The sequence below is a fragment of the Apodemus sylvaticus genome, chromosome 7, assembly GCF_947179515.1.
Source record: "Apodemus sylvaticus chromosome 7, mApoSyl1.1, whole genome shotgun sequence".
NCBI lineage: Eukaryota > Metazoa > Chordata > Mammalia > Rodentia > Muridae > Apodemus > Apodemus sylvaticus.
In genome coordinates, this window is record NC_067478.1 from 84,581,777 (window position 1) to 84,653,865 (window position 72,089).

At 43.8% G+C, this 72,089-nt stretch overlaps 1 protein-coding gene across 4 annotated transcripts; it reads right to left on the reverse strand.

Moving 5' to 3' along the window:
* Positions 1 to 15,318: 15,318 nt before the first annotated feature.
* On the reverse strand, positions 15,319 to 52,452 carry Ddx6 (DEAD-box helicase 6). Of its 4 annotated transcripts, none has more exons than XM_052188519.1 (14): positions 52,354 to 52,452; positions 49,267 to 49,737; positions 44,471 to 44,534; positions 43,250 to 43,354; positions 34,634 to 34,763; positions 33,570 to 33,716; positions 31,648 to 31,742; positions 29,901 to 30,023; positions 28,818 to 28,946; positions 27,875 to 27,991; positions 26,593 to 26,656; positions 23,085 to 23,186; positions 21,207 to 21,389; positions 15,319 to 19,512 (listed from the first exon to the last, which is right to left on the reverse strand). In XM_052188519.1, exons 2-13 carry the CDS (start codon positions 49,464 to 49,466, stop codon positions 21,214 to 21,216), a joined length of 1,452 nt encoding a protein of 483 aa, XP_052044479.1. In that variant the 5' UTR covers positions 49,467 to 49,737; positions 52,354 to 52,452; the 3' UTR covers positions 15,319 to 19,512; positions 21,207 to 21,213. The 4 variants fall into 4 exon arrangements, with proteins under 4 accessions (XP_052044479.1, XP_052044478.1, XP_052044477.1 ...); XM_052188518.1 differs by lacking the exon at positions 52,354 to 52,452 and adding an exon at positions 52,150 to 52,239; XM_052188517.1 differs by lacking the exon at positions 52,354 to 52,452 and adding an exon at positions 52,118 to 52,238.
* Positions 52,453 to 72,089: the final 19,637 nt, after the last annotated feature.

Sequence of the window (72,089 nt, forward strand, 5' to 3'; positions counted from 1 at the left end):
GGGCAGGAGCTGATGCAGAGGCCATGGAGGGGTGCTGCTTACTGGCTTGCTTCCCCTGGCTTGCTCAGCCTGCTTTCTTATAGAACCCAGGACTACCAGCCCAGGGATGGTACCACCCGCAATTGATCCTTGATCACTAATTACAGCTGGATCTCATGGAGGCATTTTCTCAATGGAGGCTCCTTTCTCTGTGATAACTCCAGCTTGTGTCAAGTTGACAAACAAAACCAGCCAGTACAATAGACCTCTTGTCAACTTGACACACAAACAACAACAAAAACACAAACCACCACCACCAACAAAACAAACAAAAATATTTTATCCTAGCAAAGATATAACTTGTTAAAAAGGGAACCCCCAGAATTAGGTTTGGGACAGGATTTTGTTTTTAATCTTTCCAGGAGAATAAAAGTATCCGACTAAGGGATCTGGAGACCACTGGACAAGTGGTCTCCAGATCTGAGGAACGAAAAAGTGTCCTAAGAAAGAGTTTTTCACTCATGTCCGGCTTGTCTCTGCTGCCCCCTACAGACATAAGTGGCAAACGGTCTTCATGTGGTCCCAATTCAATGAAACTTTTTTAAAATTAAAACTGGCTTTGGAGTTGGAATGTGGCTTTCTCCTTCTTTAAACACACACATGCTTGTTGAAGGCTACAGCAGACTTTGTCTCCGATAGAAAAGAGAAGAAAACTGAATGGAAGAAGCGACGAAGTTGAAGCGGAAGACAGAGGCAGGTGCCCGCAAACCGGCTCCAAGCTGTTCTTATAAACATTTCATGTGGGCTGGTGAGATGGCTCAGCGGTTAAGAGCACTGACTGCTCTTCGGAAGGTCCAGAGTTCAAATCCCAGCAACCACATGGTGGCTCACAACCATCTATAATGAGATCTGATGTTCTCTTCTGGTGTGTCTGAAGACAGCTACAGCGTTCTTACATATAATAATAAATAAATCTTTAAAAAAAATAAACATTTCATGGATCCCAGCACTCTGGGGGAGAGGCAGGCAGATCTGTGAGTTTAGGCCAGCATTGTGTCACCATACTGGCCCTCAACTGACCTTTCATTCCACACCAAAGCAGCACTTCACCAATGAGGGCGCGAACCCGGGAGCGCTACGGCAAGTCTTGCTCAGTGGAATGAACCTACCGTCATCTATTTTGAGATTGCTACTGATTTGGGGTTTTGACTATTTAATTGCCTGTTTATAGGAGACGTAATGTAAGGCACTTCAAGGACTGGGAGCATCAACCAGGTCAGACTGCAAGAAATGAAGGTAGAAGAATTCGTTCCCAGGAGACTCGGGGCAGGCCCTCAAGGGCTGGAAGGGAGAGCCACCTAGTGGACTCTGAGCAGAGTTTCATTTGTTTTGGGTCTGCGTAGTCCCTGAGCAAAGTCTAGCAGGACACTTTATTGTGGTTTCTTGATAGCATGCTGTAAGGACCATTAGTTGAAAGAGACATTGTTGGATGTAGTCTCCAGGCCATGAGTTCTTGATGCCTGGAAGCACAAGGTACCTTTGACAAGCATGACTCACACAGGGTTTGTACATTCGATATCAACTAGGTTAACAGTAGAATATGTCAGAGTATTGTATTGATCATTTTAAATTACTCTAATGAAATCCTTGAGGCAATTAAGTTATAAAGAGAAAAGGTTTATGTTTGGTTGGTGGTTCTAGACAGACCCATTCACTGGGGCCAATGGTGAGGGTTCACGGTTGATTCCATTATTGGGGCCTCTGGTGACATGCTGGCAGGAGCGATTGCAGAACAAAGTGCTCACACCGTAAGCCAGGCATCAGAGCGGTGGTATTCCAGTCTCCTCCAAGAGCTCACCTCCAGTGCCTTGGGCACATCCTCTAGGTGTCATTTCTTTCTTTTTAAAATTATATATATATATTGAAGACTGTCACTGTCTTCAGACACCAGAAGAAGGCATCAGAGCCCATTACAAATGGTTGTGAGCCACCATGTGGTGTCTGGGAATTGAACTCAGGACCTCTGGAAAAGCAGTCAGTGTTCTTAGCCGCTGAGCCATCTCTTTAGACCCTAGGGCTTATTTCTGGTTTTTTGTTTGTTTGTTTGTTTTGTTTTTTGTTTTTTGTTTTTTTGGATTTGTTTTTTTTTGAGACAGGGTTTCTCTGTGTAACCCTGGCTGTGGGAAGCCACTTTATCCAGCGCCGTTGCAAGACGGCGCTGGCAGGAAATATTTAGTCCTGGTAAACAACTTTGACACACGTGCAGTACGGCTTCACTATGACTCAGCATTGGCATGCTAATGAGGTGCACCTTAGTTCTCCTATCACAATGCGACACGCCCCTAAGCGAGGGCTGCTGGGCTATATAAGGGCAGCAAAAGACAGGCTTGGGGCCCGGAATTGGAGAAGAAAAGCAAGGTCCTGAATAAAGCGCTGCAGAGAAGAACCTGGTCGTGTCGCGTCTTTCCTTGCAGGACGAGGTTGGGCACGACACCTGGCTGTCCTGGAACTCACTCTGTAGACCAGGCTGACCTCGAACTCAGAAATCCACCTGCCTCTGCCTCCCAGAGTGCTGGGATTACAGGTATGCGCCACCACCTCCCGGCTAGGGCTCATTTCTGAAAGCACCTTCTACCTTTGAATTGTTGCTGTTGTTGTCATTGGTAGTGGTGTTTTGTTGTTTTATTTTTTTGAGACTGGGTCTTGTGTGGCTTAGGCTGGCCTTAAAGTTACCATGTATCAGAGGCTTGCTGGCCAGCTCCCAGTTTCAGTCTTCACTTTCTTATGTTGTCCAGAATCACCAGCCCAGGGAATGGTGCCACCCGTGGTGGACTGGGCCCTCCAATATCAAACAACAATCAAGATAGTCCCTCACAGCTGCACCCACAGGCCTATCTGGCTGGGTGGTCCCTCAGTGAGACTCCCTTCTGAGACAAGCTGACAGTGACACATAAGTAGAACAGATCCAATCCAATCATGGACCAGTTCAGTAAACATTGCTTAAAACCAGTGACCCCAGGAAGCAACTTTTTGAGGATGACTCTAAGAGAAAATTCATGCCCGGTGTCAGCGGCTGTGAGAGACTGAAGGGCACAGCCACCACCCCCCTCCCCAGTGATGGCCTCCTTCCTACCTACAACGCCCAATCAGGCTAAAGCGACAGGGATCTTGGTGAGGCGCCCTTCTCCCATTGAAAGGGCACTGCCTTCCGCAGGGCAAGCTCACAGAGGGCGGTGGGGGTGGGGCGGAGCAAGAGAAGCAGCAGTGGAAGAAAAGCTAACCGAGGTAGGAGCTGGAGCCTGAGGGGGAAGCAAGGGCGCCCAGGTGGTCCCCGAGGCCTCTCTTCGCTCATCCACCTGCGGCCGGAAGCAGACATCAGGTCGTGCAGCCCCGGAGAACCAGCTGGGACCCTGACATCAGCAGTCATCACAGTCATGCGGGAATGCTAAGGCCATTCCACTGGCCTGGCTAAACTCCTCCTGTTTGGGGGGCTGGGGGGGGGGGCGCGGATCTCTCTCTCCAGGAGCTGTGGCTCTACCTCGCTCTGAGCACACCAATGATTGCTATTCAGGATTTCCCTGTGGGTCCACATACCGTGTACCCTGCGGCCTTAGGAGCCGCTTATGCTCTGAGGGACAGAGATTCAAGCACTCACCTGGGCCTGCCCTCCTGACTTCATATTCCTTTCATCTGCCTGCCATCCATTGTTAGGATGTCAGACTGAGGACAAGGGGGCTGGCTGTATTAGGGAGTGCTCCCCTCCCCCCAATAAATTGTCCTGGGAGCTTCTTCCTTGCTGGCTAGATTTCGTAGTGGGAAGGTGCTGTTAGTCAGCTGTGGACTCTGGGTGCCACACTAGCGATCAGCCAGGCCAGATGTGCCCACTGGTGAAATAGTGGTTGATTAGACCTGAGGCCTATGACCCAGGAAGGAATTCATGTCTAACTCTTTAAACCTGGTCCAACCCCTGGGCCAGGGTGGTGACAGGTCCTGGTGTGGGAACTAGAGTTGTTTTGCTGAATGGATGTGGTATGGTCAAGGAATTGTCCTTGAAATAACGATGCTTCTCCCCCACTGTGCTTGGTCAGAAAAGCTTCTGTTGTTGTTTTGTTTTTGTTTTTGTTTTGAGACAAGGTCTCTCTCTCTAGCTTTGGCTGGCCTGAAACTTGCTCTGTAGACTAGGCTGGCTTTAAACTCAAGAGGTCTGTCTCTGCCACCCAAGTGATAGGGTTAAAGGTGAGTGCCACCACTCAGCCCAGTGAGGCGCATGCTGTGGGCAGCAGTAACTGCGGACTCAGAATGGTCAAAGCGGGAAAATAAATGACCATTGAGCACTTAGCCATAAGTGGGACATCTGTGTCACCAGTGCGCGGAGGCTTAAGAAACAGCAGGGAAGAGAAGGCAGAATGTGAGAGCAGACAATGGGATGGACTGTTGTCAAAGGTTATCTTCCAGCTACGATGTCGCTGCTGGACTCTTGAACGCACAGCACAAGACCTGGACAAGAATGTTCCTGTCAGCATCCTGACATGGAAAAAGAGGAACACTCAGGATACAGAGCACCCTGAGGTGCAGAGAATCGTTGCCGGGGGGAACAAGATATGTTTCCTTTAGTAGTGTAACCCTGGTAAGGTGCCCACACTCCTGTAAATAAGCCTAATGAAACTCATTGGGCCACCCAAAATGGAGACAGGAACGGAAGAGACTAGTTTGGAAGAGGAAGATCAAAGGGCTATAGAAGGTGCACAGAGTAAGGGAATGGAAACGGATATGATCAAAGTATATTAAATCATATTTGATAACATCATAATGAAACCGTCATTGTTTATAATCAATATGTACATGCATGCACACACACACACGTGCACATGAGCGCATGCACATACACATAAAAGATGAGTTGTGGGTTGGGCACCGCCTCTAGTCCCACCACCATCACAGGAGCCATGGAGAGCAGTACGGCCCTGAAGCTAAGCCCCTGCAGTGCCCAAGAGTGGCCACTGGGGGCCGCCACAGCCCTGAATGTGTTGCTCAGAGATTGACACAGCCTTGCCTGGTGATGAAGGCTCTGGACAGAGATGCTCCTGACAGATGACATCATGCACTGCTGACTTTTATGACTTTGTGGCCTCGGTGTCGCTTGCTGTGTGGTTCTGCCTTTAGTCTCACCAGGCAGGATCCTGCTCTTGGGTAATACGGAAGACTTCCCCCTAAGGCATTTCTAGAACCGAAGGGATCATCTCCTATCCCCACATCCTCCAGGAGCTCCCAGGCCCCAGGCAGGTCCAGCATCACCAGGATGCTGAGTCTATCTGCTGTACCCTGTGTGTGTATCAGAGACTCATCATGCTATGTTATCGTCTGCCTCATTGACAGGAATGGTTGCTTGCAGAAGGTGGTCCTGTGCTCAGCAGTTCTAAGGGACTGACTGTCTTTTGGTTTTGGTTTTGGTTTTGGTTTTCCCTCTGAAGTCCTTATTATACAGTTTAGGACAAAATCTACTAGTTGTCTAATTGCTTCCTCTAATGTTTATTTACTTTGTATGTTTCTGTGATGTGCGTGCTGCACACAAGTTGACGTAAGGGAGTATGAGCAGACGGAGACAGAGAAGGATGTCACCTCTTTGTCCCCTAGTCAGAGTTTCTCGTTGATCTGTGCTTAGCTTGGCAGCCGGTGAACCACAGGAACCTCCTGCCTCTGCCCTCCACACACTGGGTGTAGGCCCTGTTGAGAATGCCTGGATTTTTACATGGGTTCTTTTGACTCAGGTCCTCAAGTTTGCACGCTTGCCCTCTGAACCACCCCTCAGCCTGTACGGGTGCCCCTTTCCCATCATGCCCCACAACTGGTCATTCATAAGCGCTACGGCTCAGCCTTCAGAATACATCCTTTGTCAACCTGCTTGGCCCCATCCCAGCCCTACCGTGAGCCCTGAGCCCCTCTTCCCTCGAGTCATCTCTGTTCCTTGGCCTGCTCCTGCTTCTGTCCCAGACACCTGGGACTTAGTGACCCTCACCTTTCCCATGGTCCCACAGCTCTCCTTGACTGGTTTTACTGGTATCATACAAGCTGGGGATACGGAGATGCAGTGAGTGTGCTGTAAGCCGGCACGGAGTGAGGCAAGACGCTGCCCTTGTCTCTGTCTTTGCTGCTAAAACCTGGAGCTCAGAGGTAGCTTTTACATCCTCTGACATAGACCATCAGGGTAGCTGAACCCCAGGGGCTCGTGACAGCCCCTCGGCTCCCCTCACACCCACACTGGCAAAGGGTTGCTTGAATGAATGATGGAGCGAACAGTCTTCTGAGGTCCAAATAGCAGCCCGGATGGAAAGCTGTGGCCGGCAGCCCTGGGCCTCACGTGGTTATAGCTTGTCCGAAGGTGTAAGGTTAATACCTGAGCAAGACAGCTCTGTAAGGAAAGACGCTGGGGTTTCCAGAAAACCATCCAAGGTCTGCAATGGAGACTGGCTTCAGCGGGCCGTCTGATGGCAGAAATGAATGCTTGGGGGTGGGACCTCTTGGAATTCTGTATCCTACTCTGGGCTATTCCAGACAGGAAAAAGCAAGTGTGGGGGGGAGGGGGAGAAGCAAGGCCTGCAGGGTAGGGGTGTAGGAGGGCTATATTTGAACCTAAGAAAAGAGGGGTGGAGGAGAGGTGTGGAACCTCTCTGCAGTTTAGCTGCCAGTTTGACGAGCCATGCCCTGCCACCCTCACCCCCGGACAGAGCCTCCCATTTAGCCAAGGTCTCTACTCAAACCACAACCACCTGTGGATCAAAAAACCACAGCCTTTGTACACAGGACTGGGGGCGGGGCTGGGAGAAGCATGTCTCACGCATCCTTTTTCTTTTCTGCACGGGACAGCAATTTTGCAGAAAGGGAGTGGAGGAGACATGAGGGCCCCACAGCCGCCAGCTGCCGCCGTCTGCCCCGCCTCGCCTACTCTACCTGCCCGATGCTTGTTAGCGCCCCAACCACCGTGGCTTCCTGTCTCCCCGTGGGAACACGGCATGGGGTCTGGCCACCCATCGTGCCCAAGTGACTGAGCATCTCCGTGCCACAGCGCATGTCAGCAGAGTCGGGGCCACCTGGGGATCCAACTCCAGTCACTGTCTGTGCGATCCCTGGGATTCACAAGTCTCCATGAAAGACATTTTAAAGCAGAAATAAACCCTAGCAAAGCCAACCCAGGACTTGGCTACACCCTATCAGGCTGAGGGTCACTTGGTTGGTCAGTCCCTCTGTCTTTGTGACTCTTTTCATTGTTGTCTTTTTTTTAAGTGTGTTTTATATTATTGATTTTGTTTGTTTTTGAAACAGGACAGATCTCACTACGGAACCCTAGCTGGCCTAGAATTCAATATATAGGCCAGGCTGTCAAATTCACAGAGATCTCTGTCTGCTAAGTGCCCCCATTAAAGACCTTTGCTATATGCCCTGCTAGTTTGGTTTTTTGTTTTAAAGAGAAATGGATTGTTTGTTTTTAAAGATTTATTTATTTTATGTATGTGAGTACATTGTCCCTGTCTTCAGACACACCAGAAGAGGGCATCAGATCCCATTACAGATGGTTGTGAGGCACCATGTGGTTGCTGGGATTTGAACTCAGGACCTCTGGAAGAGCAGTCGGTGCTCTTAACCACTGAGCCATCTCTCCAGCCCAGTTTTTTTTTTTTTAAGACTTAATTTTATTTTTAAGTGTGTCTGTGTGTGCATGATCCTGTGCAGGTCAGAGGCATCGGACACCCCTGAAGCTGGAGTTGCAGGCTGTCATGAGGCCCTGACGTGGGTGCTGGGAACTCAAGTCCTCAGAAGAGCAGTGCATACTCTAGATCCGTGGTTTTCTTTTTGTTCTCTGGGCTAAGTTCTCATAGCCCAAGCTGGAAAAGAACTAAGTGTCCCAGGTGGGCTCAAACTCGTAGCAATCCTCCTGCTTCAGTCTCTTGTACTGCACAGCTTCCTTAACTCACAAATGTCCTAGGCTCCTGTTAAATGAGACACATGACCTTCCTCCCTTTTAAGCCACTGTTTTTCAGATTTCTGCCCTGCCTGCTGCCAACCGGCCCCCTCTGCAGAGTGGGCCTTGTCTGTTGTTCTTTTATTTTAAGAACTTTCCAATAGCATGGAGGGGGGGTAGTGGTGGTGGTGGCATGGGCCTTTAATCCCAGGACTCAGGAGGCAGAGGCAGGTTGATCTTTGAGTTTGAGGTCAGCCTGGTCTATAGAGTGAGTTCCAGGATAGTCAGGGCTACACAGAGAAACCCTGTCTCAAAAAAACAACAACCAAACAAAAACAAAACAAAACCCCAAAACAAACAAAAAAAACCAAACAAAAACCAAAACACAAAACAAAACTCCACTTCCCATTAGGACCCATATCTTCACAACATTTCCAGCCAGGTGACGACATCTTGCTGTCCTCTGCCTCTTTCTGTTCATGGAGGTATGCATGTATACAGAAGCCAGAGTCAGCATCAGAAGTCTTCTTCAATTGCTCTCCATGTTGATGTTTGAGGAAGGGATTCCTACAGAACCCAGAGCTCACCGAGCGGTGGTGGTCCCAGCACTTTGGAGGCAGAGGCAGGCAGATTTCTGAGTTCGAAGCCAGCCTGGTCTACAGAGTGAGTTCTAGGACAGTCAGGGCTATACAGAGAAACCCTGTCTTGAAAAACACAACAACAAAAACAAACAAACAAACAAAACCCACACAACCCAGAGCTCGCCAATTTGACTACCCTGGCCAGCTAGAAATTCCCAGGGATGCTCCTGTCTCTGCAACCTCAGCGCTGAGACTACAGGCCGAGTGCTGGAGATTGAAGCGTAGGTCCTGCTGCTTGTGAGACAAACACTCTGGAGTGTGGGCCGTCACCACAGCCCCATTTGGGGCTGGTCAGTACCCTGGCCTGCCTGCCCATCTGTGGCCAGCTGACGGTACAGGAGGAATTAAAAGTGGCCAGCCCTGAAAACATCCATACAAGTGGTATTATACAAGCCGGGCAGGTTGTATTTATGTATCTAGGTACACACACACACATACACCACAGACATACTACACACACACACACACACACCACAGACATACCACACACAGACATACCACACACACACCACACACACACACCACACACACCACACACACCACACACACACCATACACACACACCACACATACCACACACACACCACACACACACACACACACACCACACACACACCACATACACCACACACACACACATACACACACACACACATACACACACACCACACATACCACACACACACCACACACACACATACACACCACACACACCACATACACCACACACACAAACATACACACATATCACACACACCACACACACACCACACACACCACACTCACACCACACACACATACACACACCACACATACCACACACACACCACACACATACCACACACACACCACACTCACACCACACACACATACACACACCACACATACCACACACACACCACACACACACACCACATACACCACACACACACACACACACACACACACACACACACAGCAACAATTAATGGAAAAAAGAGGCAATGAGTTTGAAATAGACCGGAAGGGTTGTATGGGAAGGCCTGGAGGGAGGAATGGAAGAAACGAGGCAATGATAATATTATAGTCTCAAAAAATAAAAGAAACACTTTTTTTTTAAGGCTGAGATGTCTACACAGGAATGCCGGCGGCCACCCCTGGTGGTGTAGAACATGGCTGCCTGCTGCTTTCCTCACGCTTGCTAGGCAAGTGTGCACCTGTTCTGGCCTCCCGCCCTCCAAGGCCTCCTCAGGCAAAGAGCTCCTGGTTCTCTGGATGTTTGGTGATGCCACAACGACATAACTTCCTTGTCCCAGTCCTGAGGTGCTGAGGCGGTCACTGTCATGACCCATGACAAGATGTCTACTGACAGCAAACTGTTAAACTGCCCCAGGTGTCACGCACTGTCCCAGGTCCTGCTATATATGGCTGACTAGAATGTCATTAGAAAACTAAAAGATCCTACCAGGCTGGGTGGTTTGGCCCCTTTTGACAGGAGGGGGAAGGGCCCACGTGGCTGCAGGCTGGCCCTAAACACCAGCTTCCAGCCTTCCAGCCTGAGAAGCTGCGGGTATCCGGTGCTGGGCGGGGCGGGGCCGTGGGACGACAGGCGGTGGTGTGACTGAGCCTCCGCACTAATAGGAAGCCACACACCCTTCATTCTCCTAGAATAGCTATGCACCTGCAGAGAAGCAGTTTCTGTTGTGGTGAGAAACAGCACAAGAAAGAAATGTAAAGGCAGCCCAGGGCCCGACCGTGACAATTCTTTTTTGTGGTGAAGTTGCTGTAGCCCTCACACCTCCTACTCACTTTCAATCAGTGCCACCTGCAGCCACCGGCCACTCGAGCCACACATAGACACCTGTGCAGAGGGGTAGCCAAGGCTGTCCCCAGACCACTCACCTGAGACCACTGAGACCACTCTCATTGACAGCCTTAGAGACAGGTCCTGGCTTGGCCACATTTGGTCTCCATAAATGCAGACAAGTCATATAATATACAGCTTGTTGGAACCTTAGTTCCCTCTTTTGCAAAGTAGGACTGATAGTGGCTCTCTTCAGAGGCTATTGTGATATGGATGGGCTGCAGGCAGCTGGCTGAGGGTGGCAATGCTCCAGTCAGCCTCCTGCCCCATTGTGCAGCCTGTCCTGTGGCTGAGGAAGTCCACTGAGCTTGTGGACTTCCTCATACAAAAACTGAGTATGTTTAAAGTGTGATCTGTGTGCTGGTTAGTTTTATGTCAAGTTGACACGAGCTGGGGTCATCAGGGAAGAGTGAGCCTCAACTGAGAAAATGCCTCCGAAAGATTGGGCTTAGGTGAGCCTGTAAGGCACTTTCTCAATGAGTGATCAGTGGGGGAGGGCCCAGCCCATTGTGGGTGGAGCCATCCCTGAACTGGTGGTTCTGGATTCTATAAGAAAGCAGGCAGAGCAAGCCAGGAGGAGCACGCCGTAGGCAGCACCGCTCCATGGCTTCTGCATCAGCTCCTGCCTCCAGCCCTGCTCCAGTGCCTGTCCTGACTTCCTTTGGTGATAAGTTGTGAGATGCACGCGCAAACTGAATAGGCCCTTTTCTCCCCGGGTTGCTTCGGTTGTGGTATTTCATGGCTGCAATGGTAGCCCTGAGGTCCACTGCTAAGGTCCCTCTAGGACAGTGGCTCTTAATCTTCCTAATGCTGCAGCCTTTCTTCCATTACCACTATACTCTTGTTACTGTTATGAATTGTGATATAAATATCTGTGTTTTCTGATGGTCTTAGGCGACCGCATGAAAGGGTTAATTGACCCCCCCACACACACACACACAAAGGGTCTCGACCTATAGGTTGAAAACAGTTGCCCTAGGAGGGCTTTCCTCAGTCACCACCTCACAGCTGCTCCTTCTGTGACCCCAGCCTGTGGCCTGACACCAAAGAGGAGGGCACACCCGGGCAGTGTCTCCACGGCACAGGTCAGGTAAGCAAAGGTGGCCTCGAAGCATGGGAACAGGACTGTGCTCCATGGGGCCTTGTCTTGGACTAAGTGGCACACTGTCTCTTAGCCCAGCTACTCACATGAGAACCAGACAACATGCAAGGAAGATGACGCCGCCTAGGACCACAGCTCAGCAGGGGAAGGAGAGACCTGGCAAAGAGGAGGGAGAGGAGAGCACGGGGAGAGGGAGAAGGAGATGGAGGAGGAGGAGGAGGAGTAAAGGAGACAAAGAATAGGACGGGAACAAAAGAAGAGACTGCAGAGGACAAAAGAACAGAGCTGGTCAGATGTAGCATTAATCTTAGCATTCGGGAGGCAGAGGCAGGCAGATCTCTGTGTTCAAGGCCTATATAGTGAGTTCCAGGACAGCTGGGGCTATATAAAGAGACCTTGCCCCAGGCTGGAGAGATGGCTCAATGGCCAAGAGCTTGGACTACTCTTCCAGAGGACCTAGGTTCAATTCCTAGCAAAACGGTCTACAACTGTAGCTACAGGTGATCCAACACCCTCATATAGACATACATGCAGGCAAAACACCAGTGCACGTGAAATTGAAAATAAATAAAAGAAATAGTTTTAAAGAGACCCTGCCTCAACAAAAAACAGAAAACAAAAAAGAAAAGAAAAATCTTGGAGGTGGGAGAAATAAACATAGCTCAGATTCTGATGAGACAGGTTATCTCCGAAGCCTGGCGTTTCTTAACCTGGCTTAATCAGCTGATGTCTATCTAACCTCATCCCTCTTAGGAAGATTTGAAACACACAGCAGCATAATTTAGAACTAAGCATTAGCCAGGTGGGGCAGGGCGGGGCGGGGCGGGGCGGGGCGGGGCATGCTTGTAGTCCCAGCTCCTGGAGAGGCTGAGGTGAGAGGGCACTGATCATACTGGTTGAGACCCGCCTAGGCACCGTAGCAAGGGTTTGTCAAAAGAAAGAGGCTAGTAGGGAGAAAGGAGAGAAGACAACATTTCCGTGACTGCTGGATCCAGTCCTTCATTAGTTCTGAAAACTTTCCATCCAGTTGTCTGTATTTTCTCTTCACGTCTTTTGCCAGTTCCTCTTTTCTTTTTGTTCCTTCTCTTATTTTTCGGATAAGGAAGCTCTGGGTGGGATGAATTATGCATCTCTTGGTTCCTAATTATTTCCCTCTAGTTCAGTGTAATCTTCATATCAGAGTGACATTGTTTGTCACATTTCCTACAAGAACTGGGACCCTAGCTCAGGTGGCAGGATGCACGAATGCCTGGGCTTTATCCGCAGAACCATATAAACTGGACACGGTGGCATACGCCTCTAATCTGGGTATTAGGAGGGTAGAGAGGCATTAGGATTTGAAGTTCGAGGTTAACCCTTAGCCATGCATTGAGCTAAAGATTAGCCTGAGAATATATTAAACCTGTCTCACCAAACAAGAGATCAAAAATGGAACAACCTCATGGAAGGAGAGGGTAGCACGTTGTCCCTGTCGCTTCTCCTGACCCAGGCTCAATCCGCTTTTGATTGAGGCAGAAACTGCCTTTGACTAAGACACAGGGCTGGTCTTTATCATAGCTTACCTGGTAGGAGAAGGGGAGAAGACAAAAGGAGAATAAACGATGAAGAAATGCTCAGAACCGTGTAATAGTCTCTTCTGCGACTGGTAGGGCACCCATAAATGTGATCTGCTCCCGGCGTGTATTTGTCCTGAAGCTTTGCGGGGCTGAAACAATCCACTGTTTTTTTTCCAGATCTGGAGATCAAACCCAGGGACTTAAGGATTGCCAGGTAAGCACCCTACCATGAAGATACATCTCCAGTCCAAACTGCCCTTGAGGCATCTGGGCTGTCAGCAGTGTAGCCTGCCCTCTAAAACTATCCCTTTTATCATACTGTGGGGACCCACCTTGTCACAGACATGTTCTTCCTTGTCCCGACAGTAGCTACAACCCAATTTTATTTGTCCAATCTTGACTGGCTACTGAATATGGTGTTAAAATGCCTGTGCATTCTTTAGCCCCACGTGGACAAGGGGCAGTCTGTTTCTAGTTTAATGGAGCCACTGAATCACCTGGTGGAGGTATTCCTCCAGTGAGAACCAAAACTTCTGGACCAACAAAGCTCGAAGCTGCCATAGAGCTTGAGCTAAGCGACACGTGATTTGTGGTAGGCAGCTCACAGACTTGGCCCCAATCTTGGAGATCTGCCTGCCTCTGATTCTGGAGTGCCAAGCTTAAAGGCCTGCACCACCACCATAGAATCTCATTTTCAGTCTGTTTCTATGTATTTATCAATCTAGAAACAAGAAACAGACAACTGGCTCTGGACAGGTTACTGTGACAGGCATAGGGGAATCTGTCAGCTGAGAAGCAGTGATGTCTGAGATGAGACGAAGCGCTAGAGGACTGCATTCTCTTCCATTTCTCTGAATCTGGGAGGTGGTGAGAGGGTTGGATGTCCCTGATAAATAGGTCTAAATGGAAGCTGGAGATCTGAAGTTAGCTTCGTTCATACAAGTCAGTCTATGGAGAAAGTGAGGAAGCACCTGAGAGGCAGGTACCCTAGACTTCAGGGAGGATGACAGTGTGGCCATGGGGATCCACTGCCCCAGCAATCTCAAGTGGTCCTGAGGTGGAGGATACAAACCCCTGCCTTCATTATGACCATGTAGCCACAAGAGCCAATTCTCAAGGTGGATATATATGTAAGGTGTCACTTTCACACATAAAACTGTGTTACCAACTGCTTTAAATCCTGAACTCAGTGCTAACTCCTGCTTTCCTAAGACAGCTCTGTTATACTCCGCATCGCCAAGTCTACCAAGATCAAAGGTTTTTGAGGGGAGGGAGAGAGATGGAGAGTGACAGGAGTCTTTTTGCCACAACCTCTAAAGCACTGTTTTATACTCCTTTCCCACAGAAAATTGGCAAATTGCTGGTGTGGTGGCACACTCCTGGAACCTGCGTGCTTCTGAAGAAGAGGCAGGGTAAGAGTTGAAGGCCAGTGTGGGCTGCATACAAAGCTTTCTCAAAATATAGCAGCAAAGCAGAACTGTGTGTCCGCTCTGGGACTCTGCCAATCCTACAAGGCGCTGGGCAGTCATCTTTTAGCTGGCCCCTCCACTTTTGTATACAGCATCACTGTGGCACGCCTTCCCACTGAGTTCACAACACTGGTTTGCTATTCACCTGTAGGTTGTGGCCCCTCTGGGTTGGAATGACCCTTCTACAGGGATTGTCTGAGGCCATAGGAAAACACAGGGATTTACAACTCATAACACTAGCAAAATTTTATTTATGAAGTGGCAGCTAAAGAGCTGCATTAAAGGGTCGCAGGGTTAGGGTTGAGTTATGATTGAAAGTTTACTTATGATCAGCTTACGGGTATTTATACCAGTGTGCTAAGGTTGGAAATGCAGACTGAGCTCTAACTAACGGCACTCTTCTGTTCCCCTCCACCCTCTTTCCACTTTCACTAGCAGATTCTGCTGCATCTGAGCAGATTCCTGGGGCAGGGCTGGCAAGGTCCTTCTTTGGAGTGTCTATTGATCTTTTCTTATTAAGATTTGGGAATATATACAGGTTTACACCTGACAATAACTCTGGGAGCTGATGTTTTAGAATCCCAACCAATCTTTGTTCTTCACCTCTGCAATGAAAACTGTGTATGCAGCAGGCAATCTAGGGTGGAAGACAGAATTCAAGTTTATTCAACTAGGCTCACAAAGTGGCTGGGCACACCACTTCATGCACAACAGTAACACATTCTCAGATTCCTAATGACAACCTGCGTTAAGAACATACATCCGAGACACTTGAAGTTCCAGTGGGCTTTTATTGAGATAAATTAACAAAAAGAAATAATCAAGATTTTCCCAACCATCTTTTCTGAACCATGTATAAACTCCTTAAAGACTTGGGTCCATAGACATGTACACACACTGTAACACATCCTAACAAAACAGACCTCCCACTGGAACATCTGCCAATTAAACAGAAAGCCAATTTTCCCTTTCCCAAATATTTTCAAATTTTTAAGTTCCTACTGTTCAAAGTGGAACTAGTCCCTTGTGACTAGGGACATTAGAATTTTCTTATTTTTACTAAACAAAAAATTGGTTTTTTTTTTTCTAATTTGTTTCAAAAAAGGGAAGTGACTTTGTATTCTCCAGGCACCCCTCCCCAAGAACCACTGGTTAAAATACAGCAGCCTGCATCTTACTAACCCAGGCCCACCCCTCCCTTGCCCTGCCCAGCTCTGTCTACTGGAGATTTAAATACACTTCTGTTGGTGTCTGTCAGCTGTGGAGGGGCAGATCCAGGCCAGGCTAGCTCCCTCTGACCTCATATCTGTTACAACCCTTGGACACTTAACTCTTTATTCCAAAGATGAGTTTTTACATTTAGAGAAGAAAATAGATTTGCTTTGGGAGTTTTAAAAAACTATCTTTATGAATATAAAGTAGAACTACAAACTCACCAAAGTCCACATAAATTCACCCAAAATCTGGCTTACTTCACCTCCTATGAGGCCAATAATTTTGCCTGACAAAGATATTTGGCAAGAAAATCATTCTACAGTAACAATTTTAAAGATACACAGAAAGTTGAAAAAAAAAAGTATCCAATTAAAATAACATGGCTTAATTCCCACAAACTTATTTCATCTTTTTGTTACTCATCTAAAGGTCAGGAGTGTGGCTAAAGGCAGTTTCCCATGAGGTTCTGAGCTTCCAAAGTGTTTCTAAATCCTTAGTGCAGACACCCTCCCTTTTGGGACACAGTACCCTCCCCTCCCACCCCTATTTAAAAAAAAACAAAAAAAAAAACCTAAAGCAAATGATCAGAATGAGATGTTTTGTTTCCACACTTCACTCAAAGCTCTGTGCTGTGCTCTGTTCTAACTGAGCACGATGGTGTCCAACACAAAGCAGGTGGCCAAGGAAAGATGCCCTCATCTCATTCTGAAAACACGAATGACAACCACCCACCCACCCCACCGCATTGGGCCAACCAATTGTTATGATGCTGGGACCCATTTGGAAATAATTTAGAACTACTTAGGTTTTCCTTTCCAGGAAAAACATTTTATGATAAATGTATTCCATTCCTAAGAAAGTTTCTTTCATGTTCAGAACATTAAGGGAGAGGAAAAAACAGGCCCTGAGGCAGCAAGGTGTGTAACAGTCTGTAACTTATTACACAACTATATGACCAGAGGCTAAAAGCATTGAGGTGGGTATTAAAAATAGGACATAGTTTTCATCCAAATGAACTACTGGAAAAAAAACCCAAAACATAACTATTACTTTAAAAATTACTGGAAAGAACTTGAAAGACAATTTCCAATAGTAGCAATATTCCTTATTAAGAGGGATTAAAAAGGAAAAACAGGAGGAAAAAAAAATCCCAGGCTTTGACCCGGTCAGTAGGGCATCTTCCCACTAACAGCTCAAGTGAGCTTAACACCACCCCACCACGGCCTCTCCAGACAGCGGTCTACGGGGTGCCCACTAGTCCAAGTGCCACAACTCAGCAGAGGCTGTACTTCAGAATACTCTCCATGTGGAGTCTGTGCTTTAAGAGGGACTCATAGGCATGCGGCACCTGGCAGAGCAGTCCATGGTTGGCAAGAGACTGCACTTTGTTGAATCACCCACATGCCCTCTGGCGAGATAGCAGATTACTTTTCTACTCCTTTCCTGCTGATGTTCTACTGGAGACCCCTTATCTCGCCAAAGGCAGGAAGGAGAGCTGCATCGGTACAAGGGCAAGATCTGTTGGTCAAGATAGATTTTTAAAGCGCCCACTCCCACCCTCCCTAAAAAAGTGACTTCCTTAATTTGGTTTATGTTTTGTAGCCAACACTGACTGGACTTGCCTTTGGGGTTTTGTACCGTGCAGCTCCTGCTACAGTTGTTACAGAGTCAGGGTTATATCTGATAAGGAGGCATCTGTAGGGTTTTGATCCCCAAGGAATTTGGGATAAGTCACAAATAGTTTTGCTTTAGAACTAGACAAAGTCAAGAAGCAACTCTGTAGCTGACTCCTTTATTCAGGTGAGTTAAGCACGGGAGCACACATGACACTCCTTGTCATGGTTTTAAGGTTTTCAAAGTGATGGCATATGAAAATCAATTTTTTTTTAAATTTTGTTTTTTGCTTTTTTTGTTCCCTAGATGCCTCCTGATCTAGTATACTGGGTTAAAAGGGAATTAAAAACATTTTTTAAAAAAAAGTTCACTGGTTTTGATTCATCTCACTCCTTTTGCCTGGAGATCAGGCCAAACATCAAGCATGTTGGGAGGGGCACAATTTAAAGCAACACTACCCACCTAAAGCATCTGCCAGCAATTTACAACGCAAAATGACAGCAACTCTTGCTGCAGCACGGAGAATGGCAGGCGGCTTTCTGCAGCATGGAAGTTAACAGCTCTCAGGGGTTGGTTGCCCATTCCTGCAAAAACGTATGTATCAAGGTGGGCGGAGGCCATTCACACACTACAGGGAGACCGCAGATAACTAAGGTCCACAACCTCCAGGCAGCTGAGGCTGCACTGGCTGGTACGGGCTGGTCCGCTGAAGTACAAATCCACGCCTCACACTCTGCTCTAAGACTGCACTGCGGACACGTCTCAAGCTCCAAGGAAGGTTAATCTTTGTTCCCCTTTGTAGAATTAACTTGGGAAGTTCCTCAAACGTTTAGGACAGGAGAGGCAAACCACAGAGTTTCTCAAAGCCCTCAAGGACCACAGCCTTGTGAAGCTCCCTTGCTGTCTGCTAAGACCGCTGCATGTGCATTACAAGAGCAGTGTGGTGGCTTCTGGGCCCTTTTCCAATGCAGGGCCTTCAGAGGTCTGCTTCCTACAGTTAGAAGCCAAAGCACTTTTTAGAATTTAGTGTTGCAGAAAACTGAGCCCCTCTCATCTTTAGCTGCTCCCATAATCACTCTAATCCCTTAATCCCAGCAACCTTCATCCAAAAAAAATAATATATATATGTATGTATATATATATATATTTATATATATATATATGAACCCAGAAAAAAACTTATTTACAAAGTTTATACAAGTATACACATCCAATTTTCTACGGGTCGCGCTCTGCCACAGAGGAAAGAGGGTCAAGGCTCCGACAAGTCTTTACACCGAGCGCCTCACTGCTCATGGAAGCGTGTGAGCCAGCGTAGTGTTCTGCTGTAGAGCACAGGGCTTGTCATATGGCTCCTGCAGTGAGAGGCTGCTCTTTCCTTTGGGAGCGACGATGGTGCGTCTACTCAGCCCAGAAGAAAATTTTACTTGGTATTGTTTTTTTTTTTTTTAAATACATGTATTTACAGTGTGGATGGACTGCAGTGTGGATCAACTCCTCCATACAAAGAAAAGGACAATGGCGCTGCCATCACCAGCCCACCTTCCGGCCCTGGGCGTGAGTACTGGTAGAACAGGAAGCGAGACTTCAACTTGAAACCAAAATGAAGAGGCAAAGAAATAAAAAGAAAATAGAACATGACTGTTGATTCCTTGGGCTGTGTGTAAAGATGATATTCTTAATGGTCTCGTAGCATAAGGCACTTCGCACAAATAAGTAATAAGCTCTTCAGGCTTAAAAAACGGATGAATAATCAGGGAGAAGTTGAAATGCAGTAGAGTCAGCTATTGGAGAATTGTAGACAGGTGCATGTGTTCAACAAAATTCTTCTCTTTTTTAGGGTTTCTCCCCTTTTCTTTTCCTCCTTCCTTGTCCCCTTTCCCCAGAAAACATTTTTAAAAACCAGCAGTTAGTGCAACAAATGTTCAGTCAGCACACAGTGCAAACAAGTGGGACAAAAAAGGTCTATTTCTTCTTTTCAGTTTTTCTTCACCAGTTAAAAAAAAGAAAAATGTCTGAGCTTTTATATAACTCTTCATAGTTCCAAAATAAAGATGAAAAAACCCACAAAGAGAAGAGCACCCCCCCAAAATGATGTGTCACAGATCCAAGGAGCCTTCTGTAGTTTGTCAAAGCCTATGGAAAAAGTTTAGAAATTTAAAATTAGTATCCATGAAAGCAATATCAAAAAGGAGACATGTTTTCACAAACCTCACACTGAACTCTCTCCAGCACTTTCTCGTGAAAGTGATGTATTAGTTACAGCGAAGATTTCTCTTGGATGCGGCAGCTTGTGCGTGGAGTCTAGTCTGTCTTGGTCGAACAAGGGCTACAGGCTGGCTCAGAAAAATCAACTAACCTATGACAGTTTCCCACATGCCCCAGGACAGAATGACATCTTCATGTTCTGACCTCAGGCAGTTGTCATTCACAACTAAGAGGCCACATGTGTGGCACATACATCTCTAATCCCAGCACTTGGAAAGTAGAAGCATGAACATTAGCTATTCAAGGCCATCCTGCAGTAGACGAACAGTCTGAAGGCACCACTGGCTGCCTAAGCCTCTCTTAAAAACAAATACATAAAAATAAAGTAAAAAAGTAGTATCACAGAGAAGCCTTTTGTGTTCTGAATAATAGGGCTATGTGGCCCTATTGACTTCAGGTTCTCAATTCAAAGTCCCCACAGAGTGCTGCGACTACAGGCACTCGCCCACACTGCACAGGGTTTGCGGATCCTCTGAAGCTACAGTAAAAGGCATTTACTGTAGGCACGCCTGGAGACTGAGTGGGGTATGATGCTCGGCCTTGGGTCAAATTCCTAGTATTTAAAAAAAAAAAAAAAGGTGTGGCCGAGCAGTGGTGGTGCACACCTTTAATCCCAGCACTCTGGGAGGCAGAGGCAGGCTGATTTCTGAGTTCGAGGCCAGCCTGGTCTGCAGAGTAAGTTCCAGGACAGCCAGGGCTACACAGAGAAGCCCTATCCCGAAAAACCAAACCAAACCAAACCAAACCAAACCAAATAAAATAAAAGTGCACTGTAACATGAAAATAATGCAACTTTCAAGCCCAATCAAGGGGTTTCTAAGAAACACTCCGAACCAGAAGACACTGCTCACTGTTGAGCCTAACCAGAGACATGGGTGCGATATGAGGACAGGGCATGTGAGAAACTAGAGGGGCATCTTCTTCCTTTCATTTTAGTTGAGAATTTCACAGTGTATCTGTGTGAAGGGGAATTTTAAAAACAGACATCTTTATAATGTGTTACATATTTGACAAGGTATTTACCTAACTTAATACACCCATACCAAAAAAAAATAATAAAAAAAATATATATATAGGTTAAAAGGGGGAGTAGGTGGCTAGAGAGATGGCTCAGTGGTTAAGAGCACCGACTGCTCTTCCAGAGGTCCTGAGTTCGATTCCCAGCAACCACATGGTGGCTCACAACCATCTGTAATGGGATCTGATGCCCCCTTCTGGTGTGTTTGAAGATAGCTACAATATACTTACATATAATAAGTCTTTAAAAAAAGGCGGGGAGGCAGGAAATATTTTTAAACTGAGCCTGCCAATGCCCTCCTGACTTTCATTATTCTGAGAGCCCAAGTCTGTGTTCTCTGTAACTCACATCACAGTGCTCAGGACGCGGTCTAAGGAGCAGCACATCTCTAACGACATGCTAGCCCTGTCCAAAAGATTCTTGGCTCTCATTCATATTTATGACACTGGGTGTGCGTAGCTGCTGTGATTACAAGAGGTTTGAGGAAGAGAATCTTATTTCTTTCCTAAATTTGAAGGTTCTGCTCAAGTTACTGGGTACATACGTGCTTGTTAAGGTTTCTCGTCTTCGGCAGGCTCGCTGTGGTATTCTGCCACATACAGGCTCTTGTCAATGTTGCTTGGGATGGGCTTGATCTCTGTCCCCAGCTGCTCCTCAATACTCTTCAGGTTGAAGCGATCATCATATGTGATCAAATTGATGGCTAAGCCAAGATGACCAAAGCGACCTAAAGAAAAAGATGTTTAATGAGTTTAAAATCTGCTAAAAAATTTAAGTGGTAAATAAAATGATTCAAAGTGAGAACAACATGTATGTACAAGTCTGTAATATGCTAAAATACACAGCAGTAATATATTCATTTGGTGGCATTCTGAATGGCACAAACATGATTGAACAAATCAGAAATTAAAACAACTTAAGGTCTTTCCCTTGACACACCAACTATACTCAACAGGCTTCTGGGCAACTACTCCCTAAATGATACAGTGTAACAACCACTTACAAAGTTAGCTTGCACTGTACAAGGTATTTTCAAGGTGTTGTAAATAAGTTGCTATGTGTGAGATACATACCAGTTACATGCTAATTCACATGCCCTTAAGAGCCTAAAATACCCAAACTTTGATGTTGGCAAGGGTCCTGGAAACTATTTCACATGAACCCGGAGGGACAGCTATACTTAATTTTCCAATCTTGAAATGACAAACTGGATGCTCATATGCAGACTGTCAAAATATAACAACACACACCCATACCACACCATCCAATCAATCCAGTCTTTTTTTTTCCTTTTTCTTTTTTTGTTTTTCGAGACAGGGTTTCTCTGTGTAGCCCTGGCTGTCCTCGAACTCAGAAATCCTCCTGCCTCTGCCTCCCAAGTCCTGGGATTAAAGGCGTGCACTACCACGGCCTGGCTCCATCCAGTCTTCTTGTATCTCACTCTCAGTATATAGTAATTACTTTAAGCCCTTTCTTCTCTTCTTTCTTCTCGTGAGATACTATGTGACTTAACTTTTTTATGAACAAGGTGCAGTTACAAGTGCTTTTATGCCACCTGATGTGGGTGCTGAAAATTAAACAGAGAGCTTTACGGGCTCCTTGATAGCAAATCCATTTAGCCCACCCCCCACCAACTATAATCACGATCCTCCTGCCTCAATCTCTCAAGCACAGGGATTACAGGATGTGTGCCACCATTCCCAGCTTACTTTTACTCTTCCCCCCACCCCCGAAATTGGGTCTCGATCATGTTTTTTGAGGCTGGCCTCAAAATCAGTTTGTAACCCCAGATGCCCCTCCCCTTTAAAGATTCATTTATTTTATGTATATGAGTACACTGTAGATGTCTTCAGACAAACACCAGTAGAGGGCATCAGATCCCATGCAGATGGTTGTGAGCCACCATGTGGTTGCTGGGAACTGAACTCAGGACCTCTGGAAGAGCAATCAGTGCTCTCCATCCCCCCAGCTGGCCTCTTAACACACAGATGTATAGATGTCACCTGCCTCCTCTTCCTAAGTGTACCACATCCAGCCAGCCTACCTTTAAAAACATTTTTAAAAAAATTTTTATGATACGTATGTGTGTGTGTTGACAGTTGGCTCTTTCTTGTTCCATAAGTACCAGAATTGTATTGAGGTGCTCTGTTGGGCTTAACTCTAATAAATAGCACAAAGACTTGGGAGACTGAGGCAGGTACATTTTAAGTTCCGGTATAGCCTGGGCTTTCTATGTACATAGCCAGACCGTCTCTAAATACAAATGATTAATTTAAAAAAAAATTAGTTTTTCATATCAAACAACTAAATTGCTGTTCACTTCACTGCTCTCATAGCTATTATATTTTATTTCACAAAGAAAAACTTAGGATTGTATTTCTCATCAAGCAATGTCTGCTAGGCTATCCCCATTCTTACTCACCTGATCTTCCAATACGATGAAGATAGGTCTCTGCCAGCTTTGGAAAGTCAAAGTTTATTACCACATTCACAGCTTGTATATCAATACCTCGGGTAAACAGATCTTAAAAGGAAAAAAAAAGTAATGATTTTCATTATTGAAAGGTAATTCACTAATTATGCTTTTAGAAGTCCTTCATCCACTTATGATAAATAATTTACAACTCATCTGAAGTAAACTAATAGGCAAAGTCCCTCAAACTCACAACAGGGTCCTAACCAGGCTCCCTTCCTTTCTCAGAATACCCTTCCTAAATCATTCAAACATTGGCTTTTCTTTGTTTGAGATGGGGCTCTCTGGTGGTCCAAGCAAGTCTTGAACCCATGTTCCTCTGCCAAACTCCCAAATGTTAGGATTACACTGCCACACTATGTTAGACCTTTACAGACCATTTTAAACCTAAGTCTTCAAACTTGAAATCTTTTTTTCTCTGCATCTCAAACTTACCCAGTCCATAAAGCCAGTTACTACCACCGTCTCTTCTGAGACCACTTGACAGCTATTACTTTTCTATTCTAATAGCCACTGGGATAACAACAAACAAACATTTCACATTTTCACTCCCTTGCCAAGCACGCTCAGCCTTCTTTAATCCAGGCCACTTTAGTTTGGGCTGGCCTTCTTGCTGGCAGAGCAGGTGGGTCTTGAACCTGAAATGACCTTCCTGCCCCTACCCCAAGTGCTTGTTGATTGCACAACACCCAGCACCAACTAGTTTTGTTGTTGTTGTCTTTTGTACTTTCATCTTTAATGCCCATCCCTGTGTACCGTATGGAAGGCTGAATCTGAGAAGGCAGTCAGCACTTTTCATCGAGATTACACGCTGTGCAAGCTTAGTCTTAATACCAACTTTCTAGTTAACTTGTCACTCCTTTTTTTTTTTAAAATAAAGATTTATTATATGTAAGCACACCGTAGCCGTCCTCACACACACCAGAAGAGGGCTTCAGATCTCATTATGGATGGTTGTGAGCCACCATGTGGTTGCTGGGATCCGAACTCGGAACCTTTGGGAGAGCAGTCAGTGCTCTTAACCCCTGAGCCATCTCTCCAGCCCCAACTTGTCACTCCTTGAAGGAGGCGTGGCATTTTATTATTCATTGCTTTGCTTTTTTAAGACAAGGACTCAGTCTGTAGCACAGGCTAGTCTCAAACTGCGTCAGTCACCCTAACAGGTAGGATTTTATATACCGAAGATATTTATACAATCCACATATACATTAAGAATCTTGACTGAGTGCAGTGCATAAAACCCTAACCCTAGGCAATCCTAGGATTACAGCATCAAGTAAACCTTGGCATATTGGTACACCCACAATCATCTTAGGAGAAGAAGCAGCAGGTCATCCTGAGCTGAACTTCAGACTATCCTGGGTTGAGACTCAATAAATAAATAAAACCAATTAATCAGTATAGTAATACGTATCACTGTACAAGTACTATAACTACTATCAATGTCTTTCTTTTTCTTTTAATGGCAGGATTGAATTCACAGCTCCTAAGCACCAACTTTTTATTTAAAGTTGAAAACTGGAGGGGGGGGGCAGGTGCCTGTAAGCAACAGTCTCAATTTTCTTATGAATATTCAATTTGTCTAACAACTTTACTTTCACTAGTAAGCTATTTTATAGGTTTCCCAAATGTAGGAAAAAAAATATAATAGACACATCTATATATCTCAATACAACTTAAAAAAAAGCTAACCACTCAATAATAGGGCTGCTTCCATAAACCCTGCAGAGATCATACCAGCTAGCACAACGAAGATGACACAGGTAAAGGAAAATGTCACGGGCCCTATCTCTACACAAAGGACTACAGCAGTCAACAGCTGCTGAGAGGAGAACCTCTTTAGAGCTGAGGCCCTAGTCGTAACTGGTTGATCCTAAATGCATACTTTTATACAGGTATTCTAAGCAAAAAAGATTGTGTCCACATGTGTGCACATCCATGTACAACAAACCAGCAATAAGTCCAGATGATGAGGTCATGAATAAGAGAGGGCACAAGGAGGAATGGAAAGGATACAAATACAACATATTTAAGAGTGTAATTCTCAAATTCATACTGGAGAAGAAAAAAAGCACTCTGTATGTGCTCTATGTAATATGATTATAATGGACAAGTGGTTTTTTTTTTTTGTATCAACTATCTAATTTTCAAAACAACAAATTTAACAAAAAACAAAAACTAAAAAGCTCTAGTAATTTATTTTCTACTACCTAGAATGTAAGTAGTTAAGAAAACTAGAAGCATGCAAGTTATTTTTATAGTCATTTCCTGATTACTAGAATAACCACATTTAATATGCCACATATCTGGCAGCAGTAACAAGTATTGATTTATGTGCATTTTCACAAAAATCCTGACTCAAATATTTTACAATAGATGGCTATAGAGATGGCTCAATGGTTACGAGTACTTGCTGCTCTTTCCAGAAGATGTGTGAGTTCAGTCTCCAGCACCCATATCAACAGGCTCACAACTGCCTTATAGTTCCAGTTCCAAGGGATACAATGCCCTCTTCTGGCCTCTGCAGGCACCTGTTGTGCATGTGTGGTATTCACAGACATAGATACAGACACACACACAAACTAAAATAAACCTTTAAAAAATTATGTATTATGTATATAATGGTGCTAAGTGTGGTGGTGCACACCTCTAATCTCAGCACTTAAACGGCAAAGGCCAGCTAATAAAGAAGTGAGTTCAAGACCAGTCTGGTCCACAGATCCAATTTCTAGGCCAGTAAGAGCTAAAAGTAACATCCTGTCTCAAAAAAGGCCAAAACAAAACAAAAACTAGCCAAATAACCAACCAACCAAAACTTCTAAAATAAAATTTTCATCTGAATGATTGTATAAGTACATGCATATGTGAAAATTCACATGAAAATAAAGATGAGCACATTTACCAATGTATACATCTGAGTTCAAACTCCAAGTTCTTCTAATCCCTCAAAGGGTTCTTCTCCTCACACTAAGATTACATTCCAGGTATACAGCTTGGAAGGCACTCATTCTATTAGTGAATGAATGGTATTTGTCCTCACCCTCTCTACCCAGGTTTATTTTTCTGTAGTAATGGAACAATCAAAGATTAGAAAATCTTGGCCTAGGGTACAGACTAGTTTGATTCTGGGGGAAAAAACATAAAGACACAACTTCTAAAATTATTTTTTTAGGGAAGTTTTGTGTCTGCTTGCTTTGTAGGTTAGAACTGTTCAGAAAGCACATAAATGCAAAACCTATTTTAAAGCAACATGTGCAGCATAAGCATCAGGAGGTACCCAACATCAGAAACTAAGTAACCCTGCTTCTCAATCTAGGATCTAAACAGCATGCATTCTTATCTTCGGAAGCTTTCAAAGTGGAGCAGAGTATAAGGAGCTGTTACAGGCTTCATGATGTGACAGAAAAATCCAGCCAATAAAGAAAACAGCGGGCCCAAGAAATACAAAAACACTTACCAGTGCAAACAAGATTGCGGCATAAGCCATTTCGGAAATCATGAAAGACACGATTTCGATGTTCCTGGGGGTAGGGTGGGGGAGAGATATAAACTATTGAGTAAAATTTATAGACAACTCAAAATTTTCATCATGGTTTCTCCTACCTAATCAGTTCTTCAATCCCAAATCTGTTTATACAAATATCTGTTTCTGTAGCAGTCAAAAGCTGTATCACTAACAATGCCTATATAATACACTTCATTCCATCATGCAAGCATTGTATCACCACAAGACAAGGACAGGCATAATAAGACATGCTGGGATCACAGTCATGTAACATTTATGACAAATATATTGTCATATTTATTCTATTTTATTATCCTAATAAACTTTTATACCAGATCTAAATGCATAAACTGTATCAGCAAACATGCACATACAGTCTGGTACTGTCTATGATTTTACGTATCCAATATGGGATCTTAGAACTCTCCTTTGTAAGGAGGAGTTACTGTATATAATCTAGAGCAGTGATTTCTGTAAAAAAAAAAAACAAAAAACAAAAAACCAACATGCTTGCACTGGTCTTCTCCAAAAAAGGAGTCACTAGCCTCAGGGATTTGACTGAGGATAAAACCTTCAATTGTATTTGCTTTTACCTAATTTAAATAATTACCCAAGCAACAATGTCTCCTGGGTCCTTCCCCTCCCCCTCCCCCACCCCCACCAGATTTCATGCCACTCAGGCTGATTTCAAACTTAGTATGGAGCAGAGAATGACTTTGAACTCTTCATTTACTCTAAGTGCTAGGACTTTAGGAACAGACCAAGAGATCTGGCATTTTTTTCTTTCTTTCATTTTTTTTTTTAATAGATTTAGACACTGTAGCTGTCTTCAGACACACTCCAGAAGAGTGTTATCAGATCCTATTACAGATGGTTGTGAGCCACCATGTAGTTGGTGGGAATTGAACTCAGGACCTCTGGAAGAGCAGTCAATGCTCTTAACCACTGAACCATCTCTCCAGGCCCTGAGATCTGACATTTCTATACTTCTAGTGAAGGGGGTCTTTGTCCACTAAAGAATAGCCCATTCATTTGTTCTTTTCCTGGAGCCAGAGACTGCAACTCAGGACACTGCTCTACCACTAACTAATACAACAGTAACTGCTCTAAGACAACAGTTTACTCTCACACACAAGGTATTTATAAAACATTATAACAAAAGAAAATGTAACAAATACTTAGGAAAGATTTTTTTTTTTATTAAATCTACACAAGTTCTGGACATTATACTTACCTGCCTCATTTTAGCATGGATATAGAAGCAAGAGTAACCCAGCTGAGAAATCTTCTTGGCCAGTAACTCAACTCTCTGAGAAGAGTTGCAGAAAATGATCGACTGGTTTATCTGAAGCTAAGCACAAAAGAGAAATAGAAAAAGACAAAAACATTTGTTTTGCCAATCATGAAAATATTTAACCAAAACTTTCAGATGAAATTGTGCACTCATATGCATACAATCCTACGCATATACAGACTCATTAAAATAAAAAACAAATAAGTAAAAAGAATCATGTTTCTAGGGAAAAATGACAAGTTAAATACTTGTGAGCCTCTGGTGACATTTCACAAATAGGCAAACATGTAAATTTATGTGTTTTCTTTAAGCATGTCTTATTTAATATGTCTGTAGTCCTAAACCAATATAACCCATATCTGCAAAAAGCTTATCCAATACACATTTTCATTGTATAGTACACATCAGTCTTCTTGTGCTCAAGCATGTCAGCAACAATGTAGAGGCCATTTTAGAACGAAATGAACAGCACCAAAACTTAAAAAACAATGGTTCAAAGACTGCAAGAGGAATGCGTATTTATAGCTAAAACAAGAAAGCAGAAGAATGTCCTCTTCTTGGACTTTAGCTGAGATCAATTTTTTTTTTGGCGACAATGTACATGTCTACAAAATGTCCAAAACACCTTCAGTACTAATTTGGGGATCATCAATAAATTTTAGAAATTAGTATTCACAAAGCAGGATGAACTGTAATTATGGTAGATTTAACAATATAAGTAAAGCACCTGTGTCAATCAATTTCAACTTTAAGCCAATCAAAGCTACCTTTTACAAAACAGTAAGATTTTTTACAGTGAAAATAAAGGGGAAAATAATCTAGTTGTCCAACTTGCTAGGAATTAGTAAAAGACAGGACTCAGCACAAAAAGCCCACTACTTACCCTGGAAAAAAGTGTATTGAGGCAGTGCACTTTTTGGCGCTCCGTAACATATGCGTAGTACTGGGTTACTCCTTTCAGAGTTAGTTCCTCCATCAGGTTTATCTCATAGGGTTTTTGCAGATGGGAATTCTGGAGTGGGAGGGAGGAGAGGCTTAAGTAAAGACTGGGCTTCTCCTTTAAATTTAAAGACTTTCAGGCATATGCTAAGGCAAGAGCTTTACCCTGAGCTCCTATTACTTGCCCTAACTTTATACCTTTTGGTCTCTTGCTCTAAGGAATGCATCTCTTTTCAAAAACAAGTATTCATAAAGTAAATAAGTTATTCTAAAATGGTAGACCTCAGATTCAAACATAGCTCACAGAGATGGGCTATAACCAACTTACAATGGGATATGTCACCTTGGCACAAAAGAGTCAAAACCAAAACAAAACAAAACAAAATCACAACTCCTCTCATTTTGAAACAGGGTCTCATGGCCAGCCAGTATTACACATAGAAACTGTCTCCCAAAAATCAAAACCAAGAAAAAAAAAGAAAAACCAACCAACCAATGGACAGGTAGACAGATGGCATGGAACTCATGGAAATCAGGCTAGCCTCAGAACAAATGGTTAATTTAAAAAAAAAGTGCACATACATTTTTTTAAAAAGGAATTATTTATATGATTACACCATAGCTGTCTTCAGACACCAAAAGAGGGCAGCGGATGCCACCAGGAGCTTGCTGGGAATTGAACTCAGGGCCTCTGGAAGAGCAGCCAGTGCTCTTAATCACTGCATCTCTCCAGCCCCACATACAAACTTTTAATCCTAGTACTTGGGAGGCAGAATCAGGAGACCTCTGTGAGTTTGAAGTTAACATACTAGCCAGGGCTACATAGTGAGACACTGCCTCAAAAACAAAACAACAACAAAAAAATCATAAATCCATGCACAAATATTTTCTGATATTTAAAAAAAACATATCCAAAAACCTGAAGTAACATAAAGCATATATATTCTGATATACAATGTAATTACAGGTAAAAGCATGCTCATGGTACCATGATGACACGGATTCCAAGTACAGATTTAATACTCACCATAAACTTTTGTACACTAAGAGGGAAAGTAGCGGAATATAGTAAAATTTGCCTATTTTTAGGTAGTGTGAGAATAATGTCCTCCATTATCTGCACAAAATCCTGTGACAACAACTTATCTGCCTGTAATACAAAGAAAAGGAATTTTAAAAAAGAGTAAGACATTAAAAGTTTCGGATAGCAATATAAACAAAGGTCAGAGCACAATCCACACAGGCTGCTCCTGCCTATGAACATAAGACTCTAATACATGTGATGTCCCAGGTTACCAAGACAAACCCTAAGCAGTGCAGAAGAGGAAGGAGCCTAGCATGGTAGCACAGGCCTGTAAGCTCAGCACCCGAGTGGAAGAACTGGGAGAGAAGTGATAAGAATTTAAGGTCAGCCTGGGCTACATCATGAATCTGTCTTGAAGCAGAGGCTATCACCCCTACAGAGAAAAATATGTAGACTGCCAACATCCTTCTTCTTTGACAGAATTTAAATGTGATTCCCATTAAAGAGATAATAGAGTATATTGGTCAAAAACATATTTTGGGCTGGATATGGTTGGCATAAACCTTACTCTCAGATAGTAGAAGAAACAGGACGGTAAATTCAAGGCCATTGGACTGGAGAGATGGCTCAGCGGTTAAGAGCACTGACTGCTCTTCTGAAGGTCCTGAGTTCAAATCCCAGCAACCACATGGTGGCTCACAACCGTCTGTAACAAGATCTGATGCCCTCTTCTGGAGTGTCTGAAGACAGCTACAGAGTACTTATATATAATAAGTAAGTACATCTTTAAAAAAAAAAAAAATTCAAGGCCATTTGGGCTAAAGTGTTTTACTCATTCGCTGCACTAGGTGACCTTCAGGCATGTTTCAATGTCCTCAACTAGGAACACAGCTATCCACATGCCCATAACAACATTCTAAGACACCTATATTTTATCAGACTAAAAATCATGTTATGTATTCAATGTGACATAATATTTAGTGTTATTCCTCATTATTCAAAGGCCAGAAACTAGAAATCTACAACCAAACAGAACAGGAAAGTAGCTGTACACCAAAACACTAAAACTGTCAGGCTAAGCATAAAGCACTGCTACAGTCCAGACAGAGACAAGTAGTTTGTTTGTTTGTTTATTATTATTACTACTACTACTATTGGTTTTTTTTGTTTTGTTCTGTTTTTTTGTTTTGTTTTTCGAGACAGGGTTTCTCTATATAGTCCTGGCTGTCCTGGAACTCACTCTGTAGACCAGTCTGGCCTCGAACTCAGAGATCTGCCTGCCTCTGCCTCCCATAGTGCTGGGATTACAGGTGTGCTCCACTGCCTGGCTTGTTTGTTTATTTTTAAGACAGAGTTTCACTGTGTGGTTCTGATTAGCCTGAAATTTACTGTGTAGCCCTCAAACTCAATACAGACATCTGGCTCTACCTCTCAGGTAAAACATTTGGCTTCAGTTGGGTAATTTCTTAAAAGGAATTCATATTAGGTTATAACCTAAAGACATAACAAATTTCATAGACACAAAAGAATAAAACAATATAAATAAGCAGATGCAAAAAAAAAAGGGGGGGGTAAGAGCTATCCCTTACATTCTTTTAAAATGTAACATTGAAAAGAAAAGACTTAAAATGAACTTGGCTTAGTTATTTGGTATTATATACATCCAGGACAGGGTTTGCTTTATTCACTGAAAGTTGTAAGCAAAGCTCAGAAGAGTACTGAAAATCCCTTTTAAATGAAGAAACCTTACCTCATCCAACACTATCATCTGGACATGATCAACCTTTGCTACTCCTTTCTTGATAAGATCCAGGATTCTGCCAGGGGTAGCAATCACCACATGCACTACAAAGATTTGCAGGAAAAAAAAATTCAGAAAATATATACATTCTTGTTAATTTTATCTAGGATGAAAAAAAAAACCCTTGTAATTTTATAATATGTATTTAACATCATAAATACTGTTTATAGAGATACGAACTAATCCCAAAAGGTACAAAGCTGTATTTTGGGCTGTGTATATATTTCCATCTCTTCTCACAGATAGACAACACTTGTTTCATCTCTTCAATGAGTGGGCGGGCTAGTTTCCCAAATCACTATTTCCAACTAAGGGCACACAACTTTTATCTTATGACAATCTGCAAGAAATAACAACCAGAATCAGGATTTCTCAAACAAAAGACGTGTCTTCAATCTGGGCAATGCTGCTCAGACTGTTTTAAGGGGGAGAAAAAAGACTGATTACTAAAAACAAAACTGTATGAGTTAAAAAATATAGTCAAGTAACCAAATACTAATCCATGCTAACACTCTGGGTAAAGTCTGGCTCTTGCTATTTTGTTACTGTTCTTTACTCAGCATTATGCCAGGAACAGCAGCCCTTGATGAATCTTTACTGACTGTGAAATTCCATTCAGATTCACTGCATCTAGCCAATCTCCTGAAATATCTAAATTTATCTTCCTTTTCTTACAAACCACACCAGAGTAAACAACTTTGTGTATATATACAATTTTATAGTTATCAAAGTATTTGAAAATGTAAGTTTACAACCTGAAATATACTGTCATGTATTTTGTATACTCATGTTAAAAAACAGCCTACTTTCCACAAATGTCATTACTCATAACTAATACATTTTAGCCTTGAAATTAGAACAGTTAATATAAATATGGGTTTGAACTACTTTGAACTACATTAAACAATACTAAGAAATAATTAATCCCAGCATTCCAGAGGCAGAGGCAGGCAGATCTCTGTGAATTCCAGGCTTGAGAACAGCCTGGTCTACATAGAGAGACCCTGTCAAGAAAACAAAAACTAAAAATACTAATAAGGCTGAATAACCCTTTATTTTTTCTCTTGAAAGAAAGAAATAGTTGATTTTACTCTTCATTTTTTACCACAGTGTTTCTGTTCATTGATTGCTTGTTTTGTTAGAACAGGGCTATCACCGGCTACTGGCTGGCCTTGACTCCTTACGTAGGTGAAAACAACCTTCAACTTCTGAACCTCCTGCTTTCACTTCCGCAGTGCTGGAATTACAGGGGAGTGTCACTGACTGCAATGCTTGGTGAGGGAATAATCGAGGCTTTGTTTTGTATGTGCTATGCATGCAATTTGCCTCCTAATCCACCCTCAGTCCTTAGTTAATTATTAAAAATTACATATTTTAGTGCCAGACAGTGGTAGCACATGCTTTTTATCCCAGCAGTAGGGAGACAGAGAGATCTCTGAATCTTTTTTTTTTTTTTTAAACAGAGCTGAGGACCGAACCTAGGGCCTTGCTAGGGCCTTGCGGAGCTAAATCCCCAACCCCAGAGATCTCTGAATTTGAAGCCAGCCTGGTTCACAAAGCAAGTAAAAAGAGAGCCAGGGCTACACAGAGAAACACTGTTTCAAAAAACAAAACAAACCAAAAAACCCAACCAAGTTTTGTTATGTTGTAAAAGGAAATCCTTAGAGACTGAGATGGCTTAGTGGTTAAGAGCTCATATTGCTCCTTTAGAGAATTCAAGACCTCTAGCATCCGGGAATCCAATGCAGCCCCCATAGGCACCTGCACACACGTGTGCATAACACACCCCACCTCCACATAATTACAAGTAAGTCTGAAAAATGAGACATTTGCAGCTACAATGACCCTCTGCTGCCTTTATCGTCTCCTACCTGTGTCATCAAGCCTCATTATGTCATCCCGTAGATTGGTTCCTCCAGTGGTAGCCATCACTTTGGCCCCTCCCATGTGTTTGCTGACCTGGATGCAAATTTGACTGACCTGTAGAGCAAGTTCTCTAGTGGGAACAATCACCATTGCTAGAAAATATCAAAGAACAAAGGAGGGGGAGGGGAGAACATGCCATCTTTTAGAAATTTAAGAAGCTGTAAAAATAGTTTTACTGAGGCAGTATGTCTAAACACACAGGCATAACACAGACATTAATATAACACAGTCTTAAAAACTACATTTGTTTGACAGAAGAGAGTCACTAATCTAAGTAGTAAGTGCATACTGCTCAGGTTCTACTCACATCAGTAAGAGGAGAGAGAATTATAAATTGAAAGTTGGAAAATTTAAGAAAAGCTTTAGTGGTGAAATCTTAATTCTATGAAGTGACTCCAGATACAGCTACAGACATTTGCTTCTTTTCTACTGTCTGAGCTCTGAAAATTTGATAAATTCAAGCCTTTATAAACAGAAGCATTTTACTGTTTCTACAATGAGCTCTGCTTACATAGCTCCCACAAGGGAACTCATTTACATAGGCCATAAGCAATGACTCAATAACCTCTCACCAGTTTGGTTTTCCTTACTTTGCTTATCTTACATGAACATTTTTTCAACTGTTTATCCATCATAAAAAAAAGAAGTATTCTGGGGCGGAAGAGATGGATCAGCGGTTAAGAGCACTGAGTGCTCTTACAAAGGACCTGAATTCAAATCCCAGCAACCACATGGTGACTCACAACCATCAGTAATGGGATCAGATGCCCTCTTCTAGAGTGTCTGGAGACAGCTAACGTGTGCCTTACATATAATAAGTAAATAAATCTTAAAAGAAAAAAAGTACTCTGAAGATGGGAAATTCCCCTTAAAAGTTGGGAATAATTTTTAGATACTTAAGCCAAATATAGTAAGAAGAGACTAGACTATATGAATTCTGACCAAGACTAAAACCTTCAAAGCTCCAAGTACAGACAGCGCCCCCCTCCCCCTCCCTTATTCAGCTAACCTTGAATATTGTCCTTCTTCAGGTCCAGCCGTTCAAGTAAGGGGATGAGGTAGGCACCGCTTTTGCCTGTTCCATTTTTTGCTCTAGCTAAGATATCCCTACCAGATAAAGCAATGGGAATGCTCTCCTCCTAAAAGACAAGGTAATGCAAAAATTACTTGTGAATAAAAAAATTACCAGATTCTTCTCTAAGTTACACTGAAGAACACCCCTTGTATTTGTATCTTGCACAAATGGCGAAGACCCAAGTGGATCAGCAGGACCACTGAGCATTAACACCATTTTGAACCAAAAGTTTGCTAAAACTGTTAACAGAAAAATGTGAGCAGAATCCCAGCATAACATAAAGGGTAGTGAGCTGAGTATGGGCGTGTGATACACTTCTTTAATTAGGTAGATTAGCCTTTCACCAGCCTTGTCTTGGCAGCCAGGGTTACTAGAGAAAAGACCCTGTCTCTAACAAACAAAAGTGTGAGGGGAAAAAAAAAAATCTCAAAAGGTTGTAAATAGTCCTCAAACAAAAGACATTTTTTGTTAGAAATAAAAAATGACTACACAGTAGCTCAAGCCTGCAATCCTAGTAGGCACGGGCAGAGATGAGTTCAACACCAGCTTGACAAATATAAGAGCTTGTCTAAAACACAGGAAAAAAGGTGGCGCTAACTCCAAGGAAAGGCTATATAGCACATGCTATTTTCTTTATTATTATTATTAATTTTATATCTCACTGCCCCCCCCTTCTGAGTGGGGAGTCCCCCTGGGTATCCTCCGACCCTGGCACATCAAATCTCTGTGAGGCTAAGCGCATCCTCTCCCACAGAGGCCAGACAAGGCAGCCCAGCTACAAGAACATTTCCCACATACAGGCCATAGCTTTGGGGGCAGCCCTCGCTGCACATCTACTACAAGTGTCCAGCAGGCCTAGATCCAGTTATGTGTGCTCTTTGTTGGTGGTTCAGACTCTGAGAGCCCTAAGGGTCCAGGTTACTTGACAGCACATGTTGTTTTCAGACTGGTAAAGCCAATCATGCCACAAGAAAAGTGTGTACACTGGGTTGGAGGTATAAGTCACTAACTAGGTGTATGTAAGGCCTTTGGTTCAATGCCCAGTACAAAAACAAAACAAAAGCCCCAAAATCCCAGAGGGGGAGGAACAAATCTTGCTCTTACACAAATAGAAATGCTGAAAACATTTATCTCTGGGACCTAGTTGGTACTTATTCTTTTTTTTTTTTTTAAAGATTTATTTATTTATTATATGTCAGTACACGGTGTCTGTCTTCAGACACACCAGAAGAGGGTGTCAGATCTCAATACAGATTGTGAGCCATCAAGTGGTTGCTGGGATTTGAACTCAGGACCTTCAAAAGAGCTCTTAACCACTAAGCCATCTCTCCAGCCTGGTACTTATTTTTTATTATATCAACTTCCAAAGTCTTTATCAACACAACTTCTCTGTCCTGAATCATGTTCCAATGAAGACAGAATCTGTCACATCACTAAAAGTAACATTTAATTTTAATTTTTAAGCATACTTTATTATGTGTGTTTTCAATAACCACAACAAAAATACTTATTATCCGGGACACGATAAAGAGAATTACTGAAAATGAAGTACACATATGGAAATTAAAAGGGAAATAGGCACAAATAAGACAGAACATACATTGTTCAGCTATATATCCTACAAACAACCTGCTCACAAACCAGTCCCTCAATAATGAACTCTTAGTTTTTATAAGACAAAATGTTTGGAAAGGGTTCATGTAAAAACAAGCTTAAAAAAGGTATTTCTGTGTATATATATTTCTGTGTGTGTGTGTGTGTGTGTGTGTGTGTGTGTGTGTGTCTATCTCTCTCACTCTCAGTACAGGAGGAGCCAGAAGAGGGTGCCAAGAGTTCCTGCAAGCAGGTTAAAGGCAGGCAGTTAAGTGCCACTGAGTGTGGGTGCTGGGAACCCAGCTCAGGCCCACTGCAAGCAGCACGTACTGTTAGCCATAAACTATCTCTCTTCTGCCCCATAAAAAAATCAAGGTTTTTAGAATTCTGAAAAGAAATTAAACCTTTTATAATTTTCTACTTTGAAGTAAACATCAAGTAATAAAATCAATGTTTCCCCACTCTCAAATTTGACATTACAGGCCAGCTAACCTTGCAAAACACTTTCTTATCCTAAAACTTCATATAAGGGCTCAACATCAGTGATGCGTCAGAGACAAATAACTTTGGTCATGAAACTCCTGGAAAGACAAGCTTAATAGCAGTAGAGGAGCCACTGCTCCTAGCTTTCCCCATTACTAAACATATTTAGGCATAGATCCAACCCTTCAAGTCGGGGAGAAATTTACCCCTGCCCGCAAAAGCTTCTTTGTCCCTTATTCATCTCAAAAACTAAAATCCTGAGAAGCACTTGGTGCTCTCTGTTTGCTTCTCATATGGCTTCTGTCGGTCTGAGCACTCAAACTCTTAGGAAACCCTCCTGCTTCAGTCCCGAGTCCTCAGTTTACCAGCAGGAGCTGCCAAGCTCAGTGAAATATTTCAATGACAATGTTTTGGGGAATTTTTTGGTTTGTTTAAAGATTTTTTCTTTTAATGTAAGTACACTGCCACTTTTCAGACACACCAGAAGAGGGCATCAGATCCCAATACAGATGGTTGTGAACCACCATATATACGGTTGCTGGGAATTCAACTCAAGACCGCTGGAAGAGCAGTCAGTGTTCTTACCTGCTGAGCCATCATCTCTCCAGACCCTCAAAGATAATGTTTTAGAAAACTCTGCATATCGTTTCAGAGTATTTAGCCTTCCCATTCCCCTGATCCCTAACCAATTCCTAAAGTAAGATATAGTATATAAAGAACTTATTTTAAACTGAAAAGGCTGAGAAAACTGGTTAAATGGCTAAATAAAAACTTGCTGCACAAGCCTGCTGACCCATCCCTGCATCCCATGAAGGAAGAGAAAGCTGTGCTTGGATTTACACAGGGGTGGGTAGGTGGATACACAACCACCCATACCTTCTGCCCTCACTTTTAAAAAAGTTCAGGAAAGACCAAGAATTTTGAGCCTGTTCACTGTTTCTAGAGCTCCAAATTCAACATATCATCTTTGCATAAAAGATCAGCTAAAACAATTTGCTAATTATACCAAATACATATTACATATATATGTATATATGTATGTATGTATGTATGTATGCATGCATGCATGTATGTATATGTGTATGTATGTGTGTGTGTGTGTGTGTATATATATATATATATATATCAATTGAAAATAATTGACTTTTGGTAGGAAGGAGGGACAGAGCAAAGGATTACTTGTATCCAAAGTTGGCCTCTTAACTCACATAAGTTGACCCTAAAATTCTGATCCTCCTTGTCTCCATTTCCCAAATGCTGGGACTGCTCAGTTATCAAACCTAGGGCTTCAAGTATGCTAAGCAGGCATCCTTCTGAGCCACACTCCAGCCCCTTCCACACAAACACAACACACACTTTTTTTTTTAAAAGCTCAAGGACAATTCTGTAGGTTTAAAAGAAAAACCCCTAGAGTAGGCCAGCTATGGACCTCAGTTAACTGCTAGGAGGAGGGAAGAAGGCAGGCCTTGGAATTTATAAGGCAGATACACGGAGGACATGCAGCCACAGGATGAATAAGGAGGCTTAGGAGAAAGCATAACCAAGCCTAAAACATTGGGGAAGCCCAAAATTTTAAGGAAAACATATATGGGAAAGATATAGAAAAAAAAATAAATGGAAAATGATGCCATCTTCTGAGTAATTCGGAAAAGTGAGAATATTTCTTAAATGTTAAGTTTTTCTTCAAAATACTCACAAAATAAAAATGAAGAGACCCTCTTCCTTCTGAAATACAGCACTTTTTAAAAAATTAATCATTACTAAAGTAAAAGTTAAATGCCTTAAATTATTATAGATCACTAGTATAATATTTGTGAAAACACAATTACTGAATTGTTCGTTGGTTTAAAATATTGGGGCCGGAGAGGTGGCTCAGCAGTTAAGAGCACTGACTGCTCTTCCGAGGGTCCTGCGTTCAAATCCCAGTGACCACATGGTGGCTCACAACCATCCTTAATGGGATCTAGTGCCCTCTTCTGGTGTGTCTGAAGGTAGCTACAGTGTACTCATATATAATAATAAATAAATCTTTGGGTGAGCAGAGGTCCTGAGTTTAATTCCCAGCAAACACATGTTGGCTCACAACCGTCTGTACAGCTAGTGTACTCATGTACTCATATATATAAAATAAACAAATATCATATCAAATTTAAAATAAAAAAACACTGGAAGCTGGTAAAATGGCTCAACAGATTTTTAAGTTTTGTAAGTGCAACCCTGTTGAATTTAGTCCCAAACCAAAAATATGTGCTCTCATCTCCATGTACCTTGGAAAAGCATGCCCATGTCTCCCTCCATATCCTCCCTCCTCAAACACTCAAAAACACACACACACACACACACACACACAATTTTAGAAGTTAAAACCAGAAAGATTAAAATGAAATACAATGACCAGTGAGCCAAGCAGGGCTGGGGATTCATAAAAGTGCTTGCCTGTTGGCTTAAACCTACACAGAATTTTCCTCTTTTTTTGTGTGTGTGGTTTTTTGGGGTTTTTTTTTTGGATTTGGTTTTTTCGTTTTTCTTTTTGAGACAGGGTTTCTCTGTGTAGCCCTGGCTGTCCTGGAATTCACTTTGTAGACCAGGCTGTCCTCAAACTCAGAAATCCGCCTGCCTCTGCCTCCCAGAGTGCTGGGATCACAGGCGTGCGCCACCACCGCCCGGCTTACACAGACTTCCTAAAAGCTGTCCTTTGACATGTGTGTCATGGCAGCCACACGCCCAGAGTAACAAATAAAATTTTAAAAAAATCTTAGCTCTCATTTAGCACAATATACTGTAAAATTGACTGTAAAATACAATATACTGTAAAGGACAGAATTCCTACTCATACTTGTTGATAAAGGCTAAGAAACAATTCACTCTCAAGGGGGCAGAGGAGGTGCCTTGCACAGCATGGTGACATATATCTTTAATCAAAGCACCAGGGCAGAAAGAAGCAGGCGGATCTCTGTGAGTTTAAGACCAGCTAGCACTACATGGTGAGACCCTTGGTTAGTGGCACTCGTCTTTAATTTCAGCCCTCTGGAGGCTGAGGTACATACAAAGATCACCTTGAGTTTGGGTCATTCTGGGCTAAAAACAGATTGTTTCAAAATTAAAAGGCTAAAACCACCGCATTTTTCACGTGGTGATTTCACTGTGGGTTGGGGGAAGAGGGAACAAGAGGAGCCAAGATGCTGGGCATGGTGGCAAGTGCCTCCACCTGAAATTCTGGCACTCAAAAGGCAGGTGCATTTATGTGAATTCCAGGCCAGCCTGGACTACAGAGTAAGACCTCAACTTAAGAAAGAAAGGGAGGCTGGAGAAATGGCTCAGCAGTTAAGAGCACTGGCTGTCCTTCCAGAGGACCAAGGTTTGATTCCCAGCACCCACATGGTAGCTCACAGCTGTCTGTAACTCTTGCTCCAGTGGATCTGGCACCCTCCCAGACATACATGCAGGCAAAACACCAATGCACATAAAATAAATGTCTTAAAAAAACAACAACACAACAACAAAAACAACCAATCTTTTTTTAAAAATGAAAAGGAGGGGAGAGGAAAGAGATGGTATTAATTGGTATTGATTTCCAACCTACTGTAAGAAACATATCCAAACTTATAGTGACTTATAAAGAAATACTAGACTTGAAGGCAAAACTTAATTCTTATTCTTCTTCTTTTTTTTTTTTTTTTTTTGGTTTTTTGGGATTTGGTTTTTGGTTTTTTTTTTTTTTTTCCGAGATAGGGTTTCTTTGTATAGTCCTGGCTGTCCTGGAGCTCACTCTGTAGACCAGGCTGGCCTCAAACTCAGAAACTCCAACTCAGGCCTGCCTCTGCCTCCTAGAGTGCTGGGATTACAACAGGCATGTGCCACCACCTCCCGGCTAATCCTGTAGTTTTAAATACTGAAAAAGATGATCATTTTAAGGGAAAACAAGAAAATGAGTAACAGCTGGGCAGTGTCCCATACCTTTAATCCCAGCAGGAAGTAGGCAGACCTGAGTTTGAAGCTAGCTTGGTTTACAGAGCAAGTTCTAGTTGCTCTAGGATTACACAGAAAAACCCAGTCTTGAAAAGCCAAGATAAAGGGAGAGAAAGGGAGGGAAGAGGAGAGAAGGGAAGGGGTAAAGAGAGAAAGTAGGTAGATAAGAAGCAGGCTTGCTGGCCCACAGTTCTAGCACGTGGGGAATCTTGAGTTGGGAGTCAGCTTAGCTAAACAGCAAAATTCTGTCCAAAGCAAAAGAGCGGAGGGCAGCCTACTGAGGCTCATTTGTACTAGGTGAACTGTAAATCTCTTTTTGGATCCAGACTCTTGAGTGATTCTAAGAATAACTATTCTATGCTTTTCATAGGTCTGATCCTCAGTACTGCATAAACTGGGTGTGAGGTTTAAGGTCTTTTCAGCTACATAGGGAGTTCAACACGCATGCACACAGGTGTGGTAGTTTACTGTTTTAATTCCTGTACTGGGAACACAGAAGCAGTTGCATCTCTGAGTTTAAAGCCAGCCTGGTTTACAGAGTGAATTTCAGAACAGACAGGAATACACAGTGAGACTGGGTCAAAACAAGACCAAAAAGCGTCACCTACTTTCTCCCCTTTGGGGTATCACTGCTGTATTTCCTTACAACAGTGGTCCTCAACCTTCCTAATTCTGTGACCCTTTAATACAGTTCCTCAAGTTGTGGTGATCCCCAATCATAAAACTATTTTTGCTGTTACTTCATAACTGTATACATTAAGCTGCAAAAGGCTGGTGATGGAACTCAGTGGTAGAGCACTCGGCTATCATGACCAAGGCCCCAAGTTCAACCCTTAGCATCGCAAACCCCAAATACTCTTTTAAAGGCACATATAAGGGCAGGTTCTTCTTTACAAGGGCCAAATATGGAAAGACCGATTAAGCTAAAACTCACTACAACCCAAACCAATAGGACCAAGAAAGACTAAAGATGGTAATTAGGAAATTATCATAATAACCAGAAAAGCTTGACAAAGAAAAGGCTATTTGCTTGGTTTTTAAATATTCTCTAGAATGTTTATATTAGTTTTAATAGAGGGCAAAAATGAGTAGACATCATATATTATGGAGGGAAAAAAATTAGACAAAACTTGGATTTCAACAAGACAATCCAAATTAATGATATCATCAATCAGACTATATGTACTTTCAAATTCAACACCTAGAAAAATCAGCTTTGCAGTATTTTTGCTGAGAAAACATGGCTTGAGCCAATTCACAGGGACTTATCAGATGAGTCTATTTCAAAAAATAAGCGTAAGAGCCTGGAGATGTAGCTCAATTGGTAAAGTGCTCCCTCAGCAGGCAAAAAGCCCTGACTTCCATCTCCAGACAAGACTTCACAAGCCAGTAACCCCAGCAGAACCCTTCTATAGAAGGGTTACAAGTTTGAAGTCACCTTTAGATACAAAGAGTTTTGAGGCCAGCTGGGATGCATGAGCCCGTCTTAAAAAGCAACAGGGTCAGTAAGATGGCTTGGTAGATAAAAGTACAACACCCTGAGTCTGATCCCCAGAATCTACACAGTAGAAAGAGAACTGACTCCTGTAAGCATCTGACCTCTGCATATCCACAAAATGCTAAAATAAAATCCAAGAACTGAACACATGGCTCATCAATCAAAAACACTGCTTGCTCTTCCAGAGAGCCCAGGTTTGATTCCCAGAATCCACATTGCAGTACATGACCACTTAAAATTCCAGTTCCAAGGGATCTAACACCCTTGTTTGGCTTCCTCAGGCTCTGCACACACATGGTACATGAACATACACGCAGGCAAACACTCAAACACATAAAAATATAAAATTTTAAATATAAAAAAAATACTGAAACCAACCAATGACAATAAATAACTCTACAGACACACGATCCCCATTCTTGGGAAATAAACACCAATAGACCCATAAATAAAGGGATGAATTCTGTGATTTAACCTTTAAAAGTTCAAGAAAAAAGCTGGGAGGGTGATGTTTGCCTCTAATACTAGATTTGAGAGGGTGAAGCAAGAGCTCAAAGACCACTTTCAGCTACACTTCAAACCCAAGGCTAGTGTGGACTAGATCAAACCCTGTCTCTCACACAGTTCAGAAAAATACTGTCCTTGCACACACAAATACAAAGACATGTTACCATGTTACATTATAGCTCCCAACCATCTTTAACTCTAGTTCCAGAGACTCCGAGGTCCTCTTCTTATTTGGTACCAGACATATACAGATAAAGCACCCCATACATATGAAATTTAGTTAGTTTTATTTTTCAAGACAGGATCTCTGTGGTCCTGGCTATCCTGAACTTACTCTGTAGACAGGCTGGCCTTGACTCACAGAAATCTGCCTGCCACTGCCTCCTGAGTACTGGGATTAAAGGTGTATGCCACCACACTCAGCTGTATTTTTTAAAATGTTTGTTGAAGTGTATAATGCATGATACATAACCTTCATGTAACAAAAAGGATGAACATACCTGAATAGGAGATGGTTTTTCCCAGCCCATTTCAAAAATTCCCATTAGCAACTCTCGTTTCAAACAGTAATCTTCAAACTCATTTCCTTTTGTGGAGGTCACATCCTAGTCAAACAAACAAAATACATTTGAGGTTCTTTCATAGTTAGCATGCTTAACGAGTATGCCTGACAGACTGAACCCTTTTCCCACTTCAATCTAAAAACACATTCCCTGAAGAATAACTACTCTACCTCCAACAAATAAACACCACTTTAAAAATGGACCTTTAGGTAAAACCACCCATGACCATAGTCTAAAATAATATTTCTACATAAATAACATTCAATTAGTTACAAGATGTAAAATCAAACCCTAGTTCTCCCCACTCACTAGCTACCAACATCTTTGGCTCTGTCTGGGTTTCTCAAGCACAGTGCTTCGACATTTGCAGTCAGATAATTGTTTTGAGGTTACTCTATAAGGATCTCTAGCTATTTATTATTAAATGTTCCCTCAGCCACCCCCCCAAAGTCACCCTTGTTTGAGAATATTGAAATAAGAGAACTTCTCTGAATGCCTGTTCTTACATACTCATACATAGTAGTTAGAATACCTAACCTGTATATCTCCTTGAAACGCTGAGAAAAATAGAGAAAACTAGGTTACGATATACAGCTGGGCTAAAGGCAGAGGCAGAGAGGCAGAGGTAGATGGAGCTCTGTGTGTTCAAAGGCAGCCTGGTCTACAGAGCTAGTTTCAGGACAACCAGGGCTACCCAGGAAAACCCTGTCAGAAAATAATAACCAAGATATGCGCGCGCGCGCGCGCGCGCACACACACACACACACACACACACATACACACACAGCTTAATATATGATACTCCTATTATGTAATCCCACCAACTGGTAGGAAAATTTTGGCAACCCAGTATCTATTAACTATGTAGTTTCAACTATTTCAACACATACAGCCTCAGCTAAATTGTGAAACACCATCTGAAAACACTAAAGATGCTCAAAAGTAAAACCCATGTGCTAGCCCGACAGCACACACCTAACTATACTCCCAGCACTAAGGAGGCTGTGGAAGGAGAGCCAAGCGTGTGCAGAAACCCTGGACTACACAGGATATTACCTCAAAATAAAGCAAAAGTCAACACATGCTGCGTCATTTCATACAATTCCTTTACTTGTAATTGTCCAGTTCTTCCATCTGAAATCTAATACCTCAACTTACCGAAGTTTTAATTCTTAGATCCTTTGGAGGGAGTTTTAAAGTCTTTTTCCAGTCATCACCAGGTCTAGAGAGAATATAGTAAACATGAAGTTATCACAATTCATAGCTTCCTCCTTAATAATACAAATGAAACATCTCATATATTACCATCCCTTTAACATGCACAGTAAGTTTAATATATTCAAGCAGTTAACACAAATAACAAGGGCATCAACTTCAGGAACATGTTCTTGGGAAGCAGTGCAGAGGATGAAGACTTAACACAGGGCTGGAGCAGTCAAGTGTTTGTTGAAATGTGTTGTATCTCATCCACATAGCATTGCTTTTTTAGTTGCAAACATTTAACACCTGAATTTCATGTAAAGGCTCAGATTCTGGTTTTCTTTTCTTTTCTTTTCTTTTTTTTAAAGCTGCTAAATTCAATCCACAGCACTTCAGGGAGACATGCTGTTTCAAATTTCAGTATGGTAGCCGGGCGGTGGTGGCGCACACCTGTAATCCCAGCATTCTGGGAGGCAGAGGCAGGCGGATTTCTGAGTTGGAGGCCAGCCTGGTCTACAGAGTGAGTTCCAGGACAGCCAGGGCTGTACAGAGAAACCCTGTCTTGAAAAAACCAAATCCAAAAAACCAAAAAAAAAAAAAAAAAATTCCAGTATGGTAACAGTTTAGTAGACCTTAGTAACTAGATTTTTTTTCTTTTTTGTAATAACATTAACAAATTGAATACAGGTCATTGGACAAACTAGGGAGTTTCCAGTGGAATACCAAGTAACCAGAACTTAAAATCAACAGGTGATCCCTTTAAATAGTAAATATCTTCTAGTTTGTCAAAGTACCCTATAGTCAGTCATCCAAGCCTGTAACTTATGGTAATTAATTGATTCTTGTTAGAACCAAGAGTATCTGTAGTCCTAGCTACCTAGGAGAATGAGGCAAAACAAAACAAAAAACAAAAAACAAAACAAAAAAAAAACAACAACAACAACAAAAACACCTGAGCCTGGAAGCCCCAGGCTAATCTGAAAAGAAAAACCTTGACTCCAAACACAAATGCACACAAAGACCAGAAATTTCAATTAGAGGTTGAGTCTTGATCTGATTCCTATTCCTTCTGTGATGCTGTTCCAATTATTTCCCCAAACTTCTATTCTCTCAAATACAAACTGGGTGTCTAATAATTTCATCAATAATCTATATAAAGGTGGCACAATGGCATGCGCCAGGTAATTCTAGAGGTAGAGGTTGGAGGTTTAGGAGTTGAAGGTTACCGCTGGCTACATAACCTTTTGGGAGGCCAGTCTGGATTACATGAAGCGATGTCTCAAGAAGCAAATAGGTAATTTTGAAAAGCAGTCAGCACTATGCCTAACAAAATAAGACAATCTCAGTCATTTCACCTAGAGACTTTTGAAACTTGAACCAGAATACCCAGAGGCTCTTGATTTATCTAAAGCAAGAGCCTGCATATAAAGTGCAAACAGTCCAACACAGGTACCTTTCTTTTATTTAAATAAGAGTTTGCTATCTAAAGCAAGAGCCTGCATATAAAGTGCAAACAGTCTAACACAGGTACCTTTCTTTTATTTAAATAAGAGTTTGCTATTCAGCCCAGTCGGGCCTTGAACTCATAATCCTCTGCTTCAACCTACAGCACTGAACTTTCTAAGCAAAAACATCAGATAACAACCTAGTAAAATAGCTTGCCACGGTCAAATCAAACAATGCATACATAATACATAAGATATAGTGCAAAAACTGATCCACAAATTACACTCAATTATATCTTTTTTAGAAAAGACTTATTTAATTTTATGTGTAATGGTGTTTTGCCTGCATGTATGTATATGTGATGGTGTCAGATCCACTGGACTGAAATTACTGACAATTGTGAACTGCCATGTGGGTGCTGGGAATTGAACCCAGATCCTCTCAAAGAGCAGTCAGTACTTCTTACCACTGAACCATCTCTCCAGCCCCCACTCATTAGTATCTTAAAAATGAAAAATCAAAGTGAGAAAACAGGCGACAGAGAAGTATCGAAGAGTTCTAAAACAGCTGACAAAATTCAGAAGGCTTCAAAGAGACAACACACTAAGGTGCAGAAAAAGACAACAGAACTGGAAAGAAACCACTAATCCCAGAAGAAAAACTATTATCTCAAATTAAAAATTCTAACTGAAAAACACTTTCTTTCTTTCTTTCTTTTTTTTTTTGGATTTGGTTTTTTCGAGACAGGGTTTCTCTGTATAGCCCTGGCTGTCCTGGAACTCACTCTGTAGACCAGGCTGGCCTCGAACTCAGAAATCTGCCTGCCTCTGGCTCCCAAGCGCTGGGATTAAAGGCATGCGCCGCCACTGCCTGCCTTGTAATTTCTTTTAACACAAATAGGCAAGTAAAATTTAGGCTCCTTTTGTTCCCAAAGGCAGATATATATTTTATGATGAAAGTATTGTTCAAGCCGGGCGGTGGTGGCACACGCCTGTAATTCCAGCACTTGGGAGGCAGAGGCAGGAGGATTTCTGAATTCGAGGCCAGCCTGGTCTACAGAGTGAGTTCCAGGACAGCTAAGACTACACAGAGAAACCCTGTCTCAGGGGAAAAAAAAAAGTATTCTCATTTCTATACTATGCCTCTAATACCAACAAATGGGAGGCATAGGCAGGCAGGCAAATTAAGACCAATCTGGTCTTCATACAGGGTTCCAGGTTAGCCAGGGTTAATAGTGTGGTCCTGTCTCAAAACAGTAACAACAAAAACTGGGAATTCTTAGAGACCAATAGTGAACAGCATAGCAGTAATCTATACATTCTAGTAGCCAGGGAAAGTTTCTCCTAGAAAGATCCAGGTTACAAAACTCTAATGCAGTTCAAACTCAGAATAATGACACACATATAATCCCAACATTCAACCAGGGCAGTGCTACAAAGACTGTATCTAAAAAACAATTAAGAAACAAAAACAGAGCAAGCCAATAAACCAAAGTATCACTATAGGGAGATTTGTAAATGCTAAATCATTTTATCAATGTCTTGAATAGAAGCCCAACTTCCATTGGGGTAAAGTTTTTAATGTTAACTCTTTATAAATAAATTTTTAGAGTGACAATATCTTTCTTTTTGAATTTCTGTGTCACCTTGGCTGTGCGCCAACAGAGATCCACCTGGTCTGTACCTCTACCTCTCAAGTGCTGTGATTGAAAACACATGCCACTAATGCCCAAGCACTTAAAGATGATAACCTACAAATTCTGCTCTAAAAAATATTCTGCTGTGAATTAAGCCTGTAAGTCTCACCACTTGAGAGGTCTCTTAGATAATTGGGTCACAAGTTTAAGGCCAGTTTGGGTCACACAGCTCAAGGCTAAGACATTCATTCGTCTTCATAGCAAGACCTTATCTCAAAAACAAGCAAAATGCACAAATAAAAAAAAAAACCCAACTACAATAACTCTAGAATTTTAAGTTTAACATATTTAAGACTTCTCCAAATAAAGTATATTCCCAAGAGTTCAAAATTCTAAATTTCTATGATTTTGAATATATCCTCGGAGAAACATTTTCTTGGCAGAGGGGCAGGGCTGAAATAATGGCTTACTATGTTAGACATTCTGGGCCTCCCATACACTGTATAACCCCGGCAATCTTCCAATCCTGGTCACCACACCTGGCTGAAAGGTCAATTCCATAAACAAAACAAGGTATGGGCAGAATGTGACTGAGTACCCTTGGAGCTCAGAAGGGTGGCTAAGTGGTTAGAGTGTATACACCTATAACTCTAGTGCTCAGAAAGATCAGTCTCAGCTACACAGAAGTTCAAAGCCAGCCTGGTTTACACACTAAGTTCCAGGCCAGCAGCTATGGTTACAAAATGAGCCCCGAAGGTACACCTTTATCCCAACACTAGGGAGTCCAATCTCTGTGAGTTCAAAGCCAGGCTAGTCTACAGAGGACTATACAGAGTAAAAACTCAAAAAACTAAAAAAATAAAATGAGTCATTTTTGGAGTGGAGGGGAGTAAAGTCCAGACAGGGTACTCAGATTCACCTGCCTCTGCCTTCCAGGTACTAAAAATAAAGGCATGCACCACCACTGCTTGGAGACCCTGTCTTAAAGTTTGAATCTTTAAATTTGATTTTACAGGGGCGCCAAAGAAATAGTTTATTGGCTAAGAACACCAGCCCAGGTTCAATTCCCAGCACCCACTAAGAGACTCACCATCATCATAATGTAAGCTCAGTGGCTCCAACAAACTCTCCTGGCCCTTATGAACCCCACACATGCTTATAGTAAAGAAACATACATACAGGTGACATGCCCACACACATAAAAATTTTAAATCTTTAAAAAAGTTTTAAATAAAATTTCTTTTTCAAAATCTCAAGTAATCTTTAACTGTTGTAAAAACTGGCATAAGTTGCAGTGGTAACACTAGAAACAAAAAACCAACCAACCAACCAACCAATATGTCAGATGTGGTGGCTCACAGGTGTAGCCTTAGTACTTTGTAGACTGAAACAGAAGATTGACACCAGTTCCAGGTCAGCCTGGGCTACCGAATAAGCCTGCTCAAAAACAGACAGAATGGGATCTTATAGACATCTATGCTCATCTATATTCATCACTTGCTGGGTCAATTACAATGGCAGATACACATTATTCAATTACAAATACCCACTGCCGTAACAAAATGATCTGCCCTCCATCTGCCATCAAAATGGTTAATGTAAGGCATAAAGCAGTCAACGACAGAAATGACTGGATGGACGCCGTGGGTCCCCAAGCACCTCTGGCACTTACTTAATAGTGGCGGCCATGCTCTGTGCTTGCTGCTGAGTGCCGTTATTGATTGTGCTGGTGTTCTTCAACTGGTTCATCTGTGGTTGTGGCTGTGTGCCCCCTCCTCCAGGGCCAGCACTGGCCTTCACAGGGCCCCTCAGCTGGCCGTTCTGACTGGACAGACCCATGATAACAGGGTTCTCTGTTCTGGCCGTGCTCATGCTGTGTTAGCTGCACAGGTGTCTCTTTCAATTTCAAACTTTTCAAAGTCAGTAGAGAAACTGTAATAACAGTTTATGAGGCTCTCCAAAATGAAGAGATAAATAAGTCCTGCTCAATAATATGAGTCCTTTATTGCAGTTCAGGCAAGCACCTGTAAGTCTCTCAACGGTGAGCAGCAGTAGTTAACTTGCTTTCATGCACCGAATCAACTTTGTATTTTTTAAAGCCCTCTAACAAGCTTGAATTATGTCTGAATTCACTCACTTCAATCTGAAACAAAGAAAAAAATTAAATTAGCAGACAACAAAGTCAGGGGGGAAATTGTTCCCTTTAAAGAACTCCTCTGTAATGTTCATTTTCTAAAGAACCACTAACAGCCACACTCATGCCAAATCACTACTTGAGATAGAAAAGACACAGCGAAGAACTGCCTTAAAAACCCAAATCTACAAAAAAACAAAACAAAAAACCTAGCTTCAAACATTCAAAATTCCAAGATCAAAGCAACTTAGAGAAAATGAAGCACAAAGATACTATTGATAAAACTCAAATTCACTCTCAATAACAATCTGTTCTTCAATCTCCTTGTTGATGATTTTCTCTCCAAGTCCTGCCACCTTTAAGCCATTACATTTAACTGCATTAAGACTTATGTACATCTAGATTTGACTAAGACAAGATAATTCACTAACTTTTTTCTATTTGTGACAGCAATCAAAAACCTTAAAATGAGAAGACTTTTCAAGCAAAAAAGTCTCACCAGTTTCAATTACAGAAGCTAAGCATCTTTTCTTCATTGAGTTTTGTCCTTACCAAAATAAATTAAACAGTCAAAATATCTGCATGGAGCAGTCTACACGTCAAAAAATTTTTGCTTGGAAAAACTCTAAGACCCTCTTCAACTCTGCGGGTGGAGGAAAGAAAGAAGAGAAAAACAAGGAAAAAAAGAAAACCCCCAATACTAAAAGCTGAAAGCTATTAGGGTTGTCTTTTAATATAACATGTTTTCAAAAAGTATGCCTAATTTAAAATAAAGTTGGGGGGGGAGCTGTAGTTAAGGGGGAAAGAAAAACCAGAAGGTCAAACTTGTAGGTTTAATAAAATTCTCCCGTCACTCAGAATACGTTGTCTAACTAACAGTTATTTTAAGAAAGAGTTGGTCAACCTCCTCTACTTTAAATTGTTCCCCAATGGAATTCCCAAAATTTGGTAAATAAAAAATTATTAAGGACTAGTATAAGCCTAACCCCTTCAGTTTTATTTTGTAACCCTTTTACATTTCACTGGCTTCCAAAACACTAGCTTATAATGCAACTTATCTTTGCCATACACCAAGTATCCCAAATTTTCAAGTCAAAAATCCATAATTTTCAAGTCAAAAGATATCAAGTTGTTCACAAATGCTTATCACATAAAGGTACATCAACTTGCTCACAAACGCTTATCACACAAAGTTGTTTATTTGTTCTGTTAATAGGTCTTTTCTATATTGACAGTATATGATCAACAGTATCAAGGAACGTCAAGCAGGAAGGCTTACTGTTTGTACAGCACTAAGAGGATGAAGCGGGCAACCTCTAAATGCTAAACGACACCATCAGTACTGTCAATCAGGCACAGTAAGATCTTCTAGCGCCTTAAACCCAGAGACTTCGATAACTGCTCCCTCTCCAGAAACTGATACCTGCACTGCAGCTTTACGTCTCAGTGGGGAAAAAATATTCGTCCCCCTTCCCAGTTTAGATTTGCAAGTTATATTCCTAAAACAAAACCACGAAGGAACGTGAGACTTAGTTGGGAGGAGCCCCTGGCAGAGCTAATTACAGCAAGGGCCCAGACTGTGGTTTAGCAATTGACAGTTTCACACCTAAAACAGTCCCACAAGCTCCAACAAGGGCTTTTGTGTGCAAATACAGCGCGATTTCTATAAGCCTCGGGAGGAAGTTGGAGTGACTGGGGGTTCTTCCGAAGGAAAAGGGGGGCTGTGGCGAAGGGAAAACCCTAAGCTAAGAATCGGAGTCCGGTAACCGTAGGGCAATAATTCCTCGCCCCCTCCCCCAACTACGCTCTTCAAATCCAGCTCCCACGGATCAAAACGCGAAAGGGTTTCTGCCCTGCAATCCTATCTGCGCCACAAGAGCCGGAACCAGCTCTGTGAGTGGGAAACAATAGGGACTCCCCTCAGAAGGCCCGGAAGAGAACCCCCGAAACTGGACCGCCTCTCCTCTCCTCTTACGCCGCCGTCTCCCTGAACCCTCCGTCCCCACCAACCTGCAAGGCCTACTTGCAAGCGAGCAGCTGCGGCTCCTCTCTTAGCCCAGTCTCCGGACAGCACAGCCCCGCCGCCCCCAACAGGGCTGCCTCGCACTCCCGACCTCACTCCGGAGTCCCGGCCGCCGCTCCGTCCCCGCTCCCGTCTCCCACACCGCTCGCCCCGAGCACTCCGCCGCGCCTCCTCCAGACCCCGCACACACCACATTCCTCGGTTCCACTCCTCTCCGCCGCCCCCGCTCCTCTCAAGCGGCCACCCGCCCGTCCTCCCGGGCCAGGCCTGGGCCTCGGGCTTCCGCCCCAAGCGCGCCCCGACACCCGCCCGAGGGGGTTCCCCGCGACCCTCGGGGCCCCGCCGACCCCGACCACACCGCCTCACCCCACGCCCCGCGGCTCGGGCCCGAGTCCTACCACCGAGGACACTCCAGCTCCGCACCCTCAGTCCTTTATTGTTGACTCGAAGCTCCCAAAATGGCGGCGGCTCCTTCCTCCTCGGAAACCTCCGCCCGCCCCCACCCGGCCCCTCGCCGCTACGCCCGCCGCCCCGCCCCCGCCGCGCCGCTCGCCGCCCGCGCCGCCGCTGCCGCCGCCGCCGCCGCCGCCACCCCGCACTACCTCGGCCGTAGCCCGCTGTGTCGGCGCCCCCGATGTCGCCGCTGGGCTAAGCTGACTCTGCTGCTCTGCCCCCTCCCTCGCCCGTCGCCTCCCTCCCTCCTTCCCAGCTTCTCCGCATGGCGGCGGCCGCGGCTCCTCCTCCACACAAGATGGCGAGAGCTCGGCCGCGGCAGCCGCCCGAGCGTCACGGCTTCCTGGGCGCGGCGGGCGAGGGTCGGGAAGAGACCGGTCTCTGACCGGGCCGAGCTCAGGGCAACACGGGGCTGTTTTCGGGAGGCAGGGAGGGGAAGACGGACGGACAGACGGACGGGAGGGCTTGCCTGCAGAGCTGAGGAGACCAATGGGGAAATGAATGGTGGCCGTGGAGAGTCGCCCTTGCCTTCGGCCCTCCTGAGCTGGGCTGACGGGTCCCGGCCGGAGGGGACGTCTGCTGGCTGCTGACCTCGGACGCGCTCCGGGAAGCTGTCCTGGGGTGGCCGGGAGACCGCTGCGAGGCCAGGGCGCACCTCCACCCCGGGACCGGCAGAAAAATGGGCCCCGCGGGCCCGATGCTGTCGGCGAGGCAGCGGGATGGGGCACCGGGAGAGCGTGAGCCCGGAGCCCAGAGTGCGGGCAGGGTGACCCTTTGCTCCTGCCCGCAGTGGCACTCTTCTAGAAAGAAAGGCGGATCGCCTCTACGAGCGAGGGCCAGCTGTGAAAATGGGAAACCGGTAGATTCTCCAACCTGACCCTCACTGCAGATATTTGTGCATTTTGTTTTTCAGATCCTGATGTCTTATCCTTAACCTAGAGAGCCGTCTTGTTCCAAGCAAAACAAACACTTTTGTCTGTTTGTTAAGTAAAATATCGAGCTGGGCCGAAAAGAAAGTTAAAAACCGGCGTTTTACGCTGCTGGAGGGCTGGATATACTGACATTGGTCAAACCATTTGTGACAATACGACTCCTTACTAGAACACCGACGTTAGGGAGTCCTGGACAGTCAATACTTAGATCACTGACTAGCAGCTTCCATATTTTTACCGCTGCTTCCAACTTGAGACCAATCAGAGTAAGCCAAATATGCTCTCTAAACCAATGACTCCCTGCTTCCAGCCCTCCTCCTGCTTTCTAGACAGCAACATCCAATCAGAATAAGCCTGAAGCTCCTTTTTTTTTCTTTTTTTTTTTAACTTGAGAGCCCAAGTCTTTTCCCAAACTCCAGTGCATGCTTTCTGACCCCTTTGCCATAGCCAGCACTGAGTGAAATAATAGCCAGTTGTCATCTGGTGATTCTGATTTAGTTCCATACAGTAAGGAATTACAAGTGTGTGCCACCACACCCAGTACTTTTTATTTATTATTATGATGACGACGATGCTTTTTGCAATTCTGACTTTAAAGCATTTTATCTCCCACCCGGATTTTAAAATAGCCACTCATGCAAGGGTACCTAGTGTTCACCCTGGAGGGAAGCTAAGTGATCTCTTAGGAAAAGGTTTGAGGCTTTGTTTGCCCCTTTTGTTTGTTTAGTTTTGTTTTGTTTTTATATTGTTTTTGTTTGTTTGAGACAATTTCTCTGTGTAGCTCTGGCTGTCCTGGAACTCTGTATAGTCCAGGCTGGCCTCGAACTCATAGGTCCACCTGCCTCTGCCTCCTCCTAAGTGCTAGGGTTAAAGGCATTCGCCACCAAGCCGTTTTAAAGTTTATTTTATTTGATGTGTATGGGTACCCGTATGTCTGTTTACCATGTGTGCGTGGGGCCTGAGGAGGCCAGAAAGGGTCCTGTGATCCCTTGGAGCTGGAGTTACAAATGATTGTGACCTACCATGTGGGTGCTGGGAATGAACCCTGCTCCTCTGCAAGTTCGGCCTGTGTTCTTAACTGCTTAGCCATCTCTCCAACTCCTGTTTCTTCCTCTGTCCCTCCCTCTGCACCTCCGTCCCTCCCTCCTTTCCTTCTCTCTCTCTCTCTCTCTCTCTCTCTCTCTCTCTTCCTGTGTTTTATTTTCTTTTGTTTCCAGACAGGGTTTCTCTCTGTATCTCTAGCTGTCCTGAACTCATTCTGCAGACCAGTTGTCCTCAAACTCAGAGATCCACCTGCCTCTGCCTCCTCTCCTGGGATTAAAGATGTCCCCCACACCATGTGACAGGACTTTTGTTTTTTAATGTGGGTTCAGTTTTATGACACATTGTTTCTCCTTAATTCAAGAAGATTAGCAGCTAAATCTCTAGCCAGATTTATTTTTCCCCCTGGATTCTTATTTTTAAGGTGAATTGTAATCTATTAATTAGTCTCCGTAAAAATAATTTTTTGAACAGGCTTCTGTTGCCCATGTGCCCTTAATCCTAGCACTTGACAGATAGAGTCAGGTGAATCTTTGTAAGTTTGAGGCTAGCCTGGTCTACATAGTCTCAGGCCAGCCAGAGGTATACAATGAGACCATGTATTTTTAAAATGGGGTGTGCGTGTGTGGCAGAACTGGAGAAATTGTTCAGTGTTTAAGAGCTCTGGTTGGGGATGGAGAGATGGCTCAGCAGGTAAGAGCACCGACTGCTCTTCCAAAGGTCATAAGTTCGGATCCCAGCACCCACATGGTGGCTCACAACCATCCCTAAAGAGATCTGACGCCCTCTTCTGGTGTCTGAAAACAGCTACAGTGTACTTACATATAATAAATAAATAAACCTTTTAAAAAAAAAAGAGCTCTGGTTGTTTTTCCAGAGGTCCAAGATTCAATTCCCAGCACCCACAGAGAAGCTCACAACCATCTATAATGGGATCGGATGCCCTCTTGTGGTGTGCAGGCGCACATGCCGATAGAGCACTCAGACATAAAGTACATAAATAAATGTCAAACCAGATTTTTTTTTTTAAAGCGGAGGTTTCCCAGTGGGTTAAATATTTGCATCTAAGCCTGAAGTCAGTTTGACCCTCAGGACCAGAACTTGAAAATCCTACAAGTTGTCCTCAGCCTCACATATCCACACACACATAAAATTAAATGTGATTGAAAACAATGCAGATGAGAGATGGTCTTGAGAGAGGTTAGAAGCTGCTCTTGCAGTAGTCCTGGATTGGAGTCCTGTCCGCCATATGACTGACTAACTCCACTTCCACTTCTGACCCTGTTCTGGTGGACCCACCTTGTGCATACATGGCCATGCAAGACACCCACATACATAGAAAAAGTAAAAATAAAGATGAGTTGTTTTCTAGTGCACATAGTATCTTTACATTTATAAAATGTATGATTTTTTCAGGAACATGACACAGGAATGGACCTCCAGAGTAAACAAACTGAAAAGTCCTTTTGCAATAGGACAAAGAAGATTGGAAAATGGTGAGACACATTTCCGGAGACAGCCAGATATACCTTGCGGTTTTATTTGCTATGACAGGTGTCTTTGGGCCTCATCACACATGATCTGGTCATCACCCAGAAGTCTTGCTATTCATTTTGGTCTTCAGTTTTCCTAAGATTACTGTGTGCTACTCGTTTTTTACTTATTTATTAATTCAAAAATAATGTGTGGCCAGGAAGACAGTGCAATCTGGAAACTAGGCGTTTAGGCATAAACTTTGGTCTATTCAGAACAAGAAAAAACTGACACATCCTCATGCCAGATGCTTTGGTCCCACTGGGGACGTCCCACGTCCATTCTGGGGCAGTTGATGAAAAGTAACATTGTGACCTTGTTGAGCTGCTGTGACAGCAGCATGGGTACCAAGTCGCAGCGGTGCTGAGCCTGTGACAAGCTTCAGGGACTGGGGCTACATAGAGAGATCCCGTCTCAAAGTGTCACTGTTTTGTATGTACATGGGGTACAGATGTTCACCTTGTAAATTTAGGCCTCTCTGTCTTTGTACCTTCATTTGGGTTCTGGAGTTAAATTCCAGTTGCTAGGCATAATCATAGCAAAATGCTGGATGCATGTACGTATGTTCGTAAACAGGGTCTTACTATGTAGCTCTAATTGTCCTGGAACTTGCAGTGTAACAGGCTGGCATCAGTCACTAAGATTCACCTGCCTCTGCATCCCTGAGGCTGAGCACCACAGTGCCAGCTTCTCTCTTCTTATTATTCTGCCTCCATCCCGTAGACTCTCCCTTTGTTGGATCTTCCCTTCAACAAGGATTCAGGCTCAAAATCTTCTCCATTCTTTGGTTTGTCTGAGTCAGGGTCTTCTGTAGCCCAGAGTGGCTTCAAGATGACCCTGAATTGAGCCCCTCCTTGATCCCACAGATTTTTCTCTGTTCTAATCAACAAACTGAAGCAATCTTCCTCCCTCATTCCCTGCTAATGGCCTCCTGGGAACAGCAGCTCTGCCAGGTGGGGGAAAGCCCTGCCCGTCTTCCTCTCTATTAACCCTTTCAATCCCACCTCTCACCCTCCTGCCCCACCCCCTGCCTCCACCCCCTTTTATTTCGGCCACTGTCCTAAGTCGGAAGATTTTCCCCTCACTCTTGTTTAGACTATTCCAGTAGCTTCCAGGCCTTCCTCTCCCTCTCCCTCTCTAGCCCATTGTGCACAGAAAGGCACAGATATTTTCCAGGCAGATCACCAGCCAGTTCAAGAGGCCTTAAATGATTCTCCATTACTGACAGAATAAAATGAAGTCCCCATCTCCCTTCAAAACAGTGGGGTTGGGACTACTTCTCTGAGTCACTGCTAAGACTATTTTCATGGTTTAAGAAAATTATTTACTAGACTTATTTTATGTGTCTCTGAGTGCTTTGCCTGCCTGTACATCCGTGCACCATTTACATGCCTCGTGGTATAAGAGGGCACCAGATTCTTTGAAGCTGGTTGTGAGCCCGCCCCCCCCTATAGACACAGGAACCTGAACCCGAGTCCTGGGCAAGGGCAGCCAGTGCTCTTAACTGTGGAGTCATCTCCAGCACACCCACACACACACCCCTTATTTTTCTTTTCCTATTTTGAGATATAGCCTTGTGAAGTGACCCTGACAGTGGTGTCCATTCTGGTGGTCTTACCCTGCTTTAGTCTCCTAAGTGTTAGGATCTCAGACGGGCACTACCTAGCTGTCTGGCAGGAATGTGTCCATACATAAAGGTGCTTAAAGCAGTGCCCCTCCCCCTCATCTGATATCCCATTAATTGGCCATGCCTTGCTTACTGCCTTTGCCCAGCCCTGAAGCAGGAGGTTCCCTGGCTGCACTGCTGCCCTAGGCAGATCTAGAACCCAGTGCAAAAGACCCAGCAGTCTTTATTCAGAACTGGGTTTTCTGGAAGGAGAAGACTCATCATGAAGTAAGAAGACCTTGCAGAGCCTGCCTGCTCACCCGTGAAACGAGGGCCGTCCCCATGCTTCTGGGGGCGGAGTGTGAGAAAAATAAAAAAAAAAAAAACCCGAAAGCACAAGGCATGCTTAGCATAGGGCCTGACTCACAGCCTGCGCTATAAACAATGGGCGTTCTGACTGGGGGCCACCTCGGTGGCTTCCAAGCTGTTTTGATGCTAAAGGTGAAGCTAGCTTTTGCAATGAAGTTCTCAAATTTTTAATTAAATCTTGTTTCTAGAACCAACAAGCTGTAATTACTTACTTATTCATTCAGCCGTTCGTGCTTCTGTCGTTTACTCATCAGTCACTTAAAAAAGATTTCTTTTTAAAAGTTGTGTGTATTCACACATGAATGCATGTGCCCCTGGAGACTCAGAGGTCTGAGATGCCGTCATTACAGAAGACGATAAGCCGTCTGAGGGGGTGTTCTTACATACTTTTAACCTTTGTGCCACCTCAAAAATTATGTGTTCTCTGCCAAGTATACAATAAATGCTCGTAAATGTTACAGAATGGTGCTAGCAAGATGCCTGTGTAGGTGAAGACACTGTCCTTGAGCCTGGTGACCCAATGACCTGAGTTTGATCTCAGGATCCATATAGTTAAAAGACAGAACTGACTCTTGAAAGTTGGCCTCAGACCCCCACATGCATCCCATGGCACACATACATGCATGAATAAATACATGTAGAAAGAAATCAAGTGCTATTCAATGTATAATAAAACAATATTAAGTGCCCTTGGGGAAATGAAGGCTTGGGAGCTATGTGTGCCTTCACATGGGTATTAAATGCACTATGGCTGCATCAGGCCATCAGGCTAGATGTTTGAAGTGTAAATCCAACCATGTCAGTGGATCCTAATGTGAGGGCCCATGATTGCTGAAGAAAGATGCCTTGGACTCAAATGGTGTGTAAACACAAAGAATGTTTTATTCCGCAGAAGTCCAGCATGCTGGTGTCCACCATCTACAGAGATGGAGAGACCCAAAGTGAGCTCCTGAGCTCGAAAGCTCGATTTAAACAAAGTACGATAGGGGAATTCTGGGGGTGGGGGTGGGCTGGTAGGTGACCTCTATCTTAATCTTGTTTCTATCTCTAGGGACATTCCAGAACCTTTGCTGGGGCCTGAGGGGTGGGAGTGGGAGTGGAAACTCGTTGGGGGAGGTCTGGAAACTGCTGCTGACCCATTGTCCTTGCCTCAGGCCAGGTGACAGGGCAGTTTCTGAGGCCTAGGCTTGGCTAGTTCTTGGAAACAGGGATTGAGGCCTAGTCTCCTGAACTGCCAATTTGAAGCCTGACATGGAGTCAGCCTAGCCTCAGAAACACAACCAAGAACCCATATCATTCCTCCAAGCCTTGACATTTGTGACCTCCAAGCAGTTAGGTGTCCAAACCCAAAGGGAAAACATCAAGGTGTTGGAATTCTGTTTCCCAGTTCCCTTCCTTGGTGTCTTAGTCCCATCTCCCATAGAGTCTAGCCTCACCTCTTTCCCTGAGAACCCTTCCTTTCAAGAGCACACGTAGAAGAAGGTGAGACTCTTACCCTTGTGGCACCAGCGAGCAGATTTCTCTTACTGTGCAGCTCACTCAGTATCTGGGGCACCTCTCTCTCTATTTGCCCTCCACGAGGACTAGCTTACACCATTCCCGTGTCCCACGGCATGGACTGGCTTACACTGTTCCCGTGTCCCACGGCATGCACATACCCTGGCATTTGCTGGTTCTGTACATGTTTGCTTAAGGAGTTCTTGAATCTACTTCTCATTCCAACCTTCCCTTTAGTCTCCTGGAGCACTAAGTCTATTGGGTTTCATCTCTAAACTATTTCCTGGGGGGAAGGGGAAAGAGGTTCTGAAGGAGTCAGGGTTACTAGGATGAAGGATTCAGCAGGATGATGAGGCTTAAAGGTGGGGGGTATAGGGGTTAGGTGAGTGTGGCTAGGCGGCGTGGGGGAAGGTGTCCAGGCGGGCCCTTGCCTGGGCACCTCTGCCCCTGAGGGACCACACACACACAGACATGGTATAGAATAGAGTTTATTCAGAATAGGGGATGGGAGTTAGTGGTAGAGAGAGAGAGGTAGAGAGAGAGAGAAAGAGAGAGAGAGAGAGAGAGCGCGGAGGCCGGCCATGACCACGTGGGGGGGGGGGGGAAGAGCCCCAGGGGCAGAGAGGTGAGAGTATGTGGGAGAGCGGTGAGCAAAGAGAAAGAGGAGGGGCAAGTAGCCCCTCTTATAGTGGGCCAGATCTCTGGGGCGGGGCATACCTGGCTATTGCCAGGTAGGTGTGGGGTGGAGCTTAGACAAAACCCCAACAGGTTCAGTACTTATGAGCACTGTCTGCTCTTTGCAGAGCACCTGGGTTTGGTTCCCAGAATCCACATGATATGATTAGCACACAATCATCCCCAATTCCAGTTCCAAGGCATCTACAATGGCTGTCCTCCACTGACACCAGGTACATGCATGGCACATAGACCTACAGGAACATTAAAAAAATGCCATCCACCAGGTCCCTCTCATCTAGTTATCCCCACATTCATTCTGCTACAAGCGTCCCGAGGCTCTGTCTACTGCGGTAGTTCTAACTGGGTTTCCTGTGAGCCTTTTGTCCTCCTCCCACAGAGGGCTCTGGCCGATTTACAGTTCCTCTGTCACCACCTGGGACTCCCACAGAGTCCCCCACCCTCTCCTTATTCTGTAGGTTTCCAAGAAAATCTCATTCTTCAAAGAAACAGACTCCTATGGAAGAACAGGAAGAAGGATTGCAGCCCCAAAGGGGATAGGAACTCCACAGGAAGACCAACAGAATACTAACCTGGTCCCTTGGGGCTCTCAGAGACTGAACCACCAACCAAAGAACATACAAGGGCTGGACCTAGGCTTCCTTGAATGTATGTAGTAGATGTGCAGCTTGGTCTTCATGTGGGTCCTGAACAACTGGATAGAAGCTATCCCAAAAGTGGTTGCCTATATGTGGAATGTGTTCTTCTAGCTGGGCTGCCTTGTCTGGCCTCAGTAGGAGAGGATGCACCTAGCCTCACAGAGACTTGAAGTGATGGTGGTGGTGGGGGGATAGCCAGAGGGGCCCCAACCACTCAGAAGAGAAGGGGTGGGGGGAAGTACTGTGAGAAGGGCTGACTGGGAGGGGGCAATGAATAGGATGTAAAATGAGTAAGAAAAAAGAAAAAAAATAAAAAAGAAACAGACTCCAGACCTCACCCTGCTGTCTCTCATGAGATTTGGTTTTTCTAAAATCCTCATCAAAAGCTCAAATTATTTTATTTCTTCAATTGCTCACTTGTGTGTCATTTGTCTCCCCTGTGGGAATAAGCTTCAGGAGAGCAAAAACAAAGAATGCTATGTTCCAAGTGCCTACAACGTTCCGGCCAAACATTTTCAAGGACTCTAGCCCGAACTATCTTAATTTGCAAATTCTTTAGCTTTTCTAATTTATTCATTTTTATTTGCTTGTTTATTTTTATTTTATATTTTATTTTAGAGAAAAAGGATCTTACTATGTAGCCTTGCCATGTCTGGACCAAACTAGCCTCAAACCCAGAGATCTGCCCCATGTACTAGGATTAAAAGCTTTGCCCTTTAATCAAGACCTGGCTTGATTCCTTCATTTTAACTTGCAAGTAGTTTGACTTCGGAGACTGGAGAGATGTCTTAGTAGGCCTCTCCCACTCCCTATACCCCAGCTTCCACCCTACTTCTTCCGTAACTGCCACAAGAGCAGATCCGTCTAGACTTCACCACAAAGTAAACCCAATGGGAGCAGGGCTGACTGGTGCTCTCAGCGGCCTTCTCTGCTAACCCAGGGGCAGATGACCCCGTTCTCGGCTGTTCCACAGCTGCTTTTCTGGAATTCTGTTCTGCACAACGAAGTCCTTTGAGCTGTCCTGGTAAATACAAAATTAAAAGTGTGTCTGTGATCTTCCTTTTACATATTTCTAGGGTTTTAGGCAGTGCTCCACCCCTCAGCTGTATGGATGCCAGCTGTGAATTACTACAGTGGTGGGGTGTACATGTGCATGTGCAGACACTCACCCCTGCTGGTGGGGTGGAGACCAGGGATTCACAACTGATGCTTTCCTCAATTACTTCCCTATTTATTTATTTATTTATTTATTTTATTTTATTTTTTTTTAGGGTAATTGAGACAGGGTTTCTCTGTGTAGCCCTGGCTGGCCTGGAACTCAGAAATCCACCTGCCTCTACCTCCCAAGTTCTGGGATTAAAGTATGTGCCACCACCACCACCACCACAAGACTCATTTATTTTTCTAAATAGGGGCTCTCTCTGTACCTGAAACTCTCTGGCTAGACTAGCTGGCCAACAAGCCCCAGAATCCACCTGTCTCTCCCTGTCAATGCTAGGGTTACAGATATGTGTCACCCTGCTTCACACTATATGCACTAAGTCATCTCTCTAGGCCTGTAATAACTACTCTTTCTAATCCTATCTTCCAAATGACTAGAACAGAAATGGAGTCATACTTTCAAGAATCTTGGCTAAGTAGAGGGGAAAAAAAGAAATCGGTTGTGAAAGGGAGAGCAGCCTTGACAGTTATTCTGGAGTGTGGTGGGTTAGAGCATGGTTGGATACTCAGAGTGGCGTTACAGTTTAGAACAGTAAGGGGACAAAAGAGTTACAGAGCAGTGAGTGACTTCTCCACATCCTCTGTAGGACACTTGCTGTCATAATCCAGGCAGCACTTAACTGCCGGGGGCACACCATTGTATAGAGCCTATGCTCATACTGTTATATAAGTCATCTCTATATTACTTAGGTCTAATACAAGGTAAATGACGTCTAATCAAATGCTATAATCGGCTGTTTAGAGAATGATAATGAGACGAGGTCTGTAGGTACTGAGTACTTTTTCAAATATGCTTAACTTCATACAGTTGACCCCAAAGATATGGAACCCACAGGTGCAGAAGGCAAAATGTTTCGAATGAATGACCAAATGGTTTGAGGGGCAGGTTCTCAGAGACAGTGGGAGGACCGCGGTTAAGTATCCAGACAGAATACAGGACACCCAGTTAAACTGGAATTCCAAATAAATAATTTTCCAGTGTAAATATGTTTTTGTTTTTTTGTTTTTGTTTTTTGGATTTGGTTTTATCGAGACAGGGTTTCTCTGTGTAGCTCTGGCTGTCCTGGAACTCACTCTGTAGACCAGGCTGGCCTCGAACTCAGAAATCCGCCTGCCTCTGCCTCCCAGAGTGCTGGGATTACAGGCATGCGCCACCACTGCCCGGCTGTAAATATGTTTTAAATATTGAGTTATATGGCTTAGGGATGCAGCTCAGTGACAGAGCGCTTGACTACCATGTGTAAGGCCAGAGGTTCCATTCCCAGAAACGAAAAACAGTTGAATTGCCTTCCTAGGTGGTCCTGCTTGGCCTGGAACCTGCTTTGTAAACCTGACTAACTTCATACTTGCAGTGATCCTCCTGCCTCTGCCTCCTGCATAGCAGAACTCCATCTGTACAGCAGCGTTCCTGCTATGATAATACAAGGGAAATTTAAAGGACCCCCCTCCCCGCAAGAGGGGCATAATGAATGGCTTTCAAGAGAAAATTAACTATACATTGAGACCTTTAAGATGAGTCAGAATTAGCCAGAAAAATAAGGAAGGGCTAAGAATAGAATACAGAAAGCCCACAGACCAAATGGAATTTGACAGAGTTGATAGAAAGTAGCTCAGCTTGGATGAAGAATAGAGTCAGAGAGAGAGAGAGGGAGGTCATAAGAAGCCTTGTGGGTCAGCTAAGATGTTTGTTCTTTATCCAGAGGCTACAGAAAGTCATTAAAGCAGGAAGTCAAACGTCAAACTCAGGTGCCTTCAGGGACAAGGCAGGTGACAAACAGGAGTATGATACCAGGAGGGGACTGCAAGACTCTAAGAGCATATGGCTCCTGTGATGCTGCCAGAGTCACAGGCAGCCAAGGAGTACCATGTGTTGTGTGTCACTATTCCTGGGAGATAGGGGCAAACATGGATTTACACAGATAGAGAATTGATAGCCCATCCAAGTAAGGATATCACCAAATCTGGTGAACCAATGATTTTTTTTCTTGGGGTTACTAGCAGGAGTACGGGTAAGGGGTTACTTACAATAACAGTTATGACTCAAGGCTGCTCTGTCATCAAAAGTCCACCCCAGCAATGGTGATTCATAAAATCTGGAACCCTAACGTAACTGCACTACTTATGGGTAGCTAAGACAGGTCAGAGAGTTTCTTTCACAGAGTTCAGTTGGTCTAAGTCTCTTCCAGGGAGCTCAGCAGGTGCTTCCAACTCCTCAGCATAGAATCTTAGGGAGAGGGACCTAGTGCTTCTGGCCAGTTTCAGGGACTTCCTAAGGCTTCTGAATTGTATATTTCCTCAGTCTCCCCCACCCCAGCCTCCCTCTAGATAGGTTTCTCAGTGTAACAGCCCTGGCTGTCCTGGAACTTGCTCTATAGATCAGGCAGACCTTGAACTCTGCCTGCCTCTGCCTGCTGAGAACTGGGATTCAAGGTGTTTGCCACCACTGTCAGCCTTAATTCCTGAGTCTTAATGTGCCTCCTTTCAGAATTTCCCCAAGGTCTTAGAACTTGCTGAGCCTTACCTAGCTTCTTCAGAGGAAATTGCTACACAATTTATTTGTGTAGCACAAATATATTTATTTTAGAACAAGACATTAAAATGCATGGACAAAGCCGGTAGTGGTGGCACATGTCTTTAATCCCAGCACTTGGGAGAGGCAGAAGCAGGCTGATTTCTGAATTAAAGGCCAGCCAGGTCTACAGAGTGAGTTCCAGGATAGCCAGGGCTATACTGAGAAACACTGTTTCAAAAAACCAAAACCAAGGCTGGCTGTGGTGGTGCATGCCTGTAATCCCAGCACTCTGGGAGGTAGAGACAGGCAGATTTCTGAGTTCGAGGCCAGTCTGGTCTACAGGGTGAGTTCCAGGACAGCCAGGGCTATACAGAGAAACCCTGTCTCGAGAAATAAAAAACAAAACAAAACAAAACAAAACAAAAAATCCCAAAAAAACCCAAAACCAAAACCAAACCAAACCAAACAAACAAACAAACAAAACAAACAAAACAAACAAAAAAAAAAAGAAGAAGAAGAAGAAAAGAAAAAAAAGAAAAGAACACATAGGCAACGCGGGCTAAATCAGAGTCAGGAAAACCGAAAGCTGTCCCAGTGAGACAGGAAAGCATGCTCTAGGTTTGAGAGTAACACAAGAAATACAACTGCTTGTAGAGATGTTTAGGAGGAAGATAATAGCTCTCGTAGATACATCCAACGGGAGGCTAAGGAAGAGATTACTATTGGCATTGCAGAGCAGATGCGGTTGTATACATTGAAAGATAACTAGGTTCGTGGTAGGAAGAACCAAAGGGAAGAAAACACAAAGGAATAATTTTTACGAGGGATGAGGGATATACAAATGGCACATGGTGGGTTGGGGAGATGGCTCGGTGGGGAAGAATGCGTGCTACGAATGGAAGAGGACTTGAGTTTAAACTCCCAGCACGTGCAAAACACAGACTTTGCCACGTGTGCTGACAGCTTCAGGGTTTGGGATGCTGGTGGCAGAAAGCCGTGGATCCGCAGAGCTCGACTGCCAGTAGGCACAGATGAAATGGTAAGCTTCCGGTTCAGTGAGAGAGACCCTGTCTTAAAACAAAACCAACCAACCAAACGAAAACCAAGGTGGGGAGCCAAAAAGGAGACCCCGAAATATTCTTCCGGCCTCTGCGTGTGTGTGTGTAGAGATAGACACGCACGCATGCCTCCATGCACAAAGTTGTTAAAACTTTCTTTAATTTAAAGAGCACATGAATCAAAATAATTACTTTTGGGTATTTGTTCCTGGATTCTGGGAGCAGAGGCATGGCGGTAATTAAAAGCCTAAAATCCACTCAGGAGTTGCAAAGACACATTAAATTTAACATGCATTTAATTCCCATCCCTTCCCAAACCTCACTAAAATGATAGAAAAGAGACTTTTCAAATGTCTGAGGAAAGCAAAGCACCCCTAACACCCTAGCACTCGGGACAGCAAGGCGAGAAGATCCGCCAAGGGTCTGAGGTCAACTGGTTACACAGCAGGACCTATGGCAACAAACCCAAACCAAAACAAACCAAAACAAAAAACCCAGTTAGGCAGAAAGGGCAGGAGAGGGGACAAAAACTAAAACGGAGTTAGCACAGTTAGGGCGTGTGCACACTTAGTTAACAGAGGAAAAGCCAACAGACAACTTATTTTCACCAAAAAATTTCCCAGTGCCTTCTGGAATTTTCATAGGTATTTCTGGAAGTCTGGGGTAAGTGAAAGGGTTTTGGGGTAAAAAAGTCTGGGCGACCAGGGCCAAAGAATGACAACCCAACCACACCTCGCAACAGACCTTATGTAAGAGATTTACTGGGAAGGGGAGGAAAGCAAAGGGCTACCTCAGAACGACACAAAACAGAGACCACTCCGTGATGGAGGGGTATACAGTGGTACGGAGCATGCGCATAGAGAAACCGTCATATGGAGCATGCGCAATACGAAAGGATGGAAAAAAATCACATTTGGGACAGGATGGGGGTTGGGGAGAATTGGTGCTGAGTCATTGAAAGTGGGGAGGAATCTGTTTCCAGAATGTGGCTGGTTCTTAGTTGACTATCAGTAAGCAGAAATTGCTGATAGTAGATTGGTTGAGAGTCAATTTAAGCTGGGCATGGTTAGAGGCAGGTGGATCTCTGTGAGTTTGAGGCCAGCTTGGTTTACGTAGTTAGTTCCAGGACAGCCAGAGCTACGTAAGAGAGACCCTGTCTCGAAAACAAAAGAAAAATCAAGGTTATCATATACCACTGTGGTAGATACTTGTAATACCAACACTTTAAAGATAGAGGCAGGATGATCAAGAGTTTCAGGACAGCCTCAATTCCAAAGAGAGTTTGGGTTTAGCCTGAGCTATGTGAGATCCTGTCTTTAAAAAAAATAAAATAAAATAAAATAAAGAATAAGAAACAAACCAGGCAGGCTGGAGGGATGGCTCAGAGGTTAAGAGCACTGACTGCTCTTCCGAAGGTCCTGAGTTCAAATACCAGCAACCACATGCTGGCTCACAACCATCCGTAATGAGATCTGATGCCCTCCTCTGGTGTGTCTGAAGATAGCTACAGTGTATGAGATAAAATAATAAATAAATCTTTAAAAAAAGAAAGAAAGAAAAGAAAGAAAGAAACTCACCAGGCTGTGGTGGCACATGCCTTTAATCCCAGCATTTGGGAGGCAAAGGCAGGCAGTTCTGTGAGTTCAGGGCCAGCCCTGTCCAGGGCTACAGAAAAAAACCCTGCCTCAAAACAAACAAGGGAGAGAGAAGATGAGGAGGAAGAAGAAACCACACCTTGCAACAGAAAGAAAAGAAAAAAGAGAAAAAAGGAAGGAAGGAAAGAGGGAAGACAGCCAGATTACTATGAAGTTAGGCTATAGGATAAAAAGCCCAAACTTGCTTCTGGGCTTTGAAAACCTACCAATCCCCGAGCTTGCCACAAAATCTCACCAATCCCAGCTCTCCTGGAAAGCACCGGCCCTAGGAACCCTAAATAAAGCCTGCCTCCTGCTCAGTTCTTTGGAGAGTCAACCACCCTTTTGTGTCTTTCCCAGTAAATCCCAGTGAAATTGTCATCGGTGTGACTCTGTGGTATTCCTTGGCTCCTGACTTGCAGGATACACTTCCTCTCAGAACTGTAACATTTGCATGGGTGAAAGCTTTCCCTTCAGAGCTGCCACACCTGCATAGACTTCCAGATCCCTTCATGGCTCCAAGTAGCTCTTGGATTGTTGGTATCTCCAGAAAAAAAATGGAGGTCTAGTTTCTGACCTTGGGTGAAAAAGGTGAGGCCTGAGGCTGCTGCCTCTGGATATTTCCAAAGGTAACAACATAGCCAGGTCAAATAAAAATCAAAATAACAGCACCTTCCCAGAAACAGCTAGAGACGGATGCCCAGGCTAACTGGTATGTTGTCTTATATGAAGGGACACCAAATAGGAAGACAGGAGAAGGAGGAGCCACAGTGGGGTCGGCCGGAGTGACTGTTCAAGCTGGGCGCACAGGTGCATGCACAATGTCATATAGCCAGGTAAGGAAATAAATGTGATAAAGGTTTACAGTCATCTAAAAAAAAAAAAGCAATTAACATTAACAGCAAGAGCACAGTATTGCTTCTGAGTCGTTCCTGTCCTGTCCACAGGAGGATCACTAGAAAACGCAAACTGAGATATGTTGTACAAAGCAGTAAAAACAAGCAATCAAAATCCCTCCAAACTCTCAAGATCATGAAAATTAAGAAAACCCTATGCAAGTTTCCAAAGTGAAAGACCTGGTATTTATCACAGTAAAACGTTATAAAAATGATGGCACATGCCTGTAATTCCAGCACTTGAGAGGCAGAGGCAGGCAGATTTCTGAGTTCGAGGCCAGCCCGGTCTACAGAGTGAGTTTCCAGAACAGCCAGGGCTACACAGAGAAACCCTGTCTTGAAAAAAACCAAACCAAACCAAACCAAACCAAACCAAAACAAAATAAAACAAACCCAAAACAAAAACAAAAAACAAAAAAAAGTTATAAAAATTGATACTATATCTAAAATGGCTACTGTTCTAAGAATACTCTACTGTTCTGCAGAGTCCAGCAGGAAAGGAAGGTTCTCACAGTGCATTGGGACCCACTTGCCAGAGATACTGATGTGGTCTTAGAGGCTCCACAACCTCCGTCAGACTTTCCTACACTGACACTTTTGCCCTAGGTGTGTCACCGCAGCTGACTGATAAAATTTGGCCCAACTGTGCTTGCCTCGGTAGGCAGCCAAGTACAGCTTAAGCGTGTTATTTCACCGTTCACACTCTGACAAGGTGCCTCAGGAAAAAAAAATTTACAGGGGGACACACTTTGGTTCCTGCCTTCAGAGGTTTCTGCCCATAGTCACACAATACCATCACTGGAAGGAAGGGAACAACTGAGGAATCATGAAAGCTGGTCGATCATTAAGAGTTAGAAACCAGCCTGGTCTATCTGCATAGTGAGCTCCAGGCCAGCCAATAGGCCATAGATAGGGCCTCTATCACAACAAAACAAAACAGTGTAAGGGCTGGGCTGATTACTTAGTGGGTAAAGCCCTTGCCTTGCATATCTATAAATGAGAAAGGTCTTACTTGTCGGCGCAGGTCTCTAATACCTCTGCCTTCAGTTTGCCCAGAGGCTGGAAGGTGTACAGGGCTCAGCCTTCCAGTACACAATTACACAATTACATTCCCGCTTGCTGGTTTTATTATTTTTTATTTAGTTGTTTTGTTATGTGGTGCTGGATGTTGAAATTGGACAAGTGTTTCCTTTACCGCCTCTGGGCTATATTTCCTACCCTGACTTTGCTTTTTCAGAAATCATCTACTTCCTCTCTTAGGAAATATGGGGACTTGATCTTTTTACATACACACACACACATACTCACGTACCACCTCTGCAAGGATAATCACATCATAATTGTGATTATTAAGTTGTTTAAGAAAATTCTAAAATAAGTTCAATTTAATAAAGTTTATTCAGGAAGGGAAAAGGTCTGAAGATGGGGCAGTATTCCCAATGAAGTTGCTTCCCAAAGCTGTCCCTTACATCCACTACACAGTTTACATTTACAGGGGAAAGAAAATACACAGAAACAACCTGATTGGCTGCAATTATTGTTTGCCTAATATGAGCCAGTAGAGGCATTTGTCTTATATGGCCATCGGCTCATCTGTTGGCCGCCTGTGATTGGCTGAAGGCCCAGTGTCTACCTCATTGGTTGAAAGTCAGCTGCAGCACAGATACACTCCTGAGTTAGTTTGTCGAGAGTAAGTGGCAGCTGAGTACTCAGTATGAAACAGGACATGTATACCCTCCGGTCTCAGGCTCAGGGGACATTGCACAAGGGGTGGTGGTGGCAAGGGAGACCCAGAGGATGGGAGAAGGGCTGTGAGATGCTGTCTCCTGGGCAGGTGTGGCCCGTGGAGTCATGGGCTTACAGCAGCTGGGGCTGCCTCCAATGGATCTACACAAGTCTGGGCCTGTTGACAGTAGATTATAGATTGGGAAAGAAAGGCCTTACAGGGCTCTAAGCCTCCCTGCTGAGCAATTAGCTACTGGTGGATTCTGCAGAAGGGACAGTCCTTAGCTGAGGACCCAGGGAGGAGTTCACCAAGCTCCAGTTCTGAACCCTCTGCAGCAGAGATGATCCTGGTTAAATTCAGTGGGTCTCAGGCTGGGGAGGTGGCTCAGCTGTTTAGGGCACGTGTAGCTTTTTGGAGGATCTGGCACAACCACGATAACTCATAACCATCCATAACTTCAGTCTCAGGGAACCCAGCACCCTTTCTGGCCTCCATGGGCACCATGGCACACATATATGAATGTAGGCAAAGCATTCATTCATATAAAATAAAATAAATATATATCTGAAAGCATCTCAAGGTCTCAAAACAAACAAAATGGCATCACCTACAATAAAAAGGAAGTCATGTGAGAAGGGAGCTTGTAGGGGGAGGGGGAAGAGAGGGGTGGGAAGGAGCTTGGGGGCACTTTATATTGTGCTGGATAGTTTGTGTCAACTTGACACAAGCAAAGATTATCCAGCAGGAGGTAACCTCGAGTAAGAAGGGCATCCATGGGCTGGACAGATGGCTCAGCAGTTAAGAGCACTGACTGCTGAGGTCCTGAGTTCAATTCCCAGCAACCACATGATGGCCCGCAACTATCTGTAATGGGATCTGATGCCCTCTTCTGGTGCATCTGAAGATAGCTACAGTGTACTTACATATATATATATGTATTTAAAAAATGCATCCATAAGATTGAACTATAGGCAAATCTACATTTTCCTAATTAGTGATTGATGGGAGAGCCCAGTCCATTGTGGGTGGTGCCGTCCCTAGGTTGGTGGTCCTGGGTTCTATAGAAAGTAGGCTGAGCAAGCTACGGGGAACAAGCCAGGCAGCAGCTCCCCCTCCATGGCCTCTGCATCAGCTCCTGCCTCCAGGTCCCTGCCCTGTCTGAGTTCCTGATCTGACTTCCTTCAGTGATGAACAGTGATGTGGAAGTGTAAGTTACATCATCACTTTATTCCCCTACTTGCTTTTTGGTCAGAGTGTTTCATCATAGAAACAGAAACTCTACTTAAGACATATATGTATGAAATTATCAAAGAACAGAATAAAAATGGATTTTAAAATTATATGTTATTTGTAGGTGTAGGTGTGTGTGTGTGTGTGTGTACATGAACACACAAGCCACAGTACTCATGTGGCTTTGGCAGTCAGAGGACACCATGAAGGATACCTTTTTTTTCTTTCACCATGTGGGTCCCAGGGACCATAGTCAGGTAGCCAAGCTTGGGAGCAAGCACTTTAACTGCTAAGCTATTAAATCCATGTGTGTATGTGTGTGTGTGTGTGTGTGTGTGCGTGCATTCACCTGTGTACAAGTAGATGATTCATCATCCGTGAAGTCAAAGGACATCTCTGTGGAGTTGGTCCCTTCCCTCCACCATTTGGTCTGGGGAATTGAACCCACCTGTTCATCTTGGTGGCAACCGCTTTTACCTGCTGAGTTACTTTGCATTTACCTCAATAAAAATTCTAGAAAGAAAACAAACAGTAACAAGCAGCCCAACTAGGTGAGTCACATCTCCCTCTCTCTCAGAAGAGGCTGAGGCAGGAGGACTGCTAGCCAGAAGGACTGAGGCTACCACTGCCACAGATTTACTTATATGTCACTTTCCTAGCAAGGACAAATATCAATGAGCATAGCTGCTTTCATCTCTAAGAAAAAAATACTCTTATCCCACACTCAGGAGACAGAGGCAGGTGTCGCTCTGCAAGTTCCAGGCCAGCGTGGTCTATATAGTTAGTCCAGGACAGCCAGGGCTACACAGAGAGACTGTCTCAAAAAGGAAAAAGAAGCCAGGTAGTGGTGGTACACCTCCCAGCACTCTGGGAGGCAGAGGCAGGCAGATTTCTGAGTTTGAGGCCAGCCTGGTCTACAGAGTGAATTCCAGGACAGCCAGGGCTACACAGAGAAACCCTGTCTCAAAAAAAAAAAAAAATCCAAAAATCCAAAAAAAAAAAAAAAGATTATATGAGAATAGTGAATAAAGATGTATATTATTTTATTACTACTTTGAATGCATTCAGAGGAGTGTATTAAAAATATTTCTAGAATAAAGACAGCGATATGTTTATAAAAAGAAAAAGAGAAAAAGAATATGTTTTATGGGGGTGTGGTGAGGTATGGGGAAAGGGAATGTCTCAGCTGACCCATGCCAAGGCATCCCTTCCCCTTAAGGGACCAGCCACACAATGGTATAGTATAGAATAGAGTTTACTCAGGGCATGGCGAGGGGAGTTAAGAGGGCAGCAGAG

Coding starts and splice junctions, on each gene's coding strand:
- Ddx6 (XM_052188519.1), bottom strand. CDS start 49,466: ATGAGCACGGCCAGAACAGAGAACCCTGTTATCATGGGTCTGTCCAGT. Junction 43,355..44,470: donor ATCTAAGAATTAAAACTTCG/GTAAGTTGAGGT, acceptor TTGTTTGACTAG/GATGTGACCTCCACAAAAGG. Junction 28,947..29,900: donor TTAGTGTACAAAAGTTTATG/GTGAGTATTAAA, acceptor CTCCCACTCCAG/AATTCCCATCTGCAAAAACC.